The sequence below is a fragment of the Oncorhynchus tshawytscha genome, linkage group LG05 (assembly GCF_018296145.1).
Source record: "Oncorhynchus tshawytscha isolate Ot180627B linkage group LG05, Otsh_v2.0, whole genome shotgun sequence".
NCBI lineage: Eukaryota > Metazoa > Chordata > Actinopteri > Salmoniformes > Salmonidae > Oncorhynchus > Oncorhynchus tshawytscha.
This window is the reverse complement of record NC_056433.1, coordinates 28,668,161-28,739,899: the sequence shown is the minus strand read 5'-3', so window position 1 is coordinate 28,739,899 and position 71,739 is coordinate 28,668,161. Positions and strand designations below refer to the sequence as shown.

At 41.3% G+C, this 71,739-nt stretch overlaps 2 protein-coding genes across 4 annotated transcripts; both read right to left on the bottom strand.

Moving 5' to 3' along the window:
- Window positions 1-11,044: 11,044 nt before the first annotated feature.
- LOC112250439 (ankyrin repeat and SOCS box protein 2) lies at window positions 11,045-39,041 on the bottom strand. 3 transcript variants are annotated; one of them, XM_024420585.2, is made up of 10 exons: window positions 38,334-38,419; window positions 33,819-34,121; window positions 24,752-24,921; window positions 23,778-23,933; window positions 23,029-23,274; window positions 22,698-22,869; window positions 18,133-18,180; window positions 13,757-14,330; window positions 13,358-13,511; window positions 11,045-11,992 (listed from the first exon to the last, which is right to left on the bottom strand). In XM_024420585.2, exons 1-10 carry the CDS (start codon window positions 38,369-38,371, stop codon window positions 11,835-11,837), a joined length of 2,019 nt encoding a protein of 672 aa, XP_024276353.1. In that variant the 5' UTR covers window positions 38,372-38,419; the 3' UTR covers window positions 11,045-11,834. The 3 variants fall into 3 exon arrangements, with proteins under 3 accessions (XP_024276353.1, XP_024276354.1, XP_024276355.1); XM_024420586.2 differs by lacking the exon at window positions 38,334-38,419 and adding an exon at window positions 38,933-39,041 and having other exon boundaries at window positions 11,046-11,992; XM_024420587.2 differs by lacking the exon at window positions 18,133-18,180 and having other exon boundaries at window positions 11,046-11,992.
- Window positions 39,042-50,628: 11,587 nt separating this feature from the next.
- asb2a.2 (ankyrin repeat and SOCS box containing 2a, tandem duplicate 2) lies at window positions 50,629-58,443 on the bottom strand. The gene is made up of 9 exons (XM_024420584.2): window positions 58,290-58,443; window positions 55,195-55,545; window positions 53,862-54,031; window positions 53,565-53,720; window positions 53,071-53,316; window positions 52,414-52,585; window positions 51,719-52,307; window positions 51,444-51,597; window positions 50,629-51,120 (listed from the first exon to the last, which is right to left on the bottom strand). Exons 2-9 carry the CDS (start codon window positions 55,536-55,538, stop codon window positions 50,984-50,986), a joined length of 1,968 nt encoding a protein of 655 aa, XP_024276352.1. The 5' UTR covers window positions 55,539-55,545; window positions 58,290-58,443; the 3' UTR covers window positions 50,629-50,983.
- Between the last annotated feature and the right edge of the window lie 13,296 nt (window positions 58,444-71,739).

Below are 71,739 nucleotides of genomic sequence, written 5' to 3'. Positions count from 1 at the left end.
GGCACATGTTCTTCCTCAAGCCCTATAATAATATTTTCTTGAACATACCGTCACTGGCAATTGTTGCCCATATGTCATATTGGCTATAGCTACGTTGTAATGACTAAATGGAGAGAGACAGATTTACATTTACTATGTAACATCTGATTCTAGGTTGGTTGTGGAGCCAGGCATGGACATGCTGGCAACTGCCATATTGGATCTGTAGAGAAAAAGAGAGCATACAGTGTATCAGTTACGCAGTATGTTTTATGCATTATGTCCACCATGTTGGACCATTCCTAAGCACCTACAGTACACCAGGGGTGGCCAAGCCTGGTCCTGGCAGGGGACACAGTATCTTTTGTCTAGAGACCATGATTAAAGCGGTATTTCACCCTAATTACAAAAAGTCATTTTTTAAATTATGCTTACTTTAAAAGGACACATTCCCTCATTTTTCCTCATGCTATTTCAAAATAACAACGTAAATGAAAATATGTCTTACCTTTCCCCATAGTTCTTAGTTATCCAAAGGCAAAAGTTTTCCTCTCTGGTTAGTCTCGCTCTCCTCCACTAAGTCTTCTCCCCTCCTCTGTCAGTGGAGGTTTCTGAGCCTGGGCTTCTGCTCCAGCCATCTAGGATATTTCTGGATGCTTCACATGATATTCCCAGGGTCGTGGGCCAACTTTTTCTCTTCCCCCCTCGTAGCTCAGATTGCTCCTGGGGGGGAGCTGGCCTAGTTTTTTAAAGAGGGACAGAGGGCACTGAACAACAAAATAAATAGCTGGAGCTCTTGGGAGTAATAGTGAGGTATCCCAAAACGTGTGAGTACAGCAGTGGAGGCTCCTCAGAGGAGGAAGGGGAGAACCTCAGTGAAATTTCATGTTTGTTTTTATAGTGTACATTTTAAAAAGTTATCCTTTTTAAAACTATACTAAATATATTCATATGTCACCAAATAATTGGTTAAAATACACTGTTTTACAATGAAGGTCTACTGTAACTTCAACAGCACTGTCTGTGCTAGCACCAAGGTGTAGCCAGAGGACAGCTAGCTTCCGTCCTCCTCTGGCTACATTGACTTCAATACAAAACCTAGGAGGCTAGCAGGCCTCACCCCTTCCATAGACATGGTAATTATGACCACTTCCAGAGGACATCCTCCAACCAATCAAAGCTTTTGCAGTATGAACTGACATGTTGTCCATCCAATCATAGATGTAGGATCATCCTAGTGTGCTGTATTGGGATTGTGCTACAGAGCATTATGGGGGTTCTATGTTGAGAAGGTTGGTAACATTGTTGGATAGAGATTAAGAGTGAAGAGTGATAGTTGAGCATTTTGGGACATTATTCAATTCAAATTAGTTTTTTCAAATTACAGGAGATGTATATTATAAATAGTTTTATGGGTTTAGAACTTTATTTTTGTGTTCAGTTAGTGCAATTTATTAAAATTTGGCTTGCTAACTTCAGTAGCTAGCTAGCTACCAGTGCCAGTGTGCAGTTTTCTCCTCCAGAATGGTAGAATGGCCAAAGCTGACGAAAATGTGGGGGAGTTTTTGTTGAAGAACCCCTTTCATTCTCTGGGGTACACGGTGCGAATTAAAAGCGAGGGTTGACCTCTGCCTGAGATCAGTTTCATGAAGAAGGATGAAAAGGTGAGAGCATTCAATGGTATCAACTGGTATCAAATGTATAGCTGGTTAACAGGGAGCTTATCATCAAGCCACCTGTAATTGCATGTTACGATGCTTTACATGCTGAACATCTGAACATATAGTTCATTTGTGTGTCAGGAGAAAATGTGAATGTGATCAAATTGAGATTATATTCAAAAATGGGCTGGCTAGACTGCCTATACGTTTTGAATCCAAAATGATTACCTGGAATTAATCAATCGACATAATGAGTTAAAAAAAAAAATAAGACCTACAGTTGCATATGCAACCTTGCATAAAGCAAGCTCAACCCTGTGAGTTCTATTGTCTATCAGTTGTTGTCTATGTATCTGGGTAGAGGAAATCCCCCTCCTAATCTAGTCGAAATATCATTTATATGAACAAATATAAGGTAGCTGCAGTTTGACAGGGTTTTCATCCCCCCCAAGGCCAGTTTTTAAAAATATGATCATCATAGCCCATATAACACCTTTTTTAGAACAGATTAATCACTGTCATACCTTATAGGGTCCAGAGTTTTCCTAGTTAGGTTAACATATAAGGAAAAACTCCAGGCCACAGGGGGTAAAAATTGCCCCACCGCTCTGGGGCCTATGGTGCCACCAGTCTGCTTGTAATTGTCAGTTATCGTCAGGTATGTGGATGATCAGGGCTTTATTCAGGAACGTTTCTTGGGCCACTTTGAAGTGTCAAGTGGGCGAGATGTGCAGTCTGTGTTTGACTTGATGAATTTTGAGATGTCTGAGTTTAACATCATAGAGACCTACGATGATGCAGCTGTAATGGAATGTATCTGCTATTTGTATTTACTGCTAAGTCCCCTCATCTTCCATGATTAAGAGGTGATGACTACTCCACTCCACTACCATTGTCAACTTTCTCCTGACATGAACTGAAGCCACAACGTCTCATGTGCCCGCTCATCCACTGCACATTGAATGTTTCCCTTCTAAGCACTGTGAGTACCACTATCAATTTTCTCTCATTACTGTATGTAGACTCAATCACATTATTACACATCAAAGATTTTACTTTTGTAGTAGTGTGTAGTGTGTAGTGTTATTGTGTTATTGTTTTTTGTTGTCCTGCACTGGTCAAGCCTCTGAACACCTCAACTCATGCCACATAACCTCATTCAATCACTGCTGTGATTCTTTTCCAACACTGTGTAAGTAGCCCTCTCATTCCCCTTCCCCATAATATTGTACTATACATGTCTTTATTAAAATGCTTTAGGTTAAAATAATTAGTCTTTGATGATTTTTGAAACACACTTTGTGGTCTCTCGTGCATTCCGCATCTATACAGTGGTTCTCCCATCCTCCTCAATTCTTCAAGTCGCCAGCCTCCACTGGAGTACAGTATCTTATTAATCAGGAAATGGGTCAAAATGGGTCCATTTGTACATGTTACTTTATTTACTGACTGTTCAATGGAAACTGTGAGTCATCCCAAGTACAGTGTTCAGGCTTGTAGTTCTCCTGTGCTTGGTCAGACTCTTTCTGTGTCTGGATCAGGGTTTGTTGTGGCGAGTTGACTTGTCTTGTTCCTTATGTTGAGTGGTCTGGTATTGTGTTGGGTTTCAATCACAGCAATGCAAAAAAGTGTTTATTGCGGATGCCTGTTCCTTATTTTTAGACAAACAAATGCATGGGAAAGGGGTCAAGTTTATTGACAAGGTAACCTTCTCCCTGTTGTGTTGGCAGGCCAATCTGCATCTTGTGTTAGTTTAATTCTGAACCCAGCATACTTTACATTTATTTTCGTATGAGGGCAGGCTGGATTACAGAATATCAGCCAATATAGTTAGAGTCGCGTCATCAATGAGTCTTTTGTAGAGCTTAAGGGTTAACTCAGTAATAACCTCAGTACTAAGGTTAGGGGTAAGTAAAGTACTTGTTTAATTGTTTGTTTTGGTGCAGAACAAGAAATGAAAGGCTTTTGCAGAAAGCCTGCCGTTGACAGAAAACACAATGTATAGTTGTATTTCCAAAAAGTGGAAATATAAGTGTGAAAATGTGTATGCCTATTCGTAACTTCAAAATAGGAAACAACTTGTCCATTGCTGTTTACCACTTCTCCAAGTAGATCTTGGGATTAAAAGTTAACTTCATGTGAAGTAACAAAATCAATCTTACATAAACGTTATTTCAACATTGTTCTGTCTGTAACCAACATTTGCTAAAGTACTATTTAGAAAGACGGTCTCAGGATTTCTTCTTCGACTACAATAACAAATACTTTTGACCAGCTGAAACAAGTCACACAATTTTTCTTGAGGAAACTGACCCTTTCTAGCTAGCTAGCAAGCATAGCTACACACAATAATACCAAAGTCATTATCAGCATGTGAAGTAGCTAGTTAACAGTAAAATCTCACCATGTTCAACCTGCAGATCGATGTGCCAGATAGGTGAAGGCAGGGGTGAAAGTAGATTTGATTTCTTACCGGTACGGGACACCCAAGTGCTCACACACATTTTTTTTAAAGAAGCTAATGATCCTCTGTGGCCAAATCTTTCTTTCTGGTGTAGTACCTATTTTGAATGATTTGATCTATTTCTGTATAGGTTAATTAGGCTATATCATTTTGGCTATTTAATTCAATTTACTTTAGGGAATGTTTAGCTTTCCCTAGCCTTATGGACACTCCACATACGCATTTTAACTTCTGACCCACTGGGAATGTGATGAAAGAAATAAAAGCTGAAATAAATTATTCTCTCTACTATTATTCTGACATTTCACATTCTTAAAATAAAGTGGTGATCCTAACTGACCTAAGACAGGGAATGTTTACTAGGATGAAATGTCAGGAATTGTGAAAAACTTGAGTTTAAATGTATTTCGCTAAGGTGTATGTAAACTTACGACTTCAACTGTAGTGCAGTAATATCTAATAAGTAATATCTAACAATTTCACAACAAAACAATACACACAAATCTAAAGTAAAGGAATGGAATTAAGAATATATAAATATTGGACGAGCAATTTCGGAGCTGCATTAACTAAAATACAGTAGAGTAGAAGTGAATACAGTATATCCATATGAGATGAGTAATGCAAAATATGTAAACATTATTAAAGTGACTAGTGTTCCGTTAATAAAGTGATCAGTGATTTCAAGTCTATGTATACAGTGCCTTGCAAAAGTTTTCATCCCCCATTTTCTTGCATTACAACCTGTAATTTGAATGGATTTTTCATGTAATGGACATACACAAAATAGTCCAAATTTGTGAAGTGAAATTTAAAAAATTACTTGTTTCAATAAATTCAACAAAAAAAAAATGGAAAAGTGGTGCGTGCATAAATATTCACCCCCTTTGCTATGAAGCCCCTAAATAAGATCTGGTGCAACCATTTACCTCCAGAAGTGAAATAATGAGTTAAATAAAGTCCACCTGTGTGCAATCTAAGTGTCACATGATCTGTCACATGATCTCAGTGTGTATACACCTGTTCTGAAAGACCCCAGAGTCTGCAACACCACTAAGCAAGGGGCACCACCAAGCAAGAGGCACCATGAAGACCAAGGAGCTCTTCAAACAGGTCAGGGATAAAGTTGTGGAGAAGTACAGATCAAGGTTGGGTTATAAAAAAATATCCAAAACTTTGAACATCCCATGGAGCACCATTAAGTCCATTATTAAAAAAATGGAAAGAAAAGAGCCTCCCGGGTGGCGCAGTGGTTAAGGGCGCTGTACTGCAGCACCAGCTGTGCCATCAGAGTCCCTGGGTTCGCGCCCAGGCTCTGTCGTAACCGGCCGCGACCGGGAGGTCCGTGGGGCGACGCACAATTGGGCTTGGTCGGTAGGGATGTCCTTGTCTCATCGCGCACCAGCGACTCCTGTGGTGGGCCGGGCGCAGTGCGCGCTAACCAAGGTTGCCAGGTGCACGGTGTTTCCTCCGACACATTGGTGCGGCTGGCTTCCGGGTTGGATGCGCGCTGTGGTAAGAAGCAGTGCGGCTGGTTCGGTTGTGTATCGGAGGACGCATGACTTTCAACCTTCGTCTCTCCCGAGCCACTACAGGAGTTGTAGCGATGAGACAAGATAGTAGCTACTACAACAATTGGATACCACGAAATTGGGGAGAAAAAGGGGTAAAAAAATATTTAAAAAATAATAATAACAATTAAAAAATAAAATAATAAAATAAATGGAAAGAATATGGCACCACAAAAAACTACCAATTGAGGGCCTCCCACCAAAACTCCCAGTCCAGGCAAGGAGGGCATTAATCAGAGAGGCAAAGATAACCCTGATGGAGCTGCAAAGCTCCACAGTGGAGCTTGGAGTATTTGTCAATAGGACCACTTTAAAGCCATACACAGAGCAAGGCTTTACGGAAGAGTGGCCAGAAAAAAGCGATTGCTTAAAAACTTCTTAGGGCTGCAATCCCATTAACGGGATTGATATGACAACAGCCAGTGAAAGTGCAGAGCGTCAAATTCAAACAACAGAAATCTCATAATTAAAATTCCTCAAACATACATCTTATACCATTTTAAAGGTAATCGTGTTGTTAATCCCACCAAAGTGTCTGATTTCAAATAGGCTTTACAGCGAAAGCACCACAAACTTATGATTATGTTTGCGATAGTCAATGTTTGCGATAGTCATTTAGTTCAGTTAACTTTGAGTTCTTGAGTATAGGAACAATGGTGGACATCTTGAAGCATGTCGGAACAGCAGACTGGGATAGGGAGAGATTGAATATGTCCGTAAACACTCCAGCCAGCTGGTCTGCACATGCTCTGAGGACGCAGCTAGGGATGCCGTCTGGGCCGGCAGCCTTGCAAGGGTTAACACACTTAAATGTCTTACTCACATCGGCCACGGAGAATGAGAGCCCACAGTTCTTGGTAGCTGGCTGCGTCGATGGTACTGTATTATCCTCAAAGAGGGCGAAAAAGGTGTTTAGCTTATCCGGAAGCAAGAGGTCAGTGTCCGTGACGTGCCTGATTTTCCCTTTGTAGTCCGTGATTGTCTGTAGACCCTGTCACATACGTTGCGTTTCTGAGCCGTTGAATTGCGACTCCACTTTGTCTCTGTACAGACGTTTTTCCTGTTTGATTGCCTTGCGGAGGGAATAACTACACTGTTTGAAATGTACTACAGCCAATGTGTTGGTAGAACTTCGGTAGAGTTTTCCTCAGATTAGCTTTGTTAAAATCCCAGACTACAATAAATGCGGCATGTGTTGTGTTGTGTTGTGTAGTGGCTTTGCTGGCATGCACCCCCCCCCAATGTTTTGTTGTTGTTTGCCCCCCTCCCAAGATGTACATGCTAAAATCGCCACTTGTCAGTATAGATAATCTTTGCTACCATGGATTTTTGGAAAGATATATGTCATGATGTTGGCCTGTTGGGGGAGGTTTATGACCCCCATAAATACCTTTCCCCTTTTCTCTCTCTCTACTTTATAGAGTTGACTCTTGGAAAGCCTTTGTTAACATAGAGAGTCTGGTAACATCAAAAGGTGGGAAACGGAACCATAATCCAACCAGTTGAAAATATGAGTTGGTACTTAATGAATATGATGTCAGGTCAGTTGTTGTCTGAGACATTACTACTAATGATAGTATGTCATAAACTGTATCTTGGAAAGTCTACACATTCTAGTTCAGATTCAGATTCACATGGAATTGTTGTGAAATGTAAATGTTTAAATAGGAAACTATTTGTGAAAAGATTAAATGTAATTTAAGCTTCTTAATGAGAGAATGGTTTGTCATAAAGTAAACTCTGCTCACTCAGAGGGGGCCTCTGAGTGAACAGACATTGGTTGTAAACTATGAAACACGCCCCCCACGATATAAGCCCGTTGACAAAAATCCAACTTTGTGTTCCAAGGACGAGAGGACGACGGTCCCTATGTTGAAAGGGCTAAGATAAGAACCTAACGACATTAGCATAGAATTTCAACGTGAAGATGACGATCGACACGCCAAAAGGATGAATTTCGACCATACCAGCCAGAGTATAGCATGAGCTTAAAGTATGGCAACTTGGTATGAACTTTTAACTCTTATTCACAACTGTTATTGTGAAGTGGAAACGTCTAGGAGCAATAACGGCTCAGCCGCAAGTGGTAGGCCACACAAGCTGACAGAACATGACCGCCGAGTACTGAAGCGCGTAAAAATTGTCTGTCCTTGGTTGCAACACTTGCTACCGAGTTCCAAACTGACTCTGGGAGCAAGGTCAGCACAATAACTGTTATTTGGGAGCGTAATGAAGTGGGTTTCCATGACCAAGCAGCCGCACACAAACCTAAGATCACCATGTGCAATGCCAAGCGTCAGCTGGAGTGGTGTAAAGCTCGTCGCCATTGGACTCTGGAGCAGAGGAAACGTGTTCTCTAAAGTGATGAATCATGATTCTCCATCTGGCAGTCTGACGGACGAATCTGGGTTTGGCGGATGTCAGGAGAACGCTACCTCCCCCAATGCATAGTGCTAACTGTAAGGTTTGGTGGAGGAGGATTAATGGTCTGGGGCTGTTTTTCATGGTTAAGGCTAGGCCCCTTAGTTTCATTGAAGGGGAATCTTAACGCTACAGCATACAATAACATTCTAGACCATTCTGTGCTTGCAACTTTGTGGCAAAAGTTTGGGGAAGGCCCTTTTCTGTTTCAGAATGAAAATGACCCCATGCACAAAGCGAGGTCCATACAGAAATGGCTTGTCGAGATCGGTGTGGAAGAACTTGACTGGCTGCAGAGCCCTGACCTCAACCCTATTGAACACCTTTGGGATGAATTGGAACGCTGACTGCGAGTCAGGCCTAATTGCACATCATCAGTGCCTGACCTCACTAATGCTTGTAGCTGTCTCTGCAGCAATGTCCTAACATCTGGTGGAAAGCCTCCCAGAAGAGTGGAGGTTGATATAGCAGCAAAGGGGGGACCAACTCCATATTAATGCTCATGATTTTGGAATGAGATATTCAACGACCAGGTGTCCATATACTTTTGTTCTTGTAGTGTCTTTGATACCATTCCACTAATTCCTCTCCAGCCATTACCACGAGCCCGTCCTCCCTAATTAAGGTGCCACCAACCTCCTGTGATCTACAGAAGTAGTTCTGTCCAACACTAGAGGGCAAGAGGGATGAAGGTATAAACACAACTTTATCCATAGAGCAATCGGCTGTGAAGTAATTTGGCTCCGTCATGAGGAGTTTGTCTGAAGTGAAGTGCAAGCATGCGCACACACACACACATTCTAATCAACAATTATTATTTATTCAGGAATGCTAGACCTTAAAACTGGAAACGCAAACATGTAATTATTGCATATCCCAATGAATACAATTAATGAGTCTTTTTTTAAATGGTTATTTACTGGACTAATGGATTATTTGATGACTAATGATCAACCCATAGAAATTGATATTCAAATTATGTTTATTTTTTCCACAGACACAAGATTGAATTGTTTCCATGATCGGAAATACAAGTACACGGAGGTCACCTTCTAGAGAAATATACCCAAATATTAGAAAAAGGTGACCCGTACCTCAGATGTCATACAGAATACTGCAAATACACAAATTGGAATTTATATACACATATCAAATTAAATATAGTGCTTTGATCTCATATTCTCAATCTCTCCTGTGAAATTTACTCTCAGAAAATGCTGTAAACCTTAATGTTCAACTCCTATATTTGGCATAAGTTAAACTGTAAAAATGTAATATTTACAAAAACACAACGTATATACTGAAATCGTTGAAGTCGGAATTTTACATACACTTAGGTTGGAGTCATAAAGTCTTGTTTTTCAACCACTCCACATATTTCTTGTTAACAAACTATAGTTTTGGCAAGTCAGTTAGAACATCTATTTTGTGCATGACACAAGTAATTCACTTATAATTCACTGTATCACAATTCCAGTGGGTCAGAAGTTTACATACACTAAGTTGACTGTGTCTTAAAACAGCTTGGAAAATTCCATAAAAGGATGTCATGGCTTTAGAAGCTTCTGATTGGCTAATTGACATCATTTGAGTCAATTGGAGGTGTACCTGTGGATGTACTTCAAGGCCTTCCTTCAAACTCAGTGCCTTTTTGCTTGACATCATGGGAAAATCTAAATAAATCAGCCAAGATCTCAGAAAAAAAATTGTAGACCTCCACAAGTCTGGTTCATCCTTGGGAGCAATTTCCAAACGCCTGAAGGTACCACGTTCATCTGTACAAACAATAGTACGCAAGTATAAACACCATGGGACCATGCAGCCGTCATACCACTCAGATAGGAGATGCGTTCTGTCTCCTAGAGATAGAGACTTTGGTGCGAAAAGTGCAAATCAATCCCAGAACAACAGCAAAGGACCTTGTGAAGATGCTGGTACAAAAGTATCTATATCCACAGTAAAACGAGTCCTATATAGACATAACCTGAAAGGCCGCTCAGCAAGGAAGAAGCCATTGCTCAAAAACTTCCGTAAAAAAGCCAGACTACGGTTTGCAACTGCACGTGGGGACAAAGATCATACTTTTTGGAGAAATGTCCTCTGGTCTGATGAAACAAAATAGAACTGTTTGGACATGGCCATTAATGACCATCGTTATGTTTGGAGGAAAAATGGGGAGGTTTGCGAGCCAAAAAACACCATCCCAACCATGAAGCACGGGGGTGGCAGGATCATGTTGTGGGGGTGCTTTGCTGCAGGAGGGACTGGTGCACTTCACAATATAGATTTAATCACGATGAGAGAAAATTATGTGGGTATATTGAAGAAACATCTCAAGACATCAGTCAGGAAGTTAAAGCTTGGTCACAAATGTGTCTTCCAAAAAGACATTGGCCCCAAGCATACTTCCAAAGTTGTGGCAAAATAGCTTAAGGACAACATTGTCAAGGTATTGGAGTGGCAATCACAAAGCCCTGACCTCAATCCCATAGAAAATGTGTGGGCAGAACTGAAAAAGCGTGTGCGAGCAAGGAGGCCTACAAACCTGACCCAGTTACACCAGCTCTGTCTGGAGGAATGGGACAAAATTCACCCAACTTATTGTGGGAAGCTTGTGGAAGGCTACCCGAAAGGTTTGACCCAAGTTAAACAATTTAAAGGCAACACTACCATATACTACTTGAGTGTATGTAATCTTCTGACCCACTGGGAATGTGATGAAAGAAATAAAAGCAGAAATAAATCATTCTCTCTACTATTATTCTGACATTTCACATTCTTAAAATAAAGTGGTGATCCTAACTGACCTAAGACAGGGAATGTTAATTAATTTCTAGGGAGTTTTTCCTAGCCACCGTGCTTCTACACCTGCATTGCTTGCTGTTTGGGGTTTTAGGCTGGGTTTCTGTACAGCACTTTGAGATATCAGCTGATGTACGAAGGGCTATATAAATACATTTGATTTGATTTGATTTTGATTAATTAGGATTAAATTTCAGTAATTGTGAAAAACTGAGTGTAAATGTATTTGGCTAAGGTGTATGTATACTTCTGACTTCAACTGTACGTATAAGGTAGCCTAAAAGAGTAAAATGTTTCCCCCAAAATACTGTGCAATCAAATAGGCAGCTTTCCAAACCTTGACAAAAATCCATTTGTGTATTTATTTCATATTTATCTTTCATTGAGAAATTGAATAGACTATTCTCAATAACAATATTATGAAGTCTCAACTAAGGTTGAACTTATGCAAAAAAATATCACAAATTCATAAAAGCTTGCCTTACAGGGTCCTATAACGCCCCAAAATTACTGTACACTTAAACATGTACATTTTCTAAACATGACACAAACCCATTTCAATATTTGTTTAAAAATGTTGCTTAAGTTGGTCTCACTGAAACAAACAAGTAATTAATATGATATTACTATAATTACCATTTTACCATGTACTTGTGAATACCTAGTAATTTAAATAAAAGTAATTACTAGAAAGTACCTAGAAATGTCTACAACAGTAAAATAAAATGTTACCAACTTTGGTAAGTCTACCTGTTGGGTGAGCTTAATAAATTACTATATAAGTCTGATCTTAAAGTTTAATTGTGAAATGTAACTGTACTCTACATTACTGCTCAAATATCAGTAAAAATATTCACACCATAAACACTGATTATGTCAATCAATTTTGTGCTGCATTCCCTGTGTCATCTCTTGTTTTGACTATGATGTCACTCTCTAGAATGCACAAAACTCTTCTTGTTTGCGCTCTTCGTGGTTAAGGTACTTGATTACTCGTGGTGGGAGGGGCAGTTTGTTGATGCACCTCAGTCTGTGGAGTCCAACCTGCTGCCGGATCTTCAGCCTACACAGCTGCATCAGTGGACGCGGGGGCGCTGTAAGACAATGGCAACAGATACGGTAATATGTGACGCTATTATATAAACAGTATACATATAAGATGTGCACAAGTCACTCAAAATAAGTGCCTGTTTGGGCATTGGTGTGTGTGGCTGTGTGTGCACACATGCATGACATCCCCCTCATCACAGAAGTCACCCCAGCAGCTGCTAGACATGAGCTCTGGGATCCAGGTCACGGCACCACTGTAACAGGCTGGTATTGAACCCTTGTTATCAACCACGCATACCACGCAAACCGCTACACCAAAATTCTACCTTCTGTTGTGTAATAGACTCTAAGAAAAAAGGGTTATTTGGCTGTAGGGGAACCCTTAAGGGTTCTTTGGCTGTAGGAGAACCCTTAGAATAACCCTTTTTGGTTCCATGTAGAAACATTTATGGTTCCAGATACATTTGAAGTCGGAAGTTTACATACACCTTAGCCAAACACATTTAAACTCAGTTTTTCACAATTCCTGACATTTAATCCTAATAAAAATTCCCTGTCTTAGGTCAGTTAGGATCACCACTTATTTTAAGAATGTGAAATGTCAGAATAATAGTAGAAAGTGATTTATTTCAGCTTTTATTTCTTTCATCACATTCCCAGTGGGTCAGAAGTTTACATTCACTCAATTAGTATTTGGTAGCCTTGCCTTTAAAATTGTACACCTCCAATTCACTCAAATGATGTCAATTAGCCTATCGGTAGCTTCTAAAGCCATGACATAATTTTCTGTAATTTTCCAAGCTGTTTAAAGGCACAGTCAACTTAGCACATGTAAACTTCTGACCTACTGGAATTGTGATACAGTGAATTATAAGTGAAATAGTCTGTCTGTAAACAATTGTTGGAAAAATTACTTGTGTCATGCACAAAGTAGATGTCCTAACCGACTTGCCAAAACTATAATTTGTTTACAAGAAATTTGTGGAGTGATTGAAAAATTTGTTTCAATGACTCCAACCTAAGTGTATGTAATCCTCCGACTTCAATTGTATAACCCTTTTAAATTCCATGTAAAACCCGCTGTAGAAAGGGTTCTACATGGAACCCAAAAGGATTCTACCTGGATCCAAAAATTGTTGTATTCTAAGGGTTCTCCTACAGCCGAAGAATCCTTAAAGGTTCTAGACAGCACTTTTCTAAGTGTCTGTGTCTGTCTGTATGTGTGTGTGTGTGTGTGTGTGTGTGTGTGTGTGTGTGTGTGTGTGTGTGTGTGTGTGTGTGTGTGTGTGTGTGTGTGTGTGTGTGTGTGTGTGTGTGTGTGTGTGTGTGTGTGTGTGTGTGTGTGTGTGTGTGTGTGTACAGTATGGGTATGTGTGTCTGTGCTTGTTTGCAAGTCTGGGGACACTCACTTGCTTTCTCCTTGATGGCTTCCCAGTCCCCAAAGCTATCTAGGTGTTCAGTAAGTCTGGAGCAGAGTTTCACATGACCAACATAATCCAGGAGTACGTCTATGATGGGTCCTGCCCAGCGGTTTATTGCCTGAGTTGAGATTATCTCACAGAACTAGTGATGGAAAGACAAAAAGCGATGGTAGGCTATGGTATATTGTATTTTTAAGTCCCCACAAGAAAGTGTTCCAAATACCTGTGCTAACATGACAGCATGACAGTTACATTGGAGATTACAGTGTAGGTAAACATTGTTACATAGTACTTATAGCTGTTATACCTGGCTGTGGTATAATTAGTACTACTATGTAGTATAATAACTATACCAACCTATTTAACTCCCATGTACATTTTGTTTACCTGAACAGCTTTCCCAGTATTCCTGCGTGTATCGTTAATGTAGCGCAAGTCATCCCTCTCAGATGTCTCTTGAATGGGTGGATGTGGACCACTGCCGTAAGTGCAGCTAAAACAGGAGTGGGCATCACAGCCATTGTCCATCAAATACTTCAGCATGGACAGGTACTTCATACTGAACATGACAGTGGCCGGGAATGAGGTGGGATGAGTCAGGACGTAGGCGTTAACGTTGGCCCCATGCTCCACCAGCAAAGTGACCAATTCGATACTACCCTGCCTCACGGCCACCAGTAGCGTGTTGAAGGTGTCTAGGTTGGGGTTGGCACCGGCTTCTAGAAGCATGGTGGTCGCTTCCACATTGCCGTTGGCGACGGCAAAGTATAGAATTGTGCTGCGATGATCCTCGTACATCTTGGAGCGGTCCTCTGACAGCATGGCATTGACATCGTAGCCGGCCTCGATTAGGACCTCCAGGACTTCATCCCTGTTGCACTCGGCGGCAAGATGGAGGGGACTGATGCCACTGCGATTCACTCTGGACTTGCTGGTGGCTTTGATCAGCAATGACACGATACTGAAATAGAAAACCACACAGGGAAATTAGAGGGTGCCCAGAGTTGAGGATCAAGGGGTAGGGTTGCAAAATTCTCCCAAAACGTCCACATTTTTCAGAAATCCCAGTTGGAGTATTCCCATATGGAGAATTCCATCCCTGGTTTTTACCCTCCTGATTGTGGGTATCCTCCAACCGGAATTGTGTGCTCTATGAACTGAATGATTACTGTAGCATTATCATTAGTTGAGAATCCCTTTCTAACTTCTGTTTCTTCCAGTTGATGTGCGGACTCCTGGAGGAATGGGCAAGTGAGAGGCAAGTCGGTAGAGTCGGAAACATAAACTAGGGGGTATTGTAGTGTAAAGGATAGAGGCAAGGGGGAGAGCACAATCATTATATAAAAAATATATAACATGTGGTTGCAAGCAGCAATGAACAGGGTTCACTGGATCACAGAAAGGTCAAAAGATCAGTTGAATAACAAAGCAAGCACTCTATCATGTAGAAACTATCTTCCTTTATGTGGAATCAGTGAAAGCATTACCATGTTTATCTCACAATGCCACAAGGATGACGCAAGTTAAGTTTAGTCTAGTGCTGTAGGTTGGTTATATTTCTCAAATTCATTAGAGGCTACTTCACTGAATCTATAGGTACAATACTCCCATATTAGAATGGAGCAACTATTTTTTCTCAAAACCATTAAAGACTGATGTAATGAGACTAAATACAAAATCTGGAGTGAATCTGAAGTATGGCTCATGAGGAAAGATGATTGCAGATGATTTTCAGCATTAGTGTTACATATGCAAATGAGTTGTTAATCATTTTTTGTTTTTTGAGACATCAAAAAATCTTAGGGATGTCCATGATAGCGATGACACGTTTCAAGTTGAAAAGCCACTGTGGAGCCATTTTACAGGGGTTTAAATGTACACCTAAGATCTGATTTTTGATTTGTCAATAACTCAGTCATCTTTTTACCAATCCCTTAGATTTTCTCAAACTAAGTTAATAAATGTACCATGGGCATACATTCTAAATGGTTCATTTGGTCCTAGTGTTCATGACAATAAGAGTGTTTTTAGCGTATTGTAGCATATCAATTTTATGTTCTGAAACTCTTTAGGGACTATTGTGATGAGTCCAAAGACCACATTTGGAGTGAATCTGACTTTTAGTCCACAAGAAGATTTTTAATGATTATTTAAGCACTAGCGTTATATAGGCAACAATTAATGATGCACTATGCAGAAATCACGCAAACATTTCCTTTTTGCCCAAATTTGAATAAGTTGCGTAATTTCAGTTCATGTGACAAAAAAGCAAGTATAGTTAATCTTTCCGTAACCAAAAATATTGTATTTTCAGCTGTGAAACTGGTGTACAAAAATGTACTTAATAAGGGGAGGCATAGCAATAGCACACACAGAACAGATCTACTGCTTCATAGACTTGCTTTCAATGAGAATGACAGATCTATAACTCACATTTCTATGTGGATTTTGTCAGGTCGCCCAAAAAGTTACACATTGCTGCTTTAAGGGGATAGTTCAAGTTTACAAAATTACATATTAGTTTTCTTATCTTGTAAGCAGTCTATGGACAAGGTATGAAATGTATTCGCATTTGTGGCAAAAACCCAAATTGAAATCATGGGACCGATATTACAATATTTTCGTGCATCATGTACAAATCATCTGAAAGTATCAAAAAATGTATTACAATGCTTAACAAAGTCACTTATAGATGATTTGGGTGAGCTATCACTTTAAGTACCTTAAAATGGTAAAAAAGAAACAAAAATAGCTTCTTAGCAAATAGCAATTTCTCAATCAAGAATTTTGCTTGTTCTGTCTTGGGAGTGGTCTGTGTGGGGATGGGGAAACTGAAAAGTAGCTGTAATTGGCATAGAGATTTGAAACTATTTTATTAACTAATTTAGCACCTGGAGATGTCACCAGGCATGCCAAAACTCCATTCTACCAAAGCAGGCTGAAAACAGACTGAAATAGATAAGTACATTTAAAATGGTTATAGTTCTAGCGTGCTAGCAGATTGTCACGACTTCCGCCGAAGTTGGTGCCTCTCTTTGTTCAGGCGGCATTCGGCGGTCGACGTCACCAGCTTTCTAGCCTCCGCCAATCTACATTTCTTTTTCCATTTGTTTTGTCCGTATTGTACACACCTGGTTTCCATTATGTGTTTCTGGATTTTTGTTCTCCTTGTTGGAAGATTATATTTGAGTAAAGTCACTATTATTACTCATCTCTGTGTCCTGCGCCTGACTCCGACTTACCCACATCACATAGACTCTGACACAGATACCCATAGTCTTTGTGCCAACTCTAGTTTGCAATTACACTAGCGCTAGTTAGCAACTTCCTTCAAACTGCAATCAGAGACATTAAAATGGTGTCCAAGAGTTCTTCTGACTCTAGGGAAGTAGATAAAGGGCCTCATTGTGAAATTCCCGAAGTATCCCTTTAAACGTTGAGTTTATAGTTGATAAATGGTGAAAGAGTTTAGCGACCTTTGACATCGAAATGCATTGGGAGCTCATTTAAATATGGTTGTAGTTCAAAAAGTATAAATGCTGTCAAAAATATTTCCTCAAGCAATCTAAGTTGGGGCAGTCTGGACTATTTAATAGCTTAAATTGTTGAAACTCTAGAGCAGGTGGAAGAAATACAATAAGAAGAAGACGACAGAGAAATCTAGAGTTGTGCTTTGCCTTCAGCAAGCACACCTAATTACACTGAACAAAAATATACATTATTATATATTATATAAATTCCCTACAAGCCCCTGATCAGATTTATATCTGATATCCTCTCCAAGAAATGTGCTGTCTATGTTTTCCAAAACCTTTATATATCTTGTTGTAGTGAGTCTATGCAATAGAATGTTCACAGGCTGATAAAGGAATGTTAAAGGAATAATTAATGAAGGAATAATTATTATTGGGCACATTCTACCGAGAGTATTATTGAAAGAGTTGTGTCAATGTTAGACCAATCCAATTAAAATCAATGGAGCCGTTTGGTGGCCATATTGGAAAATGTGTACAATAGCAAGCCATCAATGTTTAGGCTTTTCCTAGCTTCATGTAAAGTTTGGTGCACTCATTATGATCTTATTACACCAATTATTTATTCAGTTATGGTGGTGGCCATCTTGAAAATAGGCTGCTGGGACTGATCTTGTTCGGGGGAGTCGGTTTACCCTGTGATAATAGAGCACATCCCAATGCTGTCCAATTTGGCTCGATATACCCCAAAATGCATACATGTATGACCTTTGACCCCTATGAAAGATTGCATGTTGAGGTAGCCATTCATGGCCCAAAACATTTTTGGGACCAGATGGTGAATCGATTTATCAGCTTTGGAGCTGTTTTCCAACATCCAACTCACTTTGTGTGAGCAGGTCTCCTCTGATACTGTAAACTGACAGCTTGCTATAATGCTAAAAGCTTAGATAATTCTGTTGTCATACCACACACATTGACCACATGGGGATGAACATCATGGATATCATGCCACTCAATGGATTGAGTGTGAATGATTACATTTACTGACATTAATGACAAAAAAAACACATTAAAAAGCTAACACAAAGTAAACCTCCATAAACAAAGCAATGGTTACAGAAAACATGAAAATATTAATATACAACAATATTACAGAGGACCAAAAAACATTTTAACAACTCATAAATAAATATTCTACTGAGCAAAGCTTGGGTTAATGTCACATGTTAAAGGAGCGCTTATCTACCACAACTTCATTGGTAACTCCAGTCAGACATAGGCACTTACTTAACTGACTTGTCATAATTGTAGAAGTCATAGGTCAGCAGGGTTTTTCTGGAAACAATACAACAATGTATGATAATAATATATATAATAATAATATGTAGGCCAGGGGTACGCAACATAATTATAATCATTTGGCTATCCCTGGTGTAGGCTATTTGTAAAATGGAAATTGAGAATAAACATACAGTGCCTTCAGAAAGTATTCATACCCCTTGACTTATTCCGTTACATCCTGAATTCAAAATGAATTCAATCATTTTTTTCTCTCACCCAGCTACACACAATACCCCATAATAACAAAGTGAAAACATGTTTTTATAAATGTTGCAAATGTATTGAAAATAAAGTACAGAAATATCTAATTTACTTAAATATTCACACACGTTGCTAAAGACACTCCAAATTGAGCTCAGGGTCATCCAATTTCCTTTGATCATGCTTGAGATTTCACAACTTGAGGAGTCCACCTGTGGTCAATTCAATTGTTTGTATATGATTTAGAAAGAAACACACATGTCTATATAAGATCCCACAGTTGACAGTCCAAGGAACTGTCCGTAGATCTCAGAGATTTTATTGTGATGAGGCATATATCTGGGGAAGAGTGTAAAACAATTTCTAGTGTTGAAAGTTTCCAAGAGCACAGTGGTCTTCATCATTGAGACGGTGGGAGCGTTTTGAAGAAGGATGAGTTTCTGGTTTCCAGACATCCAGAGCATGCCACCGTTATCATCGATCCTTTGATTCTCATGACTTTGTAAGGTTTAGGATTGTAGGGAGTCGTGAGTTTTCCTTTGACATGCTGACAGCAGAGTACCGTGTCTCCTGGTTTGAGTGTCGAGGTTTGTGCTCGGTTCTTGTAGTCAGCAGTCTCTTTCATACGTTGCTTTGCATGTCACGTAGCTTGATGTTTGGTGCGAAGTGAGGCATTGTGGGAAGTGTAGTGCAAAGTTTTCTTTCTTGTTGATTAGTTCCGTGAGAGGTTGCGCTGTAGTTTCTCAGAAAACTGTTGTGATTTTTTTTCCAAGGCTTTCCTTCAGAGTTGGTGACTGTGACAGACTTCTTGAGTGTTCTCATTAGGCGTTCTGCTTCAGCATTAGCTCTCAGTCAGTAAGGTGTTATCTTTCTGTGTTTAAATCCAAGGTAGTGGCTGAAATCTGTGAAGGACTGTCCATTGAAGGGAGGTCCATTGTCCATTTTTACAATCTCAGGTACTTTGTCAATGTTTCGACATAGACAGGGTTCCATATGATTTCCTGCAGTGGCAGCTTGACATGGAATGCAGTGCTGAATTGCTTTTTCTACCATGTCATCCATGCCTGGAAACCAAACATTCTCTCTCAGTAGCTTTTTTGTTTTCACAATACCTAGATGTCCTGTGTGAGCTAGGTTGATTGCTTTGTTATGGAGAAAGGCTGGAAGAACGAGCTGTGTTCCTCTCAGAAAGGATGTTTTCTTGTGCATTGATTGTTAGTTCATGTCTCATGCGAAAGAGTGCTTTTAATGTTTGGAAATCAACATCTTGTGTGTCATGTAGTGAATCTTGCCAAGTTCCTGTGGACAATAGGCACATCACCTTCTGTAGAGCTGAGTCTTTGTTTCTTCTTGCACCTCTTTTAGAATCAGCTTTGGGAACTGTGTTGTCAATGATACAGTTCACATATTTGTCTGCCATGCAAGAGGTTCTTTGTGCTGTTTCCCCTGCGATGGGATGTCTTGACATGTATTCGGCGGGGTTATTGTTACTGGCTTTGTACTTCACAGTGTAGCTGTAGGGTTGTAGTCTCAGTCTCCATCGCTCAAGTCATGCTGGGGGTGTGGCTTTTGGGTTGTTGAAGATAAGCTCTACTCGTTTATGGTCTGTGAGGACCGTGAAGTGAGCTCCGTAGAGATACAAGTGAAAGGGTTCACATGCCCAGATGATCGCCAGAGCTTCTCTCTCGGTTTGTGAGTAGCGCTATTCAATCTCTGAAAGCGCTCCGCTGGCATATGCGATGATCTGTACGTCTTTGTCACTTGTAGGGTTGTGCTGACTTAGTATGGCACCTAAATCATCTTGGCCGGCGTCAACTAACAGTGTCGACCTCTTGGCTGAGTCAAAGTAGGATGTCGTCGTGTGCTGCACCAGGTTTGATCTTTTCTTGTGAGCTCACAAAGAGGCTGTGTGGTTGTTGCGAAGTCTGGGATGAACCGTGAGCAGTATTGTATCATACAAAGTAGACTGCAAACTTCCGGGACATTTTGAGGATCAGGCTTTACCAGGGGTGGGTTTTGGTCTGGGATACCCATGGCCCGCTGATTTTTTTCAATGGTTTCTTGGCTTTGTAGTGTGTCAAGCTCCTGTTGAACTTTTTCTTTCATGTGGAAAGGAATCCTCCTGTGTGGTTGTACTGCTGTTTGAACTGTGTCATCAATGTGCAGCTTCACTTGAAAGTCTTTGAGTTTTCCAATGCCTTGGAAGAGGTCCTGGTATTCATTTGTAAACTGGCTTATGAATGAACCATCAGCTGGTGGTTCAGCTAGAAAGTGGTATCCACCATCTTAGTCTTGGAGCAGACTGGTAGTGTGAATTTTCCTCTCAGTGGAAGTGGTTCGGAGCCATAAGCAAAGATGTTTGTTTTAGCCTGTTTTAATTCACAGCTGGGCTTTAACTTGTCACATGTGACATCAATGTTAACGCTTGTACCTGAATCAAAAATAACATCCACAGTTGTGTTCAAAATGGTAACTTGGATGTGTGGTTGGGATGGTTTCTGTAGTGTACACACAACATACACATAATCATCATCAGAGCTTGGTGAGGTGTCTTGTTTTTGTGTCTTTTTGTCGTCTTGTGACTCGTTTTGTGGTTCGTTTTTCAGCAACTGGAGGAGTGGACTTGGTGGTTTGTGATCTACGGCATTTTTTAAAAAGTGATTCAACTTTCCACATCATTTCCTTTTTTTCCCACTTGCAGGGCAATTTGTTTGTCCTCCTTCGTTGTGGGAATTTTTCTCCACAGTTATTGCGTATTCTGTTTTGACTTTTGTCGCTTTCATTTTTGTAGCCCTGGCTTTTGTTATATTTTTTTATTTTGTACAGTGCACACTGAAAGTTATTTTTGTGATTTTGAATGAGCATTCTCCATGCCTGCAGCTTGTTTATCTGACATCTCTTGTGCGCTGCCTGTATCAAGTAGTTGTTGTAGAGCCATCGAACCATCTTTTAGCCCCATCCGGTGGATGCTAATTGCTTCAATCGTGTGTGGTAAGCATCCAAGGTTTTGTTTTCATTTTGTCTTGCTTGTCTGAAAACGTAGGTTCCGTTTTCTGTGTTGACTTTTGGACAGAAATTTGCATTGAGCTTGGCTACAGCTGTAACATAGTCATCATCTGCTCCGGTATCTTGCAGTCTGTCAAGTATACCGTACACATCTGACCCTGCATAGTGTAACAGTAATGCCATTTTCTGTGTGTTATCCGCAATGTCTAATGCAACTAGAAAATTCTTGAATCTGTTGATCCATTTTTCCCACCTCGAGCCGATTGAGTTGTGCTCTAGCTATCGTGGTACTGTACCGTAATGTACGATGTTAGCTGAATATGATGCTAGCTAGGCTGTTGTTGCTGTCTGTGTTTACTCACATAGGTACGTAGTTTGTCTTGTATATTGCATTCTTCTCTTGCGCATTTCACTCGTCGCCAATGGTAACGTCCCGCTGTTTAGATTGCTTATGTTTGTAAGAACTGAGGTCTGGGCATTAGTATACTTTAGTTTAACTTTGCTCGCAAGTATGCTGACAACACATGGCTCACATGGCATATCACTCCCACTGTCTGGCTACTGTAAAACATGGAACCCACAGTATGAATACACAGACTGGATTATGGCATAATGTTTACTACATTACACTGTTCACCTCCTCTCCCCATGTAATTTAACAGAGTTTGAAAAAATCTGCAAGGGGGGAAATCCCCAAATCCAGATGTACAAAACTGATACCCACATACCCAAGATGACTCAAAGCTGTAATCTCTGCCAAAGGTTTTTCTACATAGTATTGACTCAGAGGTGTGAATAGTTATGTAAATGAGATATTTCTGTATTTCATTTTCAACAAATATGACAAATTCTTAAAACATGGTTTCGCTTTGTTGTCATGGGATTTTGCGTGTAGATGGGTGAGAGGAAAAAAACTATTTAATCCATTTTGAATTCAGGCTTTAACACAGAAAATGTGGAATAAGACAAAGGGTATGAATACTTTCTGAAGGCACTGTGCCTCTCATATAATGAGGCATACAGCATCAAAAATAATCTGTAAGTAACTTCATTCAGCTGATTTGGACTTGAAGTGAGAAAAATGCTAATATCGGTAGCATTGCCTTGGATATGTGCTACAGCACTTGTAAACAGTGGCCAGGTAAACAAAACGTGGATTGCTGTCATATCTTGTCCACAGACTGCTCACAGGGTAAAGGGTAAACCAATATGTAATTTTGTAATTTGGGCAAACTATCCCTTTAAGTGTACTGTGCAGGGATGTCTTCCCATATTTCAAGGTTATTGAAGCTAATTGCGCCTACCCATCAGTTCCTCGTTGGGCAGCGATATGTAGTGGCAGAAGTCCTTTCTTGCCCGCTTTGTTGGCATCAGCATTCTGAGAAAGAAGAAGCTTCACAATGTCTTCATGGCCATTCTTAGCCGCCTCATACAGAGCTGTGGCCCCATCGCTGGCCTCGCTGTTGATATCAGCACCTACAACATATATTCAGTGTGACATACAGTAAGAAACGTCAACCAAAGATCCATGGTTAGAGCTCCATAACAGCTCTATGTGGTGTGTGGACTGTCTCAATTCGGTGTAATGTCATTTGGCCTACAGAATTCACCCGCTTCCCGAGGGGAAAATCGTACCGTGTTTAATGAGAAATCGAAGTGTTTCCACGCATCCACTCTGCGCTGCAGTAAACAGGGGCGTGATACCGTACATGTTGGTTGGGCTGAGCTTAGCCCCGGCCTTGAGCAACATCTCACATATCTCCACACTGTTGCGGCTCACAGCCTCCTGGAGAGCCGTCCAGCCCTGGATGCAGTGTTTGTTCACCACAGCACCGTGATTCAGAAGCATGGCCACAATCTCAGCATTCTCCTTTTCACAAGCTGTGGAATACGGTCAAAGATTGACAGACAGGGGAGAAATGGAAGATTTCCCAGCCTTTGTTAGTCATGGTAGGCAGTGTTTCCTAAACAAGGGTTTGAGGTTATTCCCAGGGTACAACTTGCAGGTACTGGGAGAGCGAATCTGTAATGGCAGATTTTGGGTGTAGTTGTATTGGTCTTCCAATCACCTCTCCTTTCTCCGGAAGTGTGCACTTGTTCACTAGTACTCCCCACAAATGTAAAAGCATTCAATCGCTGTAGGCATGGTCTGGAGGGATTTTCCACCACCATGTTTCTTATACCAGTGATTTTCTTTCAAATCTACAGCCCAGCCAACCCAAAGGCAAGTTTTTCAGCCAAGGTTTTCTCACAGTGTTGCTGCCCAACAAGTTATTTTACTATCAGTCAAGTAGTCTATGACTTACTATGTTTAGAACAAAAGGATAATTACAAAGAGGTTGGAAGATATAGGTCTTAGTAGATCTCTAAGGCAAATGTGTTACCTTTGTAGAGGGGGGTCTCTCTCTCCTTTGTGGCGAGTTCTGGGTCTGCCCCTTTCTCCAGAAGTGCCTTTACACAGGCCACCCTTTCCCTGCCCACCGCCAAGATAAGAGCAGTCTGGCCTTTCAGGTCGCATTTGTTAATCATTCCAGGTTGAGCTTGAAAAGTGGAAAGAAGAACACAGGAGACAAACATGAGACTAGGTTTTTTCTTTATTTTATACAGTTTTTTTAAAGTCAGCTATTTAGCTGGCATTTACATGGAAAACTGTGAAATACTTTGTAATGAAATGTTAACCATAAAAGCGCCCACAGGGGTAAATTTAGAATAACATCATTTCGAAAGGCTTTTTTTAATCCTTTTGAAAGTTTTTTTACTTTGTCAACCAACTACTTACAGACAAAAAAATATAATATACGTATCATGAGTTCTGTGTTAATATGGAGGAATGAAAAATGATATTTATTTTGTATACTAGTGAGGGGTGGCACGTTGCATAGTGGTTAGAGCATTGGGCCAGTAACAGAAGGGTTGCTAGTTCAGTATTATTAATGGTGCATGGCTAAGCTGAAAATATGGGCTCAATAGTGAACTTTGTGGTAAATGCACAACATTTGGCACAGTTGTAAATGTATGTACCCTGAAAATGTATATCTATTTACATGTATTACAAAAGGTTAATGAATGAAAAGTGTTAATGCTTGACAGACAGTGTTTTTTTGCAATGAATACCAATTTAGGGTAAAATAAAATGGACCACATTAGTGCTTTTGAGCAAAGAAATATGTTGGAGTTTTTAAGGTTAAAATGGGTGTTCTATTTGGTATGGACTACTATTGCATTCAAATGTTAAAAATAAATAAAAAATTGGCGTGAGCCCAGAAAATATCCATTGTTAAACCATAAAGGACAACAATAATCCAATGAATGACTTTGCATCACTATGTACATCTATGGAATTTTGAATTGCACTTACCCCCAAGAAGAACCCTGACACACTGGTCTTGGCCATAATATGCAGCCTCGTGCAGCGGGATCCATCCATACTTGTCAGGCCGCAGTATGTTATTCCCGGTGTCTTTAGCCATAGCTCGTAACGTAGTCACATCACCATTCAGGATGGCTTTCACAATAGTGTCCTCTTCTCTAATAGGCAAACATACCCACCATCATCCATTTACCCTTTTTCACCTAGTCCACATACAATGCCTTCAGAAAGTATTCATACCCCTTGACTTATGCCACATTTTGTTGTGTTACAGTCTGAATTCAAAATAGATTCACTTTTTTACCCATCTACACAATACCCCATAATGAAAAAATGAAAGGATGTTTTATTTATAAAAAATGAAATACAGAAATCTAATTTACATAAGTATTCACACCCCTGAGTCAAAACATGCTAGAATCACCTGGCAGCGATTAAAGCTGTGCATTTTTCTTGGTAAGTCTCCAAGAGCTTTGCACACCTGGATTGTAAAATATTTTCACATTATTATTTTAAAAACCCAAGCTCTGTCAAGTTGGTTGTTGATCATTGCTAGACAGCAGTGGAGGATGCTGAGGGGAGAACAGCTCATAATAATGGTTGGAATGGAGTAAATGGAATGGCATCAAACACTTGGAAACCATGTGTTTGGTGTATTTGATATCATTCTACTGATTCCGCTCCAGTCATTACCACGAGCCCATTCCCAATTAAGGCGCCACCAACCTCCTGTGCTAGACATCCATTTTCAAGTCTTCCGATAGATTGTCAAACCAATTTAAGTCGAAACTGTAACTAGGCAACTCAGGAACATTCAATGTTGTCTGGGTAAGCAACTCCAGTGTATATTTGGCCTTGTGGTTTAGGTTATTGTCCTGCTGAAAGTTGAATTTGTCTCCCAGTGTCTGTTGGAAAGCAGACACAAGCAGTTTTTCCCTCTAGGATTTTGCCTGAGTTTAGCTCTATTAAGTTTATTTTTATCCGAAAAAACTCCCTAGTCCTTGCTGATGACAAGCATACCCATGGTACATGATGCGGCCACCACAATGCTTTAAAATTTAAACTTCCTTTCTTTGCCACATTTTTTGCAGTTTAACTTTAGGGCCTTATTGCAAACAGGATGCACGTTTTGGAATATTTTTTATTCTATAGAAGCTTCCTTCTTTTCACTCTATCATTTAGGTTAGCATTGTGTATTAACTGAGGATGGATCAACAACATTGTAGTGTTCTCCTATCACAGCCATTTAAACTATGTAAATGTTTTAAAGTCGCCAATCCCTGGTTTACATCCTCTCTGGCAACTGAGTTAGGAAGGACGCTTGTATCTTTGCAGTAACTGAGTGTATTGATACACCATGCAAATTGTAATGAATAACTTCACCATGCTAAAAGAGATTTTCAATGTCTTTTTTTTATACCCGTCTACCAATAGGTTGCCCTTTGTGCAGCATTGGAAAAGCTCCATTGGTCTTAGTGGTTGAATCTGTGTTTGAAATTCAGTGCTCGACTGAGGGACCTTACAGATACTGTAATTGTATATGTTGGGAACAGAGATGAGGTTGTCATAACAAAACAATGTTAAACACTATTATTGCACACAGAGTGAGTCCATGCAATGTATTACTTGTTAAGCACCGAGTCCATGCGACTTAGTATGTGTCTTGTTAATCACATTTTTTTATAACTTATTTTTACTTGCCATAACAAAATGGTTGAATACTTATTGGTTAAAAACATTTCAGCTTTTCATTTTTTATTAATTAGTAAACATTTCTAAAACCATAATCCTACATTGACATAATGGGGTATTGTGTGTAGGCCAGTTACACAAAATCTCAATTTAATACATTGTTGTTAAGGGAATTTTGATCAATGATGACTAATTATGAATACATTTCAATCAGGACTGATTAATCAGAATACTAGTGTGTTACTGTATATGTACTAATCCGAATACTATTATGTTACTGTATATGTACTAATCAGAATATTATTCTGTATATGTATGAGTTTTCTTTCTTGATCCCAGTACTGAAAATAATGTGTGTGAATGTGGTCAAGAGTTTAGAACAATGACGGTCTGTTCCTTGGTACAAATGAATGAACTATATCTCCAGACTGACTAGAATGCTTATCTACACTGGCTGACCTTGGCTCTAGGCGAGGAGGGAAGGCTTGAGAGCTATAGAGCCTTTCTACCAGTGTCAAGAAGAGACGGAAAATTTTGAAAACGCTGACGTCATTTTCAGTTTATAACTTGTGGTAAAATGTGTATGTACTCAGTACTCTCGAGAATAAACTCTGCTGTCTGATTTTAAGAAAAATAGTGCCATTTGTTATTAATTATTATTATCATCATCATCGTTATTATTTTGAACCCACTCCCCACATATGGGGAACTAAACTATATATATATATATTTTTTTAATTCTTTATTATTCCAAAAAATTTTGCAAGGAGATGTTTCTTTACTACATTTTTGGGGGTATATCTTTCCTTGTCTTCCTTCCCATCACTAACATATCAGAGCCTGCAGGGTGCTCTTTTAATGAAGTTACATCAAAGCTAAATCAATGTCATGATCACATAATGATTCATTTGTGTTCTGCATAACATAACCAAATATAATAGCATAGTATAACATTACTGTTAACACAAAAGCACCACCAAATGTCTTATCACATTTAGGATGATAGTTGGAATGTTCTCATTTCTCTCTCGTCGCATGCAACCAGGCCTGCTCTAAAATTCACTCACGATGCAACACTACATAATTCAAGAAAATATTAATTCGTATTCCCATGAAACTGATTGAGATCAAATGGTTAGCAGGCATGTGAAGAATTATCATTCACGATTTGAGAAGTACTAAAGGGAGAGGGAGGGTAAGCTAAGGAAAATATATGTGTTCGTAAAGTAGGCCTCCAGGGGAGGAACTGGTGGTTTGATCACACAGCCTTAGCCTTTTAACTACAGAATGTAGAAATGCGTCCAGAGTGTGAATGATACCATGAAATCCGAGGGAGCCTCTATAAGGGGCCTTATCGCAAAGACGTAATGTAAGGGTAAAAATGTATTACATTTGTGGCATGAACACAACCAGTCATGATGTTTTCATCTGATTGTTAAACAAATCACTTAAAAAAGTAGGATACCTGCGGCATCAAAATAATTCCAGAATCCAACTGTGCATGCTCCATTTGATGAATGTAACAGATGTCTCTTTCCAAACACCATAAGTGTAATGACCCTCAGCGATTGTCATATGGCCTACTACAGAGACGTGTATTCATGGATGCCAAGGCAAGCCATGCTCCCCCAAAATGTGAACAATAAAAATAAATAAAAACCTATCATATCATGTTTCATAATTTTCCTTCAATTTGCAAAGTGGCTGAAAGCATCTGAGCGAGTGAAACAGCGCCCCTCTCTCAGTATATGCAGCCCATGTATCTGATGCCATTTGGCCAAAAAGAGTATGATGTGAGATGGATGCATCTTGCTGTCGGCACGGGTCTCTGTCAAATTCGGTATATTTAGAGACCCCCTAAAGTTGGACATTTGTTGCCTTTAGAGGAGCCAAGTTAGAAATAATTTAAACTGGTAACTTTTTTTACTCATTCTTTTCTAATCTTTACAGGAAAATGCCACGGGCACTGCAGCTAATGTAGAAGGAAAAGCTGTGTACATTTGCAAATACTGTGCCAAATCATACGTGAAGAATGCAACAAAGATGCAGAATCATCTGCCCAAATGCATAAAGTTCCCTCAGCGCTCACAACAAGCAACCTCTGACAAAAGTCCCTCTACTTCTATTCGAGGTGAAAATGATGAATCAGACACCTTATCGATAGCAACAGCTCATAGTCCTCCTGGAATCATATGTTTTTTGACTCAATGGAGGAATGTAGTCATAGAAATGCTGATAAATGTCTTGCTCGAGCTGTGTTGCAACTGTTTCACCTCTGATGCTCACAGGCAATGTGTATTGGAAGAGATTTGTGAATGTTCATCGCCCAGCATACACCCCTCAAACCAGACATCTTTTATCTACTAATTTGCTGGATGCAGAGTTCAACAGAGTTCAAGTGAAGGTCAAGCAAATCATAGAGAAAGCAGACTGTATTGCAATCATCTCTGATGGGTGGTCGAATGTTCGTGGGCAAGGAATAATTAACTACATCATCTCCACCCCTCAACCAGTACTCTACAAGAGCACAGACACAAGGGAAAACAGACACACCAATCTCTATATTGCAGATGAGCTGAAGGCAATCATCAATGACCTTGGACCACAGAAAGTATTTGCACTGGTGACAGATAATGCTGTGAACATGAAGGCTGCTTGGTCTACGATTGAGGCATCCTACCCTCACATTGCACCCATTGGCTGTGCTGCTCATGAATTTAATCTGCTCCTCAAGGACATCATGGCACTGAAAACAATGGATACACTCTACAAGAGAGCCAAGGAAATTGTTAGGTATGTGAAGGGTCATCAAGTTATAGCAGTAATCTTCCTCACTAAGCAAAGTGAGAAGAATAAGAGCACCACATTGAAGCTGCCCAGCAACACTCGTTGGGGTGGTGTTGTCATCATGTTTGACATTCTCCTGGAGGGGAAGGAGTCTCTCCAAGAAATGGACATTTCACAGTCTGCTGATATGGACAGCCCCATCAAGAGGATCCTCCTGGACCATGTATTTTTGGGAGAGATTGGTAAGCAGCCTGAATCTCCTGAAACCTATAGCAGTAGCCATTGCACGGATTGAGGGAGACAATGCTATCCTGTCTGATGTTCAGACTCTGCTTGCAGATGTAAGAGAAGAAATCCGTCCTGCCCTGCCCACTTCACTGTTGCTCCAAGCAAGGAAATTGCAGTTCTGAAATACATAAAAAAGCGTGAAGACTTCTGCCTGAGGGCCATACATGCCGTAGTGTACATGTTGGACCCCAAGTATGCTGGCAAGAGCATCCTGTCTTTTGCAGAGATGAACAAGGCCTATGGTTTCATCCCTACCGTGTCTCGCCACCTTGGCCTGGATGAGGGCAAGGTTCTTGGCAGTCTGGCGAAGTACACTTCCAAGCAAGAGCTTTCGGATGGAGATGCAATATGGCAGTCATGCTAGCATATCTCATCAGCTACCTGGTGGAAGGGGCTTTGTGGATCTGAGGCTCTTTCCCCTGTTGCCTCCATCATTCTCCAAACCCCACCAACATCAGTCTCGTCAGAGCGCAACTGGTCCTTGTTTGGGAACACGCACACAACAGGCTGACCAATACATGGGTTAAAAAATTGGTGGCCACCCGGGCAAATTTGAGGCTTTTTGAGCCTGATATAATATTACGTATCTTTTCTTGTTCAGTGAAATCCTCCCATGTGAAGAGTCAACTCATTAAATTAAAGTTCAATTCGTAACGAAATATTTTTTTTGATTTCTATTGTAAGGATTTAATCATTTGCAATTATGTCTACTTATGACAAGGTAAACGGTTTATGTTTCTGTCTCCATATGATATGGTAAATATATCCAATGCAAAAAACATCTACATTTAAATGGTACTAATATTAATTCCCATATATTCCCATTAATTCCCATACATTCCCATTTTGTATCCTACCATACATTCTCCACTATGCAATCTGGTTTCCGAGCTAGTCATGGGTGCACCTCAGCCACGCTCAAGTTCCTAAACGATATCATAACCGGCATCAATAAGAGACAGTACTGTGCAGCTGTTTTCATCGACCTGGCCAAGGCTTTCGACTCTGTCAATTACCGCATTCTTATGACTCAATAGCCTTGGCTTCTCAATTGACTGCCTCGCCTGGTTCACCAACTACTTCTCAGATAGAGTTCAGTGTGTCAAATCGGAGGGCCTGTTGTCCGGACCGCTGGCAGTCTCTAGGGGGGTGCCACAGGGTTCAATTCTGCACATTGGTCCGATCTCTCCTACTCCTCCTTCTCAGAGGAAGATGAAAACCCTTACACAATCTGTCTGAAGCACACCCAACTACCTCATCCCCATATTGTTACTTATCCTCTTACTCTTTTGCACCCCAGTATCTCTACTTGCATATCATCATCTGCACATCTATCACTCCAGTGTTAATGCTAAATTCTAATTATTTTGCCTCTATGGCCTATTTATTGCCTTACCTCCCTACTCTTCTACATTTGCACACACTGTACATATATTTTTCTATTGTGTTATTGACTGTACATTTGTTTATGTGTAACTGTGTTGTTTTTGTCGCACTGCTTTGCTTTATCTTGGCTAGGTCGCAGTTGTAAATGAGAACTTGTTCTCAACTGGCCTACCTGGTTAAATAAAGGTGAAATCATTTTTTTTAATAAGTACATTCCCACGGAAAGTTTCCACGTCTGAATATTCCCCAAAATGTGCAACCCAGAATGTGCAACTCAGAATGAGGATTTTATTCTCAAACACCCCCTTTACGACACTTGGCCTTCTCATTACTTAAAGGACAAAAGGCTTGAATTGGTAAAAACTTTGAGAACTTTACCACCATGGAAGCACAAATGGGCTTTAGTGATCTAGTCAATTGTTTGCTGACTCATAATGGCTGTCTCTTATTACTTGCAGATTGAGCTAAAGGCCCCTTATTACCTACAGGTTTTTTGGGTCCATTTCGGTAATGAGAACCTTTCAGTAATGATAGTTAGCTAATTCTCATGTAAATTCTTATTTACAATGACAGCCTTGGAACAGTTGTGCTGTGCTGGTAACTTTAGTTATTATTATTTAATTTTTATTGAACCTTTATTTAACTTTAACCCTTTGCTATGAGACTCAAAATTGACCTCAGGTGCATCCTGTTTCCATTGATCATCCTTGAGAAATTTCTACAACTTGATTAGAGTCCACCTGTGTTAAATTAAATTGATTGGACATGATTGGAAAGGCACACACCTGTCTACATAAGGTCCTACAGTTGACAGTGCATGTCAGAGCAAAAAAACAAACCATTAGGTCGAAGGAATTGTCTGTAGGACTCCGAGACAGGATTGTGTTGAGGCACAGATCTTGGGAAGGATACCAAAGCAATTCTGCAGCATTGAAGGTCCCCAAGAACACAGTGGCCTCCATTCTTAAATGGAAGAAGTTTGGAACCACCAAGTCAGTCTGACAGATCTCTTGAGTTCCTCTGTGGTGATGAGAACATGCTAACATAATTGCAAAAGGGTTTTCTAATGATCAATTAGCTTTTTAAAATTATAAACTTGGATTTGCTAACACAATGTGCCATTGGAACACAGGAGTGATGGTTACTGACAATCAGCCTTTGTATGCCTATGTGGATATTCCATTAAAAAATCACCAGTTTCCAGCTACAATAGTAATTTCTGTATTTTTGCTCAATTTATGTTATTTTAATGGACCAAAATGTTTACTTTTCTTTCAAAAACAAGGACATTTCTAACTTATCAAATTTGACTCCTAAACTAATTTAGGCTTGCCAAAAACAAAGCGGGTGAATACTTATACAACTATACTGAACAAAAAATAGAAACGTAACATGCAACAATTTAAAAGATTTTCCTGAGTTACAGTTCATATATGGATATCAGTCAATTGAAAATAATGTTATTAGGTCCTAATCACAACTGATCAGGGGTGCAGCCATGGGAGGGCATAGGCCCACCCACATGGCAGCCAGGCCCACCCAGCCAGGCCCTGGTGGACATTCCTGCAATCAGCATGCCAATTGCACGCTCCCCCAACTTGAGACATCTGTGGCATTGTGTTGTGTGACAAAACTGCACATTTTAGAGTAGCCTTTTATTGTCACCAGCACAAGCTACACCTGTGTAATGATCATGCTGTTTAATCAACTTCTTGATATGCCTCACCTGTTAGGTGGATGGATTATTTTGGCAAAGAAGAAATGCTCACTAGCAGGGATAGAACAAGGATTTAAACAAATTTGTGCACACAATTTGAGATAATTAAGCTTTTTGTGCTTATTAAACATTTCTGGGATTTTTTTATTTCATGTTAATACATGTTGTGTTCATGTTTTTGTTCAGTATATATAAAAATGATTTGATATTAGAGTATTGGGTAGATCAATGACCCAAAGAGAAATCACAATTAAATCCATTTCAACCTACTTTGTAACAAAATGTGCAAAAATGTGCAAAAATCCAAGAGGGGTGAATACTCAGTAATACAGCTGACTGCTGCAAATGTGTACTTTAAAATGAACTAAACTGATATGGAGGGATCCTTAACTCAATAGATAATGTGTGTTTCTTGAAAAGTGAATTGTTTGATTCCTTAATCAATTCTCATTGCTCTTATTACATCTAAAATACCTGTCCACTATCACAATTTTAGTTCATATCTCCCTTCAAGTGTTTCTCTGAATGCTTTCCTAAGGGGTAGACTTTAAACATATGCATAGTATGTTAATATCCAACATGTACAGTTGGAGGGCACAATTATTATACATTTGTTAACAATTTCCCTAGATGCTAGAACGCCAATTTACACACACCATCCAGAAATTGTCCTGCCAATACTGTAACGTGACATAGCTACCTTATTAGAGCCTGCAACAGTACGTCCAACTCTACACCAATACTTGTTTTCATTAGTTGCTATTTCCCTCCATGGTGGCATATGAACTTCAGACTGCTACTTGGATCTATTCCTAAAATGCCCGTTGAGTAAGAATACAGTGCCATGAGATATGATAGGACAGGTGTTTTTCACGTGGCCCAACGGGAAGCAATGAGGACAGCATGTTATCGAGGTGTCGTATGTCAACAACCCATACTCGGGGCCTCTTGGTTTGCCGGCTAGCAGTATTAGCAGGTAGATAGTTTAGTCACGTTAACCAAGTCATTCATTTAAGAAAACAGTCAGTCGTGCATACATCTGCAAATAACATGTAATTGTGTCAAGAAATTTGTATAGCATGTAACTATCTGTAGCCTACATCTTAATGTAAAGGCTGTCCCAATGACCCAGTGGATAATGTGGTTAATGAAAAACAATGAAGGATCTTTTCAGCTGGTACATACGCGTCAGTTGGTTTGGCAGTAGGCGGCCTATGGCTTGATTCCTGCCTTGGTGGATTTGGTGGGTTCAGTCTGGTTGGGGGTGGATTTGCCCTATACTGCCCTGTTCTTCTTCCTAGAGCTGTGGTGGTGTTGCTGGCTTCACCCGGTGCAGTGGCATCGTGGGTCTCACTGAGGCTGCGTTCGATAGCCAGCTGCATCAGCTCATCATCTGACAGGTTGCTGTAGAGACTGTAGTCATCAAAACCCAGCGTGGGGCCTGCTGCGGAGCCAGGCATGGCCATGCTGGCAACTGCCATGTTGGATCTCGAGAGAAAAAGAGAGCATGCAGTTACGTATTATGCATTATGTCCACCAAGTTGGATCTTGCGAGACCCATTCCTAAGCACACCAAGCTAAAATATTATTTTACCCAAATTACAAAATTATATATTGGTTTTAATTGCGTAGTTTAATTATGTTAATTTAAGATGACTTGGACATGAAGTGTGAAAATGCTAATATCAGGGATATTGCAAAAAGATTTGGCCATGTAAATAAAACTAAAGCATGGATTGCTGTCTAACCTGTCCATACTGTTTACAGGGTAGGGATATCAATATATCATTTTGTCCTGGGTTCAGTGGCAATTTTAGCATTTAAATCTTGGTGGGGCAAACAATAAAAACACTAAACAATACATGAATTGCACTATAACGGTGACAAACTGCCCATAAACTGTTAAGGCCTACATAAAGCAGTCCCAACACCTTACCACTGCTACACCTGGCTTCAGCGGAGTCTTGTCTGGCAGCGAAACAGTTCATTCAGCCTCATTTATTGCCTTTTAAAGAAACATAGCTGGCATGGCTGACTTGCTTGAACAAATATGGTTTCTACTGACAATTGAGATGTACAAACTATGGCATATGGGGACGACAAGCAGATAAGAGGCAATCCGTAACTTCGATTAAGACATTAATGAGCGAGCGACAAGAGACGTAGTCAATAACTATTTGTTCAGCACTTTTGAAATGTACAGCGACAGAAGCGTCAGAACATGGACCGTTCTTACAGTGTACTACTATCACTAGCACTGTCAAAGCTATACGCAAGACGTTTGCAAACAAGCACACACCGGCCACGAACAATGTGTTTACAATACCGTGTTGGTGAAAATGGACCAAATTATTAGGGTGAGGCACATGGGCTACTAACAGCTTACTACACAACATAAACTTAGTATTACTTTCTTAGCTACAGTATACACATCTCACTGGCATCCTACATCAATTATGAAGCAACATAAGACATTTTTGGACTCGGCTGTCCTTCATGGGTAAATTTTGTCACCAAAGAGAAAGATGCCGGATTTACAATTCCGAGTTGAATGACTGTTCAAAACGTATTTTTCCTGACTTCCCAGTTGCAAAGCTTGCAGTTAGCCACTGTCACTGATTTCTTACAAACCACTCATTGTTGAATTTGAAATCTCCAAACTGTTGTGTAATGTTTATGTCCAATGGCCGATGAGCACTGATACGTTTTAACTATATTTTCTCTTCATTATTTCTCTTCATATGACAAGGATTAAAAAGGATTTGCCAGTAGACTTGATTCATGATGATGACTGCTAGCTGGGATTGTCAATGTAAGATGTTGACATGATCAATCAAAGCTACTGTGCATATAACGTGAATTGACGTCATTTCTGTGGCCAATGACCTTGAGCCTTCTTGGAAGGGCACTACTAATGTAACTCTATGGCAGCACCCAAAGGGCTCACATTATTGATGTATACCCTTACTAAAGGTAGGTGACGGTGTCCCCATGAGTGACAGAACACTGAGCCAATCACGGTGCAACGCTGAGCCAATCACGTTGCAATGCTCCTGTTTTCTGCTGGCCTGCCCCACCACCACAGAAAGCACCTAGCTAGGCTGAAACACCTGCATTTTGGAGCTGTCTGTTTGTATGCGGCTTTATTAACTCAATTATTTATTTATTTATTTTTACATTGTTTGCAAACTGATATGTGACAAGTATTAATGCCAAAATAACATGCAAAAGAAGCACAATACCATAGAATGACAATGCAAAAACTGTTAAGAAATTTTAGCAAATGTATATAAAAAAAAAAGAACTGATATCACATGTACATAAGTATTCAGACCCATTCCTCAGTACTTTGTTGAAGCACCTTTGGCAGTGATTAAAGCCTCAATTCTTTGTGGGTATGGCGCTACAAGCTTGGCACACCTGTATTTGGGGAGTTTCTCCCATTCTTCTCTGTAGATCCTCTCAAGCTCTGTCCGGTTGGTTGGGGAGTGTCGCTGCACAGCTATTTTAGGGTCTCTCCAGAGATGTTCGATCGGGTTCAAGGCTCTGGCTGGGTCACTCAAAGGCGTTCAGAGACTTTTCCCGAAGCCACTCCTGCACTGTCTTGGCATTCAGGCCAAAGAGTTCAATCTTGGTTTCGTCAGACCAGATAATCTTGTTTCTTGTGGTCTGAGAGTTATTTTAGGTGCCTTTTGGAAAACTCCAAGCGGGCGGTCATGTGCCTTTTAGTGAAGAGTTGCTTCCATCTGGCCACTCTACCATAAAGACCTGATTGGTGGAGTGCTACAGAGATGGTTGTCCGTCTGGAAGGTTCTCCCATCTCCACAGAGTAACTCTAGAGCTCTGTCAGAGTGACCATCGGTATCTTGGTCACCTCCCTAACCAAGGCCCCTCTCCCCCGATTGCTGAGACTGACAGTTGGCCAGCTTTAGGAGTCTTGGTAGTACCAAACTTCTCCCATTTAAGAATGATGGAGGCCACTGTGTTCTTGGGGACCTTCAATGCTGCAAAACATTTTTGGTACCCTTCCCCAGATCTGTGCCTCGACACGATCGTGTCTCGGAGCTCTTCCTTCGACCTCATGGCTTGGTTTTTGCTCTGACATGCACTGTCAACTGTGGGACTTTATAAAGAAAAGGTGTATGCCTTTCCAAATCATGTCCAATCAATTTATTTTATCACAGGTTGACTCCAATCAAGTTGTAGAAACATCTCAAGGATGATCAATGGAAACAAGATGCACCTGGGCTCAATTTTGAGTCTCATAGCAAAGGGTCTGAATACTTTCCGAAAATACTGTAGAATCATCATTTTCAAACCTTTACAATCCTTTGCAAATATTGTATGCTCCCCAATAAAATGGGAAATATGTTTTTACACTTTTACTATTGCTCAGAAAAAGAGATTGATATTACTTGTTAAACATTGTTTCTCAAAATGTAGGGGTAAAAATTGACACCTCTAAAGATTCAAAAGCTTAGTATTTGGTCCCATATTCCTAGCACGCAATGACTACTGTACATTAAGCTTGTGACTCTACGAACTTGTTGGATGCATTTCCAGTTCGTTTTAGTTGTTACAGATTATTTTGTGCCAAATAGAAATGATTGATAAATAATCTATTGTATCATTCTGGAGTCACTTTCATTATAAATAATATGTATATAAACACTTCTCCATTAATGTAATCCTGAATGAATCGTGAATAATAATGAGTAAGAAAGTTACAAAGGGTCAAGGACATGCTAAACTCTCATCCTTACCAATAACAGGGGAGGTTAGCATGTCTTGGGGAGATTATTTTTTAAATTTTACCTTTATTTCACTAGGCAAGTCAGTTAAGAACAAATTCTTATTTTCAATGACAGCCTAAGAACAGTTGGTTAACTGCCTGTTCAGGGGCGGAAGAACAGATTTGTACCTTGTCAGCTTGAACTTGAAACCTTCCGGTTACTAGTCCAACACTCTAACCACTAGGCTACCCTGCCGCCTCTTTGACCCTCTAACTTTCTCACTCATCATTATTCACGATTCAGTTGGGATTGTCCGTAATCATGGCAGCATTCAGATTAATGTAAAAGTGTTTAGAAACATATTATATTCTTATTTATAATAAAAGTGACTCCAGAATAATATAATACAATATTTATCATTCATTTCTATTGGGCACAAAATAATCTGAAACAACTAAAACGAACTGCAAATGCATCCAACAAGTTAGTAGAGTCAGAAACTTGATATGGTCATTGCGTGCTAGGAATATGGGACCAGATACCAAACTTTTACTACCTTATTCACAAGACTCTTTAGGGGTGTGAATCATTTTGAACCCTACATTTTAGGGAAGAAATATGACTTGTTTAACAATCTCTTTCTCTGAGCAAGTGAATAAAATAACATAAGTTCCCCATTTTTTTGAGCATACAATATACTGTAGCTCAGTATTTGTAGTATTTATACAGTCATTATTGCTCATCTTTATCAAGGATGTCAGTCATTTTAGACACCACTATTTCTCAAGTAAGGAATTAGAACAAGCACACTCAGCATTTGAAATGAAAAATACTTTGAAAAATAGAAAATAGATACTCTATGCTATAAATTGTTTTTTCACGTACTGTTCATTCATTAATTCATTCAAACAATCAGGCATAGTCTTCAACACACCTTATTGCCAAATAAGTTGCCCTACATACTTACAAGAGCCCAGTTGAAGGGCGGCGTATCATTTGCTCCATATAAGATGTGTTTTGCAAGTCATAAGACAGCTACAGTATCCCATTAGCCCATTCGCAAATATCGCCCTGCATGCAATGTAGATACAGTTTATAAATAGACCTGCAAACCAAAATCCCATGGGTCCATTGCACAGGACTGTTTTAGGCTCTCAAGTACATATGTATTAATGTACTCACTGCTGAACATTGGCTGGCAGGCAGAAACTGCAAGAGCAAAGTAAAGGAACATATGTACAGGTGGGCTTGTCAATTAAGGCGAACTCCCTTTGAACACAAGCATGTCATTCAAATCGATAGATTTGATGAAGAACAAAATTGAAGGTTGTATTTACGTTGGCTAATGCTGGAATTATGTTAGGATTGGACAATGAAATGAGGATATGCTCCCCTTCTAGTAATTAAAGGATTTCTGAAATAACTAATGGAGTGTACTACTTCTAATAATATTTCTAAAATGCTCATTACCATTGGGTCCATGTAAAAAAAATGTCAATAGCTAACAAAAAAATAAGAGTGCACCAACGTTGTCAAATAACAATTTTATATAAAACTATGTCTTACCTTTCTCCCAAACTTTTACTGTTTTCCTAAAAAAAAGTGTCCAAGTTTTCCTCTTTGGTTAGTCTCCCCTACGAAGACTTCTCCACTTCTCTGTCAGTGGAGGTTTCTGAAACTGGCATTCTGATCGAGCAGTCTGGGATATTTCTTGAGGCATATGATAGGGCGGGGGGGAGGGTCATATTTTCATCCACCTCCTTCATAGCTCAGAATGCTCCTGGGGGGGAGCTGGCCCAGTTTTTTTGAAGAGGGGCGGATAGTACTGAACAACAAAACAAATAGCTGGAAGTCTTGGCGTAATAAATTAAACACGTTTATTTGTCACGTGCACAGGACACAGTGAGTGTAAATGGTACAGTGAAATCCTTACACACAAAAAATAGCAAGGTAGAGGAGGAGCAGAGGAGGAGCTAGCAAAACGGCCACCATCCCATCTTGTCTAATAATAATGTGGTGAGTATCTTCATCAGGTAATGTGACTCATCCAAATTCGTACATATTACAATTGAGTGATATTGTCTGTGTTCAATGTAAACCAACTGGTGTGAGTAGTCCCAAGTACAGTGTTTTGGATTGTAGTCCTCCTGTGCTAGGTCAATCATCTGCTGAATCTGGGTCAGGTTTTGTGGTTGCGACTTGTTCCTTATGTTGAGTAGTCTGGTATTGTCTTGTGTTACAATCACTGCAAAGAGGTGTTAAAATTCATTGCGGATGCCTGTTCCTTATTTTTAGACGACAACAAAAAAGGGTCACGTTTATTGACAAGGTAACCTTCCCATTGTGTTGGCAGGCCAATCTGCATCATGTGTTAGTTTAATTCTGAACCTTGTACACTTTACATGTATTCTCGTATGAAGGTCACAGATACCCCACAGGCTGGATTCCAGAATACCAGCCACTAGAGTTACAGTTGTATCATCAGTAAGTCTTTTAATACCCTGTTGAGTGTAGAGCTTGGGGGTTAGTTTAGCACTAACCTCAGTACTATGGTTATGGGTTAGTAAAGTACTTGGTTAATTGTTTGTTGTGGTGCAGAACAAGAAGTTAAATACGGTTGCAGAAAGCCTGGCGTTGACAGAAAACACAATTTATATATATTTTTTCTTTTAGCAGCCACTTTAATCCAGAGCGATTTACAGGAGCAATTAGAGTTAAGTGCCCTTCTCAAGGGCACATTGACAGATCTAGTCAACTCTGTGATTTGAACCAGTGTCCTTTCGGTTACTAGCCCAACACCCATAGCAAGTAGGATACCTGTTGCCCGGTTTTGCCTACAGTATCAAAGTGGAAATATAAGTGTGAAAATTACATTGGTTTCCTTACCCTGTAAGGAGTCTATGGGACACGATATGACAGAAATCCACGTGAAACGCTAGCTGAGCAAGATTTTTATTGATTTTATTTTTTATTTTATTCCACCTTTATTTAACCAGGTAGGCAAGTTGAGAACAAGTTCTCATTTACAACTGCGACCTGGCCAAGATAAAGCAAAGCAGTTCGACACATACAACAATACAGAGTTACACATGGAGTAAAACGAACATACAGTCAATAATACAGTAGAAAAATAAGTCTATATACAATGTGAGCAAGTGAGATGAGATAAGGGAGGTAAAGGCAAAAAAAGGCCATGGTGGCGAAGTAAATACAACATAGCAAGTAAAACACTGGAATGGTTGATTTGCAGTGGAAGAATGTGCAAAGTAGAGAGAAATAATGGGGTGCAAAGGAGCATAATAAATAAATAAATACTGTAGGGAAAGAGGTAGTTGTTTGGGCTAAATTATAGATGGGCTATGTACAGGTGCAGTAAGTAATCTGTGAGCTACTCTGACAGCTGGTGCTTAAAGCTAGTGAGGGAGATAAGTGTTTCCAGTTTCAGAGATTGTTGTAGTTCGTTCCAGTCATTGGCAGCAGAGAACTGGAAGGAGAGGCGGCCAAAGGAAGAATTGGTTTTGGGGGTGACCAGAGACATATACCTGCTGGAGCGCATGCTACAGGTGGGTGCTGCTATGGTGACCAGCGAACAGAGATAAGGGGGGACGTTACCTTGCAGGGTCTTGTAGATGACCTGGAGCCAGTGGGTTTGGCGACAAATATTAAGCGAGGGCCATCCAACGAGAGCGTACAGGTCGCAGTGGTGGGTAGTATATGGGGCTTTGGTGACAAAACGGATGGCACTGTGATAGACTGCATCCAATTGATTGAGTAGGGTATTGGAGGCTATTTTGTAAATTACATTGAGGATGGGTAGGATGGTCAGTTTTACAAGGGTATGTTTGGCAGCATGAGTGAAGGATGCTTTGTTGCGAAATAGGAAGCCAATTCTAGATTTAACTTTGGATTGGAGATGTTTGAGACTGGAAGGAGAGTCTAACCAGACACCTAGGTATTTGTAGTTGTCCACATATTCTAAGTCAGAACCGTCCAGAGTAGTGATGTTGGACAGGCGGGCAGGTGCAGGCAGCGATCGGTTGAAGAGCATGCATTTAGTTTTACTTGTATTTAAGAGCAATTGGAGGCCATGGAAGGAGAGTTGTATGGCATTGAAGCTCGCCAGGAGGGTTGTTAACACAGTGTCCAAAGAAGGGCCAGAAGTATACAGAATGGTGTCATCTGCGTAGAGGTGGATCAGAGACTCACCAGCAGCAAGAGCGACATCATTGATGTATACAGAGAAGAGAGTCGGTCCAAGAATTGAACCCTGTGGCACCCCCATAGAGACTGCCAGAGGCCCGGACAGCAGGCCCTCCGATTTGACACACTGAACTCTATCAGATAAGTAGTTGGTGAACCAGGCGAGGCAATCATTTGAGAAACCTTTTTTGAGTTTGTGTTGCAGGAAGCAAATTTCTGCTTGAAAAAGCTAGCCTTGGCTTTTCTAAATGCTTGTGTATATTGGTTTCTAGCTTCCCTGAAAAGTTGCATATCACGGGGGCTGTTCGATGCTAATGCAGAACGCCATTGGATGTTTTTGTGTTGGTTAAGGGCAGTCAGGTCTGGAGAGAACCAAGGGCTATATCTGTTCCTGGTTCTAAATTTCTTGAATGGGGCATGCTTATTTAAGATGGTGAGGAAGGCATTTAAAAAAATAACCAGGCATCCTCTCCTGACGGGATGAGATCAATATCCTTCCAGGATACCCCGGCCAGGTCGTTTAGAAAAGCCTGCTCGCTGAAGTGTTTCAGGGAGCGTTTGACAGTGATGAGTGGAGGTCGTTTGACCGCTGACCCATTACGGATGCAGGCAATGAGGCAGTGATCGCTGAGATCTTGGTTGTAAACAGCAGAGGTGTATTTAGAGGGCAAGTTGGTTAGGATGATATCTATGAGGGTGCCCGTGTTTATGGTTTTGGGGTGGTACCTGGTAGGTTCATTGATAATTTGTGTGAGATTGAGGGCATCAAGCTTAGATTGTAGGATGGCTGGGGTGTTAAGCATGTTCCAGTTTAGGTCGCCTAGCAGCACGAGCTCTGAAGATAGATGGGGGGCAATCAGTTCACATATGGTGTCCAGAGCACAGTTGGGGGCAGAGGGTGGTCTATAGCAGGCGGCAACGGTGAGAGACTTGTATTTAGAGAGGTGGATTTTTAAAAGTATAAGTTCAAATTGTTTGGGTACAGACCTGGATAGTAGGACAGAACACTGCAGGCTACCTTTTCAGTAGATTGCAACACCGCCCCCTTTGGCCGTTCTATCTTGTCTGAAAATGTTGTAGTTAGGGATTTCAGAATTTTTGGTGGTTTTCCTAAGCCAGGATTCAGACACGGCTAGAACATCTGGGTTGGCAGAGTATGCTAAAGCAGTGAATAAAACAAACTTAGGGAGGAGGCTTCTAATGTTAACATGCATGAAACCAAGGCTATTACGGTTACAGAAGTCTTCAAAAGAGAGCTCCTGGGGAAAAGGAGTGGAGCTAGGCACTGCAGGGCCTGGATTCACCTCTACATCACCAGAGGAACAGAGGATGAGTAGGATAAGGGTACGACTAAAAGCTATGAGAATTGGTTGTCTAAACCGTCTGGAACAGAGAGTAAAAGGAGGTTTCTATGGGCGATAAAATAGCTTCAAGGTATAATGTACAGACAAAGGTATGATAGGATGTGAATACAGTGGAGGTAAACCTAGGTATTGAGTGATGATGAGAGAGATATTTTCTCTAGAAACATCATTGAAACCAGGTGATGTCATCGCATGTGTGGGTGGTGGAACTGAAAGGTTGGATAAGGTATAGTGAGCAGGGCTAGAGGCTCTACAGTGAAATAAGCCAATAAACACTAACCAGAACAGCAATGGACAAGGCATATTGACATTAAGGAAAGGCATGTTTAGTCGAGTGGTCATAAGGGTCCTGTGAGTAGTGAGGTTGGTTGGGGTCACGGCGATTCAGACAGCTAGCCGGGCCATCGGTAGCAAGGTAGCATAGGATGGAGGTCTGTTTTTAGCCACCTCGTGCGTTTCTGTCGGTAGATTAGTGGGGTTCCGTGTGGTAGAGGGGATCAATCCAATTGGCAATATAGATATAGTTATAGTGACCCAAGAAAAATTGTCTGATAGACCTATTCAGATAGCAGCCAATAAGACAGCTAACGATTAGCGGGCAGCAGATGGGCGTTCAGGTAACGTTGTGACGGAGGGGCCAGTTGGATAACTCCCTCGGGCAGATAACATTGGTAGTCCAGTCGTGAAGGCCCGGTGGGGCTCCGCGTCGGAGGTATAACGGGTCCAGATAGGTGATTGTAATCCAGGAGTGGCTGATGGAATTCTTCAGCTGGCTAGCACCGGAATAATTGATGTTTGCTCCGGGATCGAAGTAAGCCAATAGTCACACGGATAGCAGCTAGCTAGCTGCAAGATCCAGGTGTAAATGTCCAGAGCTTGTGGTTGAAATCTGGGGATATGGAGAGAAAAATAGATCTGGTATGTTCTGGTCTAAGTCGCGTTGTACAAAACTGCCGATAGCTTTTCGAGCTAAAGGATAGCTGATGACCACAAACCGTGGTTTGTGCTTCTGGCTAGCTTCTGACAAGGACAAAGGATGTCTGACTGCTATGCCATCTTGGGTAAGATACTGACTGTTAGAACTGTTAAAGCTCCATGGATTGATGAGGAATTGAAAAACTGTTTGGTTGAAAGAGATGGGGCAAAAGGAGTGGCTAATAAGTCTGGCTGCAAGTCTGACTGGCTGACTTACTGCAAATTGAGAAATGATGTGACTAAACTCAACAAAAATAAGAAACTGTATTATGACAACACAACAGTGGTAGGCCTGATCACCGACAACGATGAGTCAGCCTATAGGCAGGAGGTCATAGACCTGGCAGTGTGGTGCCAGGACAGCAAACTCTCCCTCATTGTGAGCAAGACAAAGGAGCTGATCGTGGACTACAGGAAAAGGTGGGCAAAACAGGCCCCCATTAACATTGACAGGGCTGTGAGTTTCAAGCTCCTTGGTGTCCACATCACCAACAAACTATCATGGTCCAAACACACCAAGACAGTCGTGAAGATGGCACAACAACACTTTTTCCCCCTCGGGAGACTGAAAAGATTTGGCATGCCAGTTTCCTCAAAAAGTTCTATAGCTACACCTTTGAGAGCATCCTGACCGGTTGCGTCACCGCCTGGTATGGCAACTGCTTGGCATCTGACCGTAAGGCACTACAGAGGATAGTGCGTTTGGCCCACTACATCACTGGGGCCAAGCTTCCTACCATCCAGGACCTATATACTAGGCGGTGTCAGAGGAAGGCACAAAAAATTGTCAAAGACTCCAGTCACCCAAGTAATAGACTGTTCTCTCTGCTACCACATGGCAAGTGGCACTGGAACGCCAAGTCTAGGACCAAAAGGCTCCTTAACAGATTCTACCCCCAAGTCATAAGGCTGCCGAACAATTAATCAAATGGCCACCCGGACTATGTTTTTACACTGCTGCTACTCGCTGTTTATTATCAATGCATAGTCATTTTACCCCTACCTACACATTGACTTGGTACCGACCATTACCCCCTGTGTGTAGTCTCATTATTTTTATTGAGTTGGACCATGTGACAAATAAAATGTTATTTGATTTGAAGATCAACAATATAAAGAATGATGGAAAAATCTTTGGAACAGCCCCTTTAAAAAAAGCAAGGAAACACTTTTGTGGAAATGTGAAAGGAATGTAGGAGAATATAACACATTAGATCTGGCAAAAGATAATACAAAGAAAAAAACAACCATTTAAAAAAAAAATGTTGTACCATCTTTGAAATGCAAGAGAAAGGCCATAATGTATTATTCCAGCCAAGGTGCAATTGAGATTTTGGCCACTAGATGGCAGCAGTGAATGTGCAAAGTGTTGGACTGATCCAATGAACCATTGCATTTTAGTTCCAAATTTTGTATCAAGACTGCCCAAATGTGCCTAATTTGTTTATAAATAACTTTTCATGTTCAAAACTATGCACTCTCCTCAAACAATAGCATGGTTTTCTTTCACTGTAATAGCTACTGTAAATTGGACAGTGCAGTTAGATTAACAAGAATTTAAGCTTTCTGCCAATATCAGATATGTCTATGTCCTGGGAAATGTTCTTGTAACTTTCATGTTTATCGCATTAGCCAAGATTAGCTCAACTGTCCCGCAGAGGACGCACCAATTCTGAAGAAGTTAAATTAAATTATGGTCAGAAAGACATTGAATCAGATGGCTTATTTATCACAAAACCATTTGATGTTGCCAGTTATTTTAATGATTACTTCATTGGCAAAGTGGGAAAACTTAGGCAGGAAATGCCAACAACGAATAGTAAGCCATTGTATTTAAGCATAAAAAACAAATAATGAAAGAAAAACATTGCGAGTTTAGATTTTGTAAAGTTAGTGTGGGAGAGGTGGATAAATTATTGTTATCAATCAATAATGACAAACCTCCTGCCATTGACAACTTAGATGGAAAGCTATGGGTCGATGGCACAGTCCCAGCGGCGACAAAGAGGAAGACCGGTGGCGGTGGTCTTGGAGAATAACTCCCGCAGGTCCTGGTATACCTCCGGGATGTTGGGCTGAAGGGCAACCACAGGACTCTCAACCGACATGGAACCAGATGGGATGGGGATGCAGCTCCTCCGGCATTCGGGTGACCAGTCTGATTTTCATCCACGACCATGAGATGGTGGGGTTATGGCGTTAAGGGCAAGGATCTTGTGAACGGGTGCACTGGTGATGAAGAAAGGGATGTTCTCCTGATTAATGGACTCCACGGTGAGGGTGAGTGGTTGGGTACTGTGTATGATGGTTCTGGATCTTAGTGGCCGATTATTGAGGGCTTGAACCAGGATAGGAGAGGAGAGCGGGTATGAGATGATGTTAAGAGAGGAGGCAAGGGTCTGGTCAATGGCACCGGAATCCACTAATGCTGTAGACACTGTACATGAGGGACAGTCAACTAGTGTGATGGACACCAAGATCATGTGACCGTCCCTCTGCTCTTGTGGATCCCAGATCAGGAAGCGCCGGACACCACTGGAACTGGTGCCCTCCTTGACCACAATACAGACAGAGCCCCAGCTGTCTCTGTCTGCGTTGCTCCACCGTGGGGAGGCGTGTGACCCCTACCTACATGGGTTTAGGCTCTGATCCAGAGTGTTCATTGAGGGAGGGAGGGAGGGAGGGAAGGAAGGAGGAAGGAAGGAAGGAAGGAAGGAAGGAAGGAAGGAAGGAAGGAAGGAAGGAAGGAAGGAAGGAAGGAAGGAAGGAAGGAAGGAAGGAAGGAAGGAAGGAAGGAGAGAAGCAATGAGAGTACAGACAGATGGCCATCGCAATGAGTGAGTCCAAGGAGAGATTGTCGTCTCAACAAGGCCAGTTCCGTCTGGACCTCCTCGCACAGACCTCTTCTGAATAGTGTGCGAAGTGCCAGCTCATTCCATCCTCTGGATGCTGCCATTGTCTGGAAGGTGAGTGCATACATCGGCAGCCGTCTGGTCCCCCTGCCTTAATTGGAGTAGGCGCTCACCCCCCTCTCTGCCCTCCGGTTTATGATCAAAGTTGCATTTGAACAGAGCCATGAACTCCTCATATGAATCTATCGCCTCCTCTCCTCTCTCCCAGTAGTAGTACCAAAAGATTCAAAGGCCATTTTCTCAGAAGTGAGTTTACAAGTTTATCAACTTTCAAAGCAAAAATTACTTTCCCATTGTTCCTTAACTGTTGTGTATGATATGGCATGGTGTATCTCTGTATCTCTGAATACCATTTTAAATGTTTCTACGTATGACCAATTTGAGCCAGTCGGTCACAATTGTTTGCATGGTTAACTTACACACAGCTCTGACACACACGCTTACCCCACCAGACATGCCACCGGGGGGGTCTTTTCACAGTCCCCAATTCCAGAACAAATTCAAGAAAGTGTACATTATTATATAGTCATTAATTCCATCTCATATTGCTCAAATAAACAGCAAACCTGATTTAAAAAAATAGATGAAACAACACCTCATGGCACAACGCCTCACCCCTATTTGACCTAGATAGTTTTTGTGTATTTATTGATATGTAATCTAAGTGTGCCTTTAAAATAATTATGACGTTCTGTCGTTGAGCTGTTCATGTCTATTAAAGTTCTGTATTATGTCATGTTTCATGTTTTGTGTGGACCCCCAGGAAGAGTAGCTGCTGCTTTTGCAACAGCTATTTATTGGGGATCCTAATGAAATACCAAAACCAAATAGTGCATGCCGAAATGCGGGAAGATATGGGCACCTGCTAAAAGTCCCGGGCCAATGCTGATATGCTGAGTGCCTCACATTGTTACAATATGAGAAGGTGTGTTGATGAATGACCGCCACTTCTATAAGCATGAGTGTAATTTGATAATGTGACATTCCTCAATCAAGCATGGTGCGCTGAGTGCCAGATACAAACATTTGCTGATGTGTTTAGATGAAATAATATCTATGCTTGTACGTAGAACGCAATCACGTGTAACTGATGTGAAACGGCTAGCTTAGTTAGCGGTGTGCGCTAAATAGCGTTTCAATCGGTGACGTCACTTGCTCTGAGACCTTGAAGTAGTAGTTCCCCTTGCTCTGCAAGGGACGTGGCTTTTGTGGAGCGATGGGCAACGATGCTTCGTGGGTGACTGTTGTTGATGTGTGCAGAGGGTCCCTGGTTCACGCCCGGGTATGGGCGTGGGGACGGTCTAAAGTTATACTGTTACACACGCATGCTGTAAAACTACTTAAATAGTACTTTAAAGTATTTTTAATTAAGTACTTTTCACCACTGGCTACCTACAAACCAATTAGCCGTGATGTAAACCAATGAACAGCAGACAATGAGCCTGAAAATCCCCCAAAAGTACATGGATGGGAAGCATCCATAGCAAAACCTGTCCTTGAGGGTCAACTGGGGTCAACAACCACAGATAATGAGATTTTGAGATCAGGCACTGTTTCAACAACCATAGTAAAAGTGTTACCCCTCAATCACACCGACAGTGTCATTGTGCAAAATGGTACGGATTATCATCTGGATGTGTGCAACAAAAGTTCAACAATCTCCTTCTGCTACCATTTCTGTCAAGCATTCTATGCATACAGTTTGATGCATATGTTCGATAAATCCAATATATGCACCACACATAACGCACTTCAACTGCCTCTGCATTGCAATGCTGCAAGGCAAACACAGCGTTCGATTGGAAATGAATGTACTTCTGGTGTACCAAAATGCAAAGACGCTGTCAGTGTGATCAAGGCGTTTTGAAACTGGGTGCTAACCAAGAACACACTGGTGCCAGATGAACCTTGCATACTAGCAGTAAAGGAACCACCGTGGTGAAACCCATTGCTGGGTAGCCTTAATATGCAAAGAGGTGGTGACTGTGGGACCAACTATTGTTAATTGGGTAGGATGTTTGAAGCTTGCATAGAGAAGCATTTCCCAGAATCAATTCAGGCAAGGTGTAACCCGGTTCTTAAAAACTGAAACTCCACCTGTAACAATGAACACATTTATTAGAATGATGATATGAAAAACAGGAAATGATGCTACAGGCAACATAACCGATGCTAAAAGTCACAGTTCTTGTTTGATATATTATTGGCCACCCTGCCACTTGGTTTGCTGCTTGGAGTCTGGAGAATAAAGCCATTATTCGAGATGAAACTGATTGCAAGGACTGGCTCAACAGATCAAGTTATTGCAAAACAGCTTCATAGCAAGTCCTATATTGCACTAATAGTTCTTTAAAACAAACTCACCTTTATACATGCATAAATATCAATAATGTATTTATAATGCATTACATAACGGGTAACTTAGGAAGTGTTAGCAAACTTGTTTGTGTCTCCCAAGCTGACACGAGACATTCCTGAAATACTTCACGATGGTATTTCTGTCACGCCTGCTCCCGCTCTCCCCTCTGGCACTCGAGGGCGCCAGGCTGCCCTTCATTACGCACACCTGTAACCATCATTACATGCAGCTGCGCAATATTGGACTCACCTGGACACCATTACTTTATTGATTGCCCTTCTATATCTGTCTGTTCTTCAGTTGGTTCCCCGTGTCAGCATTATTGTCTTTATGTCGTTTCGTTCCCCCTGTCCATACACTGTTCTTGTTTTGGTTTGATGTCCATTTTCCAGTAAATGTTCACTCCCTGAACTTGCTTGTCAACTCCAGTGTCGATCCTTACAATTTCGAATAGTGTTTAGTCGAGCTATGCATTTCTAAGACTTCATCTGAATTATAATAAGGGATAATGTTTGAAAGTTTACTTCAAAGAAAAGGTCAATATGATGTACAAGATGATGCTATGTAAGTTGTTTACCTGAGTTGGTCAAAGGTCAACTTGGTCTGAAGGCTTCCCCTTATTCTTGTTCCGCCCCTCTTTTACATGATGTCATAAGCACACACAGACACATAAAACAAACTCATTTTCAGATGCTCAACCTTGTTTATTTTTTTATTTTTTCCAAATACAAAACACAGACTACATTTTCTACAAGTTCCCAATCAACATCAAAACTATAATTTAATTTCATTTTACATTGTTTGAACACCAGATATATACAGCCTGATGCACGTCGACTCTGCCCTCAACTACTGTAGTAGATCAAATAAAATAATTGACTTTTTAAACAAAATGTTAAGACTTTGTTTACAGTTTTTGTTTTTAGACATTGTATGGCTGTGCTTTAATGCTTTAAGCAAGCACTGGTGATAGCATTTAGCATTGCATGTGTCATAATACATCTGTCAATCTGCAGTATCCATCAATAATTTTACTTCAGTCAATTTTTTATTTTTTTAAAGTTTAAATAAACCACTGAAATAGCTCCACCCGCCTATGGCAACCAACCAACCTACACAATACAAATAACTATATCACTTCAATTAAAAAACAGATGGTTCCGTATTGATAATTTGTTCTGATTGCCCAAGAAGCGTTCCAAGCTGTGCTTCATTCATCTACGAAGCAATTTCACTTTCTTTTAGTGTAAAAAAAAATCTCACTGTGCCGGGTAAACATGAATTTAGTAGGCCATAAGAGTCAGTGTGGCTGTTGCTAACCAAACCCAAGGATTCTACACTTAGAAAAAAGGGTTCCAAAATGGTTCTTTGGATGTCCCCATAGGATAATCTCTTTTGGTTCCAGGTAGAACCCTTTTGGGTTACAGGTAAAACCCTCTGTAGAAAGGGTTCTACATGGAACCAAAAGGGTTCTTCCTGCAACCAAAAAGGGTTCTTTAAAGGGTTCTGCTATGGGGACAGCCGGGGAAGGTTATAGATAGAAAAAAGAACCCTTTAAGGTTCTAGATAGAAAAAAGATGCTAAGAGTGTACCTCTAAAATATTAAATGTATACATACAATGTACAATAGGTTCATTAAAATGTTACTCTTGCCATTGTAATATCAAATCAAGCCTATTAAACAGCATGCAACTGGGCAAAGATACATTCCCTCTTCATCTCATTTGGCTTATACAATATAAAAAAAAATTAAAATTGGAGACGAGTCATGGAATCGACAAATGAAAAATAGATTTTAGACACTCAGTCAATCTCCCTTTTTATAGTTAAGGAACTTGATTAGTATTGGTGGGAGGGGCAGGGTGTCAATGTGCCTCAGTCTGGGGATTCCAACCTGCTGACGGATCTTCAGCCTACACAGCTTCATCAGTGAATATGGTGGCACTGAAAGAAAGTGCAAAGAAGTTGCTTATTAAAGGGACTGTGCGATTGGAGAGCAACATATTTATCTGGTTAACACACATGGGAATAGTCAAGGTAACAAGTATGCAACAGTACAAAAATAAGGGCATAACCTTAGAAAATAAATACTCATGAGCAACCTGACATCATGCAGACATATCCCATTGACACCCATGCTTAATTTGCATGAAACTTTGCGATACATGCTAATTTCTCAAGGTAATTGACCCTAAGTGAACACAGACCCTAATGATTATATGTATAGCTCTGTTATTAGTGGAGATCGCTGTCATAAGCTCACTTACTTGCTTTCACTTTGATCCCTGCCCAGTCATGGTTGCTATCCAGGTGCTCAATCAGCCTGGAGCAAAGTTTCACATGGCCAACATAATCCAGGAGCGTGTCTATGATGGGTCCAGCCCAGCAACTTATCGTTGGATCGTTGATCATCTCACAGAACTGAAAATAAAGGGTTCAAATTGGATTCAAAGAACAGCCAATAATAGGTGTATTGAGCTGAGATGGAATTGGAAACTAATAGACCAGCAAACTGTCTGTATTGCATATTAACCCAACCTACCTGGATGTACATGTTGATTGGAGCTTCGTCCTCATCGGTAGCGTAGCGCAAAGTTTCGGTGAAGCCTCTGCCTCTACTTAAAGTTTTCAGGGGTGGGTGTGGCTTGCTGCCATATGTGCAGTCGAAACAGGAAAGGGCATCGCAGCCATTGTCCATCAGATACTTCAGGATTTGTGAATACTTCATACCGAGCATGACTACTGCCGGGAAGGAGCAGGGGTGTGTGAGGATGGACGCGTTCATGTTAGCTCCATGCTCCACCAGCACTGTGATCATTTCCATGCAACCCCGCCTCACAGCGATAAGAAGAGGGTTGAACATGTCAAGGTTGGGGTTAGCGCCGGCCTCCAGAAGCATTTCTGCAGCCTCTAGGTTGTTGTTGGCAACAGCGAAGTAGAGCGCTGTGCTGCGACGGTCCTCATACATTTTGGATCGGTCTTCTGCCAGCTGGAGATTGACGTCATATCCTCCCTTGATAAGCACTTCTAGAATCCAGTCCCTGTTGTGCTCAGCAGCCAGGTGGAGGGGACTGATGCCACTGCATTGAACTTTGGCCTTACTTGTGGCAGGGATCAGCATGGATACAATGCTACAAAAGGGAAGCAAAGATATCACTTTTCACACTTAAATTATATATATTTTTAAAGAGAAATCAATGCTTTGAATTAACCAATCAATTAATTCACTGCACTCACTCAAAATGTCCTTTCTGGACAGCAACATGAAGAGGCAGGAGGCCAGACTTGGTTGCTCGGTTTGCATCTGCTTTCTGAGATAGAAGCAGTTCCACAACTTCCTTGTGACCATTCTTACTTGACTCGTACAAGGGTGTTGCCCCATCACATGCCTGGCAGTTCATATCAACCCCTACAATACACAGGAAAATAGTCTAAACGAATACAATGTTGAAATACTGGAAAAGTGGCAACACTGTAACACCACCAGCAACAGATTGTCTGGATGCTTAATGGTTATTTTTTAATCTATTCATGGCGTTGTAAGGAATGGAATACTTTCTTCAAGATATAGGCATCCGATACTAGGAAACCCAATAGGTTTTGAACATAGAAGCCATTTTCAGGTTCAGTTTGGGTTGTAGGATTTCATTTTCATGCCATTGGGACTATTTAATGGATCAACAATTGTATGTGTTCGCACACAGACACTGTGCCGTTCAAAGTCATAAAGGGTCATGCATTCCCAAAAGTGTATTCAATAAGGGCTTGTCATGACCTGTTGCATGACTTTGGACATTATTGACATGATTTGAGGATGGATAAAGTGATATTGCTTATTTAATATAATCAATTAAAATAATCTTAAAGTTGGTTGTCAAAATTTGAAAACTTTACCTTTGCTGATCAGGAAAGACAACACCTCCACTCTCCCGTTCTGTGCTGCCGTAAAGAAAGGGTCTATCCCGTAGATATTGGCTGCATTAAGCTTGGCACCGGCATCCAACAACATCTGGCAAATTTCCACGTTATCATGCCCGGCTGCTTCATGGAGAGGTGTCAGACCCTGAACGCAAGCCTTGTGCACTGAGGCTCCATACTTTAGGAGGTGGTCTACAATCTCTGCATTGGGCTTCCCACAAGCTGAAAACGGAATGTGAGAAACAACACAGATAACTTTGGTTGGATTTGCTGTTTGTAAAACATAAACTGATTGTATAACAGTGGTGGACTTCACCGGTATAACCAGTAACCTAGCTTGAGACCTCAAAACTTGTATTCACCCCAGAGCTAACACAGAGTTGAGTCATACAGACAACTTGGCTGCGTTTCATATCACACTGTTCACTATTGAACCTCTTGACAGAACAGCTTTGAAGTCAGTTATTTACCTTTCAAGAGTGGTGTTTCTCCGTCGTTATTGGCAATGTTGGGATTTGCACCTCTGTCTAGAAGGCACTCCACACAATTCACATGGTGAAAGATGGCAGCCAAAAGAAGTGGGGTCTGATTGCATGTACCACATGTGTTCACTATCCCAGGATGGGCTGTGGGAAATATAACAGACCCAAGCACGTTAAAAACAATCAGCATGTACTGATAAAGGGTCTTCCTGAAATTCAGGAAGATAAAATAGTTTAAAAACTAGAAACCATTCTCAATTACACTTTTCTTTGTTTCACCCTCACCTCTTAATATAATCTTGAGGCATTCTTCTTGACCGTAATATGCAGCTTCGTGTAGAGAAATCCATCCATCCTCATTTGGTACAAAGAGACTCTTTGGATTGCATTTCACTATTTCTTTTAAGGCCTTTAAATCACCATTCTCAATCACAGGCACCAGGGGTCTCACATCTCTAAGGCATAGACAAAGATTAAGGGGAAAATGGTCATAAAATGTTGGCAAGTTAAAAAATGTAAGTGCCTTTGAATGGGGTATGGTAGTAGGTGCCAGGTGCACCAGTTTGTGTCAAGAAGTGCAACGCTGCTGGGTTTTTATACTCAACAGTTTCCTGTGTGTATCTTGAATGGTCCACCACCCATAGGACATCCAGCCAACGTTTGTGCGAAGCATTGGAGTCAACATGTGCTAGCATCCCTGTGGAAAGCTTTCGACACCGTGTAGAGTCCATGACGAATTGAGGCTGTTCTGCGGGCAAAAGGGGGGGTGCAACTCAATATGAGAAAGGTGTTCCTAATGTTTGGTATGGTCAGTGTACACTGAGTGTACAAAATATTAGGAACACCTTCCTAATATTGAGTTGCACCCTCTTTTATCAGAACAGCCTCAATTCAATTCGTCGGGACATGGACTCTACACTCAAACCGGTGCGCTTGGCACCTACTACCATACACTGTTCAAAGGCACTTAAATCTTTTATCTTTCCCATTCCCCCTCTGAATGGCCCAACATACACAATCCATGTCTCAATTGTCTGAATTTTAGAACAAAACGGAGAACACCATCGTGTTCATGAGAGTCTTCCCTTTCCATAGTTTGTAGGTCAAACCGTTCAGATGCTACAGGCATTTTTGTGAGAAGACACATTTTCGTGAATGTCTCATGGTGTGACACCGCTCTAGCTCTCCCACCTTTCGCCGCAGATGCGGAAGTGCAATTGGATTAAGTGGATTGAGACGCATCCAATGCAAAAAAAACTGCTGGGATGTTTTTGTTATATAACTTAGAATGACGCACCGGTGTGTCAATCGACTCTAAAGGTTAAAAGGTGACATCAATGAGGGATCATAGCTTTCCCCTGGTCAGGCTATGTCATGGAAAGAGCAGATGTTTCTAATGTTTTGTACACTCAGTGTATCTCATGTCATGTAAACATTTGCCTCATCAGGAGACACCATTGTGGAACCCCTGTGTTACTGCTGTCCCTGTTAGAGAGAGCTGTCACCCACCAACTGATTTCTACTGTATGTTTGGCATTTTGGAATTATAATAAACCTGCTGTATTTATACTATCTGGCATACATATTGTCAAAAAAGATAAAGGGTTCACAGACTCACATAATCTGGTCTGCTAAAGGTGGGTTTGCAGGTGAGGGGTTTGGAGGTGGGTTGGCTGGGTTCGGGTTGGCTCTGGGAAAGTCATACATGTGCCTTGTTGCAGAGGGGTGCCTGACATTAGTCATAAATTCGTTGGTGGTAAATTGGTTTGGCTGGTAATTGGGTTGCCAATACACAGGTGGGGATGATTGAATGGCGTTAATAGAGTTGTGTTCCTCAGTGAGGCTGCGTTCAATGACCAGCTGCATCAGCTCCTCATCTGACAGGGCGCTGTAAAGACTGTAGTCATCAAGACCTCTAGGTGTGCCCATCCTTCCAGGCATGGACATGCTGGCCACAGCCATGGTTGATCTATTTGCAAGGATACAAAAGTCATGACAATGAAATTCACTAAAACTGAACTACACTTTTAAAACATGATTCAGTATGCAACCAATACCACTAACAGGACGTGCATGTCAAAGTAAAACTGCTAAAACTATTTTTTAATATTTATATATGAATGTCAAGACTGTGAGACATATGTACTGCATGTGCTATTGCCAAAGAGGTAATTCAAAACATTTTTGAGTTTAAAGATTGAGGATAAAACCTTTTGCAAAGTCAGTGTTGTGAACATAGTGTGGATACCAACATGTTTCAAACAGACCACCATAGTCCCTGGGCCCAAGAAAGCGAAGGTAACCAGCCTAAATGACTACTGCCCGTAGCACTCACGTCTGTAGCCATGAAGTGCTTTGAAAGGCTGGTCATGGCTCACATCAACACCATTATCCCAGAAACCCTAGACCCACTCCAATTTGCATACCATCGTAACAGATCCACATATGATGCAATCTCAATCCCACTCCACACTGCCCTTTCCCACCTGGACAAAAGGAACACCTATGTGAGAATTATTTTCATTGACTACAGCTCAGCGTTCAACACTATAGTGCCCGCAAAGCTCATTAATAAGCTAAGAACCCTGGGAATAAACACCTCCCTCTGCAACTGGATCCTGGCATCCTGACGTGCCGCCCCCAGGTGGTAAGGGTAGGTAACAACACATCTGCCACGCTGATCCTCAACACAGGGCCCGCTCAGGGGTGCATGCTCAGTCCCCTCCTGTACTCCCTGTTCACTCATAACTGCACGGTCAAGCACGACTCCAACACCATTATTAAGTTTGCTGATGACACAACAGTGGTAGGCCTGATCACCGACAATGACGAGACAGCCTTTTGGGAGGATGTCAGAGACCTGGCCGTTTGGTGCCAGGACAAAATCCTCTCCCTCAATGTGATCAATACAAAGGAGATGATTGTGGACTACAGGAAAAAGAGGACCGAGCACACCCCCATTCTTATCAACGGGGCTGTAATGGAGCAGGTTGAGAGTTTCAAGTTCCTTGGTGTCCACATCACCAACAAACTAACAAGCACACCAAGACAGTTGCGAAGAGGGCACGACCAAACCTATTCCCCTCAGGAGACTGAAAATATTTGGCATGGTCCTCAGATCCTCAGAAGGTTTTACAGCTGCACCATTGAGGGCATCCTGTTAGGGCACTGGTTGCATCACCATTGAGGGCACTGGTTGCATCACTGCTTGGTATGGCAACTACCCTACAGAGGGGAGTGCGTACGGCCCAGTACATCACTGGGGCCAAGCTTCCTGTCATCCAGGACCTCTATACCATGCGGTGTCAGAGGAAGGCCCTAGAAATTGTCAAAGTCTCCAGCCACCCTAGTCATAAACTGTTCTCTCTGCTACCACACGGCAAGCGGTAGCAGAGCGCCAAGTCTAAGTCCAAGAGGCTTCTAAACAGCTTCTACCCCCAAGCCATAAGAATCCTGAACATCTAGTCAAATGGCTACCCAGACTATTTACATTCTACAGGTTGGTAGAATTCCCCCCTCTTTTACACTGCTGCTACTCTCTGTTGTTATCCTCTATGCATAGTCAACTTAATAACTCTACCTACATGTGCATATTACCTCAACTAACCGGTGCCCCCGCACATTGACTCTGTATTGGTAGCCCCCTGTATATAGTCTCGCTATGTTATTCTACTGCTGCTCTTTAATTACTTGTTACTTTTATTTGTAAAAGTCACTTTTATTTTTTAAATCTAAGAATTTCACGGTCTACACAAAATGTATTCGGCGCATGTGACAAATAAGATTTTATTTCACTTTTCTTTTTTTTACCTAGCACTAACACGCTTTTACAGAAGAGTATTAGGGCCAGGTGAAGAGAAAAAATAACTTTATTCACTAAATTTAATTTAGACTTAATTTAAAAATTTCAACTTTATTCTCAATTTCAACTATTTCAAGCATTTTGAGTTTTTAAAGTACTATCCATGCAAAAAATAAAATCACATCACTGCTTATTTATCTCTTCACTTGGCCCTAATATTCTTCCGTACATTTAACTTAGAAACCAAGCTCTTGATAAGTGTTAGTGCTGGGATTTACCAAAAATCAGCACATCATACAATAGTAATCCTATATCAAACTGACGGGAGGGTACTTTAGCCAAAAGCTTAATTGAGAACAAAGATTTGATTTTAAGCTGTACATCATTTGTTTACTAAGTCTCCTATGACGACAACAAACAAAACTAATGGAGAAGAATGTCCTTAGTTTTTGGTTATGATAGAGTAAGACAGCGGTACCAATCGCATTACATCATATTCCTCCAAATTAGTTAATCATTTCATACATTGAAATGAGAGAATCATAAACTGTATACCACATGCTTAGGTTGATTCATGGCTTGTCTTGATGTGATTTCTCTACAGTAACTATGCTAGTATACAATTATAAACAGTAATTTAACCATTCATTTCCACAAAGTCATTGTTTTGTGTACCATTGTTCTTTGGATCTGCGGTTACAGCTTAATAATGACATTGTAGCTGGTGACCAAATAAACAAAATCATGTGGCTAAAGGCAACTTAGTGTAAAGTGCAATTGATGAAAGCATGCATGCTGTCCCTATACAGCTGAGTAATAACATGGCTGTTAACATAGCATAAAGTAATGTGGCTAAAGGCAACTTGAGTAAGGTTAAAGGAATACAAACCCTACTGGCATGCTATACCTACTTTGTAGTGTCTGCAGTGTGCAGTCAAAACACTTTAGCAGTAGACTAGCAGTTATCAGATTGCAGTCCTCGTGAGGGGATGAGGATTTGAAAATGTCCTGCACTCTGTGTTGTCCTCCAGGCGAATGGAGAAAAAGCAGCAGCTCAATGTTATTGACATATTCCAAAGGGGGTCTTGATTTCATTCTTTGAAAAGCTGACCCTTGATGGCAAACTTTGCTTCCATGTGTCGCTCAGAATAGGAATGCCCTACTTCAGATATGGCACGGTTGATGCTGACACTTAAAGTGCCTAGAGAACGGGGGAAACCAAACATGAACTTGTGCAAAACACACACTATTGTGGAGAAAGGCCCAGGTTTCTCCCAAGGCTGTCAATTTTAAATTTTTTATATATTTTTTATTTCACCTTTATTTAACCAGGTAGGCTAGTTGAGAACAAGTTCTCATTTACAACTGTGAGCTGGCCAAGATAAAGCAAAGCAGTGCGACACAAACAAATCAAATCAAATCAATCAAATCAAATTTTATTTGTCACATACACATGGTTAGCAGATGTTAATGCGAGTGTAGCGAAATGCTTGTGCTTCTAGTTCCGACAATGCAGTAATAACGAACAAGTAATCTAACTAACAATTCCAAAAAAAAAAACTACTGTCTTATACACAGTGTAAGGGGATAAAGAATATGTACATAAGGATATATGAATGAGTGATGGTACAGAGCAGCATAGGCAAGATACAGTAGATGATATCGAGTACAGTATATACATATGAGATGAGTATGTAAACCAAGTGGCATAGTTAAAGTGGCTAGTGATACATGTATTACATAAGGATGCAGTCGATGATATAGAGTACAGTATCTACGTATGCATATGAGATGAATAATGTAGGGTAAGTAACATTATATAAGGTAGCATTGTTTAAAGTGGCTAGTGATATATTTACATCATTTCCCATCAATTCCCATGATTAAAGTGGCTGGAGTAGAGTCAGTGTCATTGACAGTGTGTTGGCAGTAGCCACTCAATGTTAGTGGTGGCTGTTTAACAGTCTGATGGCCTTGAGATAGAAGCTGTTTTTCAGTCTCTCGGTCCCAGCTTTGATGCACCTGTACTGACCTCGCCTTCTGGATGACAGCGGGGTGAACAGGCAGTGGCTCGGGTGGTTGATGTCCTTGATGATCTTTATGGCCTTCCTGTAGCATCGGGTGGTGTAGGTGTCCTGGAGGGCAGGTAGTTTGCCCCCGGTGATGCGTTGTGCAGACCTCACTACCCTCTGGAGAGCCTTACGGTTGAGGGCGGTGCAGTTGCCATACCAGGCGGTGATACAGCCCGCCAGGATGCTCTCGATTGTGCATCTGTAGAAGTTTGTGAGTGCTTTTGGTGACAAGCCGAATTTCTTCAGCCTCCTGAGGTTGAAGAGGCGCTGCTGCGCCTTCCTCACGATGCTGTCTGTGTGAGTGGACCAATTCAGTTTGTCTGTGATGTGTATGCCGAGGAACTTAAAACTTGCTACCCTCTCCACTACTGTTCCATCGATGTGGATGGGGGTGTTCCCTCTGCTGTTTCCTGAAGTCCACAATCATCTCCTTAGTTTTGTTGACGTTGAGTGTGAGGTTATTTTCCTGACACCACACTCCGAGGGCCCTCACCTCCTCCCTGTAGGCCGTCTCGTCGTTGTTGGTAATCAAGCCTACCACTGTTGTGTCGTCCGCAAACTTGATGATTGAGTTGGAGGCGTGCATGGCCACGCAGTCGTGGGTGAACAGGGAGTACAGGAGAGGGCTCAGAACGCACCCTTGTGGGGCCCCAGTGTTGAGGATCAGCGGGGAGGAGATGTTGTTGCCTACCCTCACCACCTGGGGGCGGCCCGTCAGGAAGTCCAGTACCCAGTTGCACAGGGCGGGGTCGAGACCCAGGGTCTCGAGCTTGATGACGAGCTTGGAGGGTACTATGGTGTTGAATGCCGAGCTGTAGTCGATGAACAGCATTCTCACATAGGTATTCCTCTTGTCCAGATGGGTTAGGGCAGTGTGCAGTGTGGTTGAGATTGCATCGTCTGTGGACCTATTTGGGCGGTAAGCAAATTGGAGTGGGTCAAGGGTGTCAGGTAGGGTGGAGGTGATATGGTCCTTGACTAGTCTCTCAAAGCACTTCATGATGACGGATGTGAGTGCTACGGGGCGGTAGTCGTTTAGCTCAGTTACCTTAGCTTTCTTGGGAACAGGAACAATGGTGGCCCTCTTGAAGCATGTGGGAACAGCAGACTGGTATAGGGATTGGTTGAATATGTCCGTAAACACACCGGCCAGCTGGTCTGCGCATGCTCTGAGGGCGCGGCTGGGGATGCCGTCTGGGCCTGCAGCCTTGCGAGGGTTAACACGTTTAAATGTCTTACTCACTTCGGCTGCAGTGAAGGAGAGACCGCATGTTTTCGTTGCAGGCCGTGTCAGTGGCACTGTATTGTCCTCAAAGCGGGCAAAAAGTTATTTAGTCTGCCTGGGAGCAAGACATCCTGGTCCGTGACTGGGCTGGGTTTCTTCCTGTAGTCCGTGATTGACTGTAGACCCTGCCACATGCCTCTTGTGTCTGAGCCGTTGAATTGAGATTCTACTTTGTCTCTGTACTGGCCCTTAGCTTGTTTGATAGCCTTGCGGAGGGAATAGCTGCACTGTTTGTATTCAGTCATGTTACCAGACACCTTGCCCTGATTAAAAGCAGTGGTTCGCGCAACAACAGAGTTACACATGGAATAATACAGTCAATAATACAATAGAAAAATTATATATACATTGTGTGCAAATGAGGTAGGATAAGGGAGGTAAGGCAATAAATAGGCCATAGTGGCGAGATAATTACAATATAGCAATTAAACACTGGAATGGTACAGTGGGGTAAAAAAAAGTATTTAGTCAGCCACCAATTGTGCAAGTTCTCCCACTTAAAAAGATGAGAGAGGCCTGTAATATACATCATAGGTACACTTCAACTATGACAGACAAAATGAGATTTTTTTTCCAGAAAATCACATTGTAGGATTTTTTATGAATTTATTTGGAAATTAAAAATTTAAATAAAAAATAAAAAATTTAAAAAAAAGAGATTGAGGGCATCAAGCTTAGATTGTAGGATGGCTGGGGTGTTAAGCATGTCCCAGTTTAGATCACCTAACAGCACAAGCTCTGAAGATAGATGCTGCTGTATTGTACTGTACATCTTGAGTACCAGCAGATTTGCCAACGTTACAATGTCTCAGCTTAACGGCACTATGAAATGTCGACCTGTTGGTCTTCCACACACGAACACTAATCAATGTTGTCTATTTGGATTAAAAAAGCATCAGTTCGTGGGAACAGGTGTGCTGAAACTTTTCTTCCCATACTGTGTTCTGTTGCCACACTTCCAAGTCTTGTTCATCACTAAAACTAAATGGAAATTAAGTTTCACTGTGACTAGACACTTACCTCAGTTGTACAATACCACTATATGCTATAATATTTTGTCCTGCTTGAAAATCAGAGACATGGTTTGAATATTGCCGTCCATCAACGATTTCCAACCAAATCATTTGTTTAAATTTAGTGAGCTTGAGCAATTTTGACAAAAATAATGGATACATGTTGCCCTTAGATTTGTGCAAGTTTGGTAGAATCTTATCCAAAATGATTCACAGCAGTAACAGCTAAAAAAGGTGCTTCCACCAAGTATTAGCTCTGGGATGTGAAGACATAGGCTATGCCATCAATACATCTTAATGTTTTATTTTTTGTTAATTAAATGTTAAAATACAGTATCAAAATAACACAAGATGATAGTGTATTGTATTTAATGCAACTTTACTATCAAATTTTGGACACATCTACTCATTCCAGGGTTTTTTACTATTTTCTACATTGTAGAATAATAGTGAAGACCTCAAAACTATGAAATAACACATATGGAATCATGTAGTAGCCAATTTCCAAAATCTAAATTTTGTATTTATCTTGGACTCAGGGTGAGACCCAGATGCAGACACGTGAGGCAGATGGTTCAAGTCTCAGAGATTTATTGAGTACACATGAGTAGGCCAAAGGCAGGTCCAGGGCAGGCAGAGATTAGTCATCCAGAGCAGAGTCAGTACGGTACAGAACGGCAGGCAGGCTCAGGGTCAGGGCAGGCAGAAAGGTCAAAACCAGAACAATTAGAAAACAGGGACTAAAGAGAACAGGAGAATTGGAAAAAAACACGCTGGTAGGCTTGATGAGACCAGACGAACTGGCATCAGAAGACAATGAGACACAGATTTTATCTTGGACACATGAAGCGTATCATGGATACAGAGAGTGCGGTGCAACAGAAGATGAACAGCAGAGGGACCAAGGATTTTAGAGATAGGGAAAGGGCCAATGATTTGAGGGAAAAGTTAGCGGGACTCCACCCGGAGGGGCAGATCCAGAGTAGACAGCCATACCCTCTGTCCGAAATGATAGCGAGGAGCCGGGGTTCGGTGGGGGTCTGCTTGTCAACGATACCTGAAGGTGGTCTTAAGAAGACTGGACTAGGCTCTCTTCCAGGTAGGCCGACAGCGGCGGATGAACATCTGGGCCGGGGGGTGATAACCCACGGAGCACCCGAAGGGCGAGAGACCAGTGGCCAAGCAGGGAAGGGTGTTCCGGGCGAACTCCAGATTATTGTGCTGTGTCCACACTAGGAATGGATGTTCTGCCCCTTATAGCATTCCTCCAGTGCCACCTTGACCGCAAGAAGTTCCTGGTTACCAACCCCATAGTTCCTCTCCGCGGGATTAAGACAATAGGAAAGGAAAGCACAGAGGTGCAGCTAATCCCAGGAAATGTTGCAGCTGCACTCTCGATGTGGGTTGGGGCCACTACACCACCGCTCTCACCTTGTCCGGATCCATCTGAATGTTCATGGGCAGCGATAACGTAACCCAGAAAGGAGATAGTGGAGCGATGAATTTCACTCTAAACAGCCTTGACAAACAACTGGTTCTCCAGGAAGCGATGGAGGACTTGTCGGAGGTGGAGAACATGCTCCTGAACCGAACGGGAAAAGACAAGAATGTGGTCAAGGTAGACAAACACAAAATGATCCAACATGTCACGGAGCACATTGACCAGAGCCTAGAACACTGCGGGAGCATTGGTCAATCCGAATGGCATAACCAGATACTCGTAGTGCCCACTATCTGTGTTAAAGGCCGTCTTCCATTCGTCTCCTTCCCGTATCTGAACCAAATGGTTGGCGTTCCGAAGGTCCAACTTCGAGAATACAATCGCCCCATGGAGACGCTCGAAAGCCGAGGAGTGAAGTGGTAGCGGGTTCTTTACCGTGGTGTCATTAAGGCCTGGTAGTCAATACACAGCAGGGCAGGAAGAGGGACGGATTATCCTTGCCCCGATGAGTCCTCAATGTACCCTTCCAGGGTCTTGGTCTCCAGACCAGACAGGGAATAAAGCCGCCTCCGAGGCGGTGTAGTGCCAGGGAGGAGGTCAATGGTGCAGTCATAGAGTCAATGCGGAGGAAGACATGTGGCGTGGGCCTTGTTGAAAACCTCCCAGAGTTCTTAATACTCTGCGAGAACGGCAGAGAGATCTGTGACTTTACCGAAAGCCACAGGAGGGCTGCGCCGCCTTTAGGCAATGAGCGTGGCAGAACGGGCTCCAACCCATGATTGAACCCGTAGCCTAGTCGATCAGGGGGTTGTGCCTCTGGAGCTATGACAACCCCAAAACCACAGGTGCATGAGGAGATTCAATGAGTAGAAACTGCATGAACTCACTGTGATTCCCTGACACTCGCTGATTGATAGGAATCGTAGTGTGGGTGACCCTGCCAATAGAGCGTCTGTCCAATGCTCTGGTGTCCATGGGAACGGAGAGGAGTTGTGTGGAAATACCCAGCCACGACACCAGGGTAGTGTCCATAAAGCTCTTGTCGGCCCCAAAGAGAGATTTAGACCGGTTTCCCCACAACAGGATAGCATGGAGAGGAGTATGAGTAATGGGAGCTGGAAGACTCCACATATTCACAAGCATTTCGCTACACTCGCATTAACATCTGCTAACCATGTGTATGTGACAAATAAAATTTGATTTGATTTGATATTGCCCACCAGCATACTGGTACCTACTGATAAGCCTGGGCTTTTTACTGAACAGGTGGATATATAATGTCCTGAAGTTCCACAATACAGACAGCTTTTAGAGCTCAGTCTGCATAAACATTCCTCAGGGGACAATCTAGCCCTGCCCTGTTGCACTGGCACCGGAGTAGGCGAGTCGATAGTCTTCTATGATTTCTGAGGGAACTCGTGTGACATCAGATTCTCTAGGGAGTGGAGGCGTTGGAGACTTCCGTGGTTCTTTGGAGGCGAGGGAAAATCCTTGGACAGGCGCATGTGCCCGGGAACAGACCTCCTCTTCCTACTGCATTCCCGTAGTCACCCATCGATCCTTATGGTCAAGGCTTTGAGCAAGGTCGTCCTTCATTTCCTCCGATAATCCATTAAGAACTGTGTCAAACAGGGATTCTGGGTTCCAGGCACTCTCGTGGGCTAAAGTGCGAAAGTCTACCACGTAGTCTGACACACTACAGGAGTCTTGAGACAGTTGAACAAGCTTCCAAGCCGCCTATCTCCCAGAGAGCAGAGAGTCGAACACCTTCCTTACTTCCGCCAGACTAAGGCAAACAGTGGATTGTTGCTCCCAGGTTCCAGGATCCCCAGCATAGCTCTCCGGAAGAGGTAAGTGAGGTTCTTGGGAAGCCTGGGTAGGCTGGGGAGAAGCACCACTGGTAGCGGGGTTACTGAGAGTCTGCCTAATAGATAGTCAGCAGAATTGTTCCAAAAATACACAGACGGCATGGTCATGGTGATCCGCCAAGGTGTGGAATCCTTCCATAAAGTTATGTATTAACTCCTTGTGTTTTCCAATGTTGGCTCCTTGTGTGAGGAGACAGTTATGCAGAGCTGGTCCGAGTCTGCTGGGTCAGTCATGGCCAGTTCCTACTATCATGACTCAGGGTGAGATCCAGATTTAGACACGTGAGGTAGATGGTTTAAGTCTCAGAGATTTATTGAGTACACAGGGGTAGGCCAAAGGCAAGTCCAGGGCAGGGAGTGGTCAGTCATCCAGGGCAGAGTCAGTATGGTACAGAACTGCAGGTAGGCTCAGGGTCAGGCCAGGCAGAAAGGACAAAACTGGAAGAACTAGAAAACAGGTTCTAAAGAGAACAGGAGAACCAGAAAAAACATGCTGGTAGACTTAACGAGACAAGACGAACTGGCAACACACATAGAAAACACAGGTAAATGCACAGTGGATAATCGGGGAAATGGGAGTTACCTGGTGGAGATGCAGACCAGTTGCAGAGGATAAATACATTTTAGTTACCAGCCTCAGAAATTGCAGCCCAAATAAATTATTCACAGAGTTCAAGTAACAGACACATCTCAACATCAACTGTTCTGAGGAGACTGCGTGAATCAGGCCTTCATGGTTGAATTGCTGCAAAGAAACTGCTACTTAAGGATACCAAAAAGAAGAAGAGACTTGCTTGGGCCAATAAACATGAGAAATGGACATTAGACCGGTGGAAATCTGTCCTTTGGTCTGATGAGTCCAAATTTGAGATTTTCGGCTTCAACCGTCGAGGCTTTGTGAGACAAAGAGTAGGTGAATGGATGATCTCTGCATGTGTGGTTCCCACTATGAAGCATGGAGGAGGAGGTGTGATAGTGTGGGGGTGCTTTGCTGGTGACACTGTCTGTGATTTATTTAGAATTCAAGGCACACTTAACCAGCATGGCTACCACACAATTCTGATGCGATACGCCATCCCATCTTGTTTGCGCTTACTGGGACTATCATTTATTTTTTCAACAGGACAATGACCCAACACACCTCCAGGCTGTGTAATGTCTATTGACCAAGAAGGAGAGTGATGGAGTGCTGCATCAGATGACCTGGGTTCCACAATCACCCGACCTCAACCCAATTGAGATGGTTTAGGATGAGTTGGACCGCATAGTGAAGAAAAAGCAGCAAACAAGTGCTCAGCATATGTGGGAACTCCTTCAAGACAGTTGGAAAAACATTCCAGGTTCACCTGGTTGAGAGAATGCCAAGAGTGTGCAAGAGTGCCAAGAGTGTGCAAAGCTGTCATCAAGGCGGCAGGGTAGCCTAGTGGTTAGAGTGTTGGACTAGTAACTGCAAAGTTGCAAGTTCTGCCCCTGAACAGGCAGTTAACCCACTGTTCCTAGGCCGTCATTGAAAATAAGAATTTGTTCTTACCTGACTTGCCTAGTTAAATAAAGGTAAAATAAATTTTTAAAAAGGCAAAGGGTGGCTACTTTGAAGAATCTCAAATATAAAACGGATTTGTTTAACACTTTTTTGGTCACTACATCAATCCATATGTGTTATTTCATCGTTTTTATGTCTTCATTATTATTCTATAATGTAGAAAATAGTACAAATAAAGAAAAACCCTTGAATGAGTTGGTGTATCCAAACGTTTGACTGGTACTGTATATTAGAATCAATATAACTGCAAAGTTGAGGTGGATTGGTGGACTGCAAGAAATATGTATTCAGTAGACATAATAATTAAGGAAGAGCACTGCACAAGTGATGAAAAGTTTTTCACATTTATTAGTTTGATGTGTTATTGTTGTTTTGTTATTGTTGTTGTTGGCTAGAAGATGAACACAAAAATAGAGACATGATGCTGCTTCTTTAGAGTATGACACCCTCAGCTGGATTAAAGGGTGGAAGGGTGGAGGCCAACATGTACAATCAGGTCCATAATTATTGGCACCCTTGATAAAGATTAGCAAAAATCACTATATAAAATTAATCAAACAAATACTGAACTATGTTGTATGCTCAAAAAAATTAGGAAATTATATGATTTTATACTAATGCAATTGCTAAGAGAAAGAGATTTTGTTTAGCAAGTAATCGAAAAGAAAGCAGTCAAAATGATTGGCACCCGTTTTCAATATTTATTTATTTTACCTTTATTTTACTGAGACCAAGGTCTCTTTTACAGATGAGCCCTGCGTTACGTAAATTACAGAAAATACACACATCAATATCAATACAAAATGCAAACAGAAAGAAAAACACGGTCATACAAAACAAACACATTAATTGGTAAAAAGGTTCTCTTTTAGCATTCTGAATTGCCCTACAGGCACCAAAACTTCACTCTTCACACACAATGGACACCATTTTGAAGATTGTTCCACAAATAAGGTGCAAAAAAAGTAAAAACTGATTTAGCTAACTCGGTAGAGACCCAAGGGAATTCCAGAGTTAGCCATCCCTGAGACCGGATGTGGTAACTCTTACATCTAAAGTTTAGTATTTATGTTAGGTACAGTGGGACTTTTGGTAAAAAGGGCTTTACAATTGAAAACATAGCAAAGTATCAACCTATGTTATATCAAAGAGGGCCAACCAACTTCCTGGTAGAGAATGCAGTGATGAGTGCTAAAATTGTCACCTGTAATAAAGTGCAGTACGCTATGATAAATGGCATCTAACGTCTTTAATGAAGTAGCAGCTGTGTTCATATACAGTAGATTTCTCCATAGTCAAGGACCAATAGGAACGTTGACTGAATAATCTGCTTTCTATCATTTATCGAGAGGCAGGACCTATTTCTATAAAAGAAGCCAAGTTTTATTCTCAGCTTCTTTACTAACTTGTCAATATGCTTTTTAAAAGACAGATTTTCATCTATCCAGATACCCAAATACTTGTATGCAGGGATACGATCAATATGGACACCATCCAAAGTACATATGCTTAAATCATCAGAATTATTTTTATGCGCTCCAGAGAACAACATATACTTAGTTTTACCTGCACTAAATACTAACTTCAGGTCAATAAAGTTTTTCTTTAATACAATGAAGGCAGACCGTAGTTCAGGTAGAGCCTGGTCAACCGTGGGGGCAAAAGCAAAAACACCACAGTATCATCGGCATACAAGTACAGGTTACAATTTTTTACAGACAAGTCGATATTGTTGATGTAAACATTTATTTTAAAGTACAGGACCCAAAATCGACCCCTGCATGACAACTTTCGTAATATCCAGGAAACATAATTTAACACCATCAGTAGATGCAAATTGAGTTCTAGTTGATATACATTGAGCAAGTTCAGACAGAACTTGCTTAGGCAGGGAAAAAGAGGAATTTGTATGCTTTGGTGCATCTACCATTCCAAAATTTAGAAGGATTACCAGTCAGAGATAGATCTTAAAAGTAGCTTGATTTAGCTTTCTTAATCTAGATTGTACATGTTTTCAATTGTAAGAAAAATTGACAGTCTACTACAGAGTCAGATGTCCTTTGATTTCTCCTCTGAAAGAGCTCAGATAGATCAAACCCTTGGTTTTCTTCTGAACTATCTTTCACTCTGAATTGTTTGAAAGAGGCGTGTTTATCTGCCAGAGAAATAAATATGGAGGAGTCATTTTCTAGAGCCAATGTCAGGAATACAGGAGACAGTGGCTAAATCAGAGTAGAATGTCATGCAAATTAAACGAGGATTAGTATTTTGCTGTTTCATATCTCTAATACATACTGTATGTCTGTATTTCATTTCCAATAAATGTGCAACATTTCTAAAAAATAGTTTTCACTTTGTCATCATGGGGTATTGTGTGTACAGTCGTGGCCAAAAGTTTTGAGAATGACGCAAATATTCATTTTCACAAAGTCTGCTGCCTCAGTTTGTATGATGGCAATTTGCATATACTCCAGAATGTTATGAAGAGTGATCAGATGAATTGCAATTAATTGCAAAGTCCCTCTTTGCCATGCAAATTAACTCTGCCACAAAAGGACCAGCTGACATCATGTCAGTGATTCTCTCATTAACACAGGTGTGGGTGTTGATGAGGACAAGGCTGGAGATCACGCTGTCATGCTGATTGAGTTCGAATAACAGACTGGAAGCTTCAAAAGGAGGGTGCTGCTTGAAATCATTGTTCTTCCTCTGTCAACCATGGTTACCTGCAAGGAAACATGTGCCGTCATCATTGCTTTGCACAAAAAGGGCTTCACAGGCAAGGATATTGCTGCCAGTAAGATCGCACCTAAATCAACCATTTATCGGATCATCAAGAACTTCAAGGAGAGTGGTTCAATTGTTGTGAAGAAGGCTTCAGGGCGCCCAAGAAAGTCCAGCAAGCGCCAGGACCGTCTCCTAAAGTTGATTCAGCTGTGGGATCGGGGCACCACCAGTACAGAGCTTGCTCAGGAATGGCAGCAGGCAGGTGTGAGTGCATCTGCACTCACAGTGAGGCATAGACTTTTGGATGATGTCCTGGTGTCAAGAAGGGCAGCAAATAAGCCACTTCTCTCCAGGACAAACATCAGGGACAGACTGATATTCTACAAAAGGTACAGGGATTGGACTGCTGAGGACTGGGGTAAAGTCATTTTCTCTGATGAATCCCCTTTCCGATTGTTTGGGGTATCCAGAAAAAAGCTTGTCCAGAGAAGACAAGGTGAGTGCTACCATCAGTCCTATGTCATGCCAACAGTAAAGCATCCTGAGACCATTCACGTGTGGGGTTGCTTCTCAGCCAAGGGAGTGAGCTCACTCACAATTTTGCCTAAGAACACATCCATGAATAAAGAATGGTACCAACACATCCTCCGAGAGCAACTTCTCCCAACCATCCAGGAACAGTTTGGTGATGAACAATGCCTTTTCCAGCATGATGGAGCACCTTGCCATAAGGAAAAAGTGATAACTAAGTGGCTCGGGGAACAAAACATTGATATTTTGGGTTCATGGCCAGGAAACTTCTCAGACCTTAATCCCATTGAGAACTTGTGGTCAATCCTCAAGAAGCAGGTGGACAAACAAAAACCCACAAATTCTGACAAACTCCAAGCATTGATTATGCAAGAATGGGCTGCCATCAGTCAGGATGTGGCCCAGAAGTTAATTGACAGCATGCCAGGGTGGATTGCAGAGGTCTTGAAAAAGAAGGGTCAACACAGCAAATATTGACTTGTTGCATCAACTTCATGTAATTGTCAATAAAACCTTTGACAAATATTAAATTCTCGTAATTATACTTCAGTAATCCATAGTAACATCTGACAAATATATCTATAGACACTGAAGCTGCACACCTTGTGGAAATTAACATTTGGGATGGGTGAGATGTCAAAGTTTTTTAAATCCATTTTCAATTCAGCCTGTAACACAACAAAATGTATAATAAGTCAAGGGGTATGAATTATTTCTAAAGTACTGTATAAAGACAGTATATTGAGCCAGTTAAAATAAACTGTTATTTATGTTAAAATAGTTGAAGTAGTGTTATCTTTCTTGGCCTGTTTGAATAAAACATTGGGAAACATCACCCACAACCCTTATTTTTTATGGTCTATGCCCACAATATTGAAGCTACCTGCAAACAGGCACCCACGTACACTTGAGGCCTCTATCACAGTTCAACAAAAGGCAAAGTCCTCAACCAACGGGTGTGGTCTGCAGCCATACTTGCACTGAAAACAGGAAGCGGCATCACAGCCATTGTCCATGAGGTTTTCCAGCAGAGACAGACATCTTATACAGATCATAACAGTGGCAGGGAACATAGTAATGTTGTCCCGGTGCTACACCAATAGGGTGACCATGTCGATACAACCCCGCCTCCTGGGTGCTAATAATTTGGAGTACTTTAGCAATACTTGCGCTTTATTGGCCCCTCTCCTCCTCAAACATTAATAACATATCATAAACTATTTAATCTGTAAAACTTCGCCACCACTGTTGCTTCAAATGTTTTTGCTGAGCACAAATCTCTGAATTGTGTCTGACCTACAGTAGGAATCTGACCTAGTCTAATGAAATATTTTGTTTTCCCCTTACTGGCATGTGATATTCAGAGCCAGGGCCACCCACTTGGACTGATGCCACTTGGACTCAGCCCTTAAACATGGACTGTGTAATAGCAGTTGTCACAGGGGGTATGGCCTTCTGTACAGCATGCCAAGGGAAAATCTCATGCGGTGTACATAGTGGTCCATGTTTCCATGCCAGCAAGTAAATAAATAAATGCTGCAAGTATGCACTGGCAATCTAGGGCAAGCTTTCCATTTGTAAGCAATAAATATGGTCAACTGATATTAGTTTACGTATGCCAAATTCATGTCACTTCATAACTAAGAATACGTTTGATCTCATAGGCCCTCTGAGAGATGTTTTTAGTAATACCTCTTTAATGAATTATATTATATTCATCTTAAGTATTTTTCTGTCAATTTTTAACCCTTGCTCAACCAGGAAAGTTTCCATTAAACACAGATTTGAATATTGAATATTACTGTATTTGTTATTGTTACTACTTATCAGAAGTAACTGCACAATTACCTTAACCACAAGAATGTTTGAAATGTTATGTTT

Bases quoted from the DNA above. Each gene is read 5' to 3' on its own strand.
- asb2a.2 (XM_024420584.2), bottom strand. From the start codon at position 55,538: ATGGCTGTGGCCAGCATGTCCATGCCTGGAAGGATGGGCACACCTAGA. The intron at 52,308-52,413 runs GTGAGTGCAGTG...TCCCTTTTGTAG, and splicing joins GTCCAGAAAGGACATTTTGA to CATTGTATCCATGCTGATCC. The intron at 51,598-51,718 runs GTAGGTTGGGTT...CTTTATTTTCAG, and splicing joins CAATCAACATGTACATCCAG to TTCTGTGAGATGATCAACGA.
- LOC112250439 (XM_024420585.2), bottom strand. From the start codon at position 38,371: ATGGAGCAAATGATACGCCGCCCTTCAACTGGGCTCTT. The intron at 23,275-23,777 runs GTAACACATTTG...CGTATTCCACAG, and splicing joins AGAGACCCCCCTCTACAAAG to CTTGTGAAAAGGAGAATGCT. The intron at 13,512-13,756 runs GTAAACAAAATG...TTCCATCACTAG, and splicing joins ATACTGGGAAAGCTGTTCAG to TTCTGTGAGATAATCTCAAC.